This window comes from Panthera tigris, chromosome B4, assembly GCF_018350195.1.
Source record: "Panthera tigris isolate Pti1 chromosome B4, P.tigris_Pti1_mat1.1, whole genome shotgun sequence".
NCBI classification, from domain to species: Eukaryota; Metazoa; Chordata; class Mammalia; order Carnivora; family Felidae; genus Panthera; species Panthera tigris.
Window position 1 is genome coordinate 75417948 of NC_056666.1, and position 68347 is coordinate 75486294.

The window sequence follows — 68347 nt, forward strand, 5'->3', positions numbered from 1 at the left end:
GCAACACCACAGCCATTGCTGAGGCCTGGGCTCGCCTGGACCACAAGTTTGACCTGATGTATGCCAAGCGTGCCTTTGTTCACTGGTATGTGGGTGAGGGCATGGAGGAAGGAGAGTTTTCTGAGGCCCGTGAGGACATGGCTGCCCTTGAGAAGGATTATGAGGAGGTTGGAGCAGATAGTGCTGAGGGAGAGGATGAGGGTGAAGAGTATTAACCTGTCCTCTACAATTTTATACTCTGTTGTGTTGGGACTGTCTTATTTCTGTTCTGGAAGCTGTCCACTGTGGCCCTAACTTGTCAATAAAAGTGATGTTTCTATTTTAAATTTCCAGCTGGCTTCTGTATCGCAGTAAGTACTAGCCTCACTTATTTAAGGCCAGTTGGGGATGGGGGAGGCTGGCAGATGGTCTACCCAGTCATTTGGTCAACATTTCAAGTGGCTTCTGTGTGCCACACACTGTGCTTAGTGGCTTGTCTGTTTCACTTAAGACCTGGATTGATGAGTGGTGATAAAATCCTATTGTAAATGAGGCAGCAGGCTTAGATTGGGCCATTGTTTCTCAAATTTCCATGTGGATGCGAATCACATGTAAATATTAAAATGTAGATCCAGGGTTGCCTGGGTGGCTCAGTTGGTTAAGTGTCCAACTTTGGCTCAGTCCATGATCTCACAGTTCGTTGGTTTGAGCCCTGCATTGGACTCCATGCTGAGAGCTCAGAGCCTGGAGCCTGCTTCAGATTGTCTCCCTCTCTCTGCCCTTCCCCTGCCCAAGCTCTGTGTGTGTCTCTCTTTCAAGAAGAAACATTAAAAAAAATTTTTTTTAGGTAATGTAGATCCAAATCTGTAGCTTCAAAGTGAAGCTTTAGATATTGCATTTAAAAAAATATTTATTTTGAGAAAGCATGAGTGGGGAGGGGCAGAGAAGGGTTCAGAGGATCCGAAGGGGGCTCTGTGCTGACAGCAGAGAGCCAACCCAGGGCTGGAACCCACAAACTGAGATCATGACCTGAGCTGAAGTCAAGACACTTAACCAACCGAGCCACCCAGGCGCCCCAAGATAATTGCATTTTTTTTTTTTTTAACTTTTTGAAAGTTTATTTTGAGAGAGTGTGTGTATGGGGCGGGGGGAATCCCAAGGAGGCTCCATACCCGCACTGTCAGCGTGGAGCCAGGTGTGGGGCTCAAACCCACAAACTGTGAGATTGTGACCTGAGCTGAAACCAAAAGTTGAATGCTTAACCAACTGAGCCACTCAGGTGCCCCAAGATCCTGCATTTTTTAACAAGCTTCTAGCTTCTGCTCTTGGTCTGCTGTGACTATGTGTGAAGTAGCAAGGGGTTAGGTAACATAATAGTAAGTGGGGGAGCCAAGTGATTCAAGAAACCAGCCAGACTTGCAGAACTGTTGCTGTCAGTATTTAATAACCTATTAGGGTCACGTGGGAAGGGCTTGGAATCATGCTGATTTATTCTATACTTAACCAAAACCTGCAGTGACAAATAAGACTGTATTTTAAGAAGTTACTGTTTAGAGAAAGTGGAGCTGGCTGAGACAAAATTACAGTAGTCACAAGTTGTTACAGTATTGATACTTGACCCAGTTTGTGTCGTGGGGAATATCTGCAGTAGCAAAATAAAGGAAAATTGAAGAGTGTGGGAAAGATTGCAGAGGAAAGATTCCCTAATTTGAACCCTTTTCCAAGTACATGTGAGGAGCAGTGTGATTCTTGAAGGGGGCAGGAGAGACCTATGAGGTGAGGGTGGGGGTGGGGGAGGAAGAGGCAGGAACAGTGCGTGGCTGGAGAGCGTGGTGATGGGTATTCAGGTACCAGTCGCGGGGCTTAGAAGGTTGAACTGAGCAATGGAAAAGGGCTGAGCCTCATGAGGAAGGCTTGGGTGCTGGCCTGAGTGGGAATGCCAGACAAGTGGGAGGAAATGGAGGCTGGTACACAGCTCTGGGTGTGTTCACCTTTGCTCCGTGATGTCAGCCCATATTCCAGTGGGGCTCAGTTGCCTTCTTGATTCTCCCCACTGGGATGTTTACTCCTGACACATCGCTCACTTCTGCCCCCTTACTGTTTGAGGAGAGCATCTAGTAAATAGGCAGGTTCTGTCTGGGAGCACTGTGCTGCTGCTTCCCCAAGATGTTTCAACTTTGTGGGCCTGGTCTCACAGCTTTTATCATGAGAGCAGTCACTGTCTTTTGCCCTTCAGGGCAAGGGCCAGCCTAGTCCCATCCTTGAGCACAAAGGCAGCTATTGCTACTTATCTGATGGGCCAGATTCCTCCTGCAGCCAGAGCATGGGGGGTCTGGGATAAAAATGAACCTTGGGAAGGCCAGGCAGCCCAGCCACCAGAGGGGCACCGGGATATTTTTCCCAATTTAGGAGATCTGCCAATTGCCACAGTTGGATGGAGCACTGGACGAAACTGGACACTCACATGTGAGAAGGAGTGGATTTACATCATCCAGCTTCAGCCGAGCGTGACACCTCATGGAACCTGAGAGGTCCATTCTCTAAGCCAGTGTTTCCCAAGCAGAGTGCCCTGAGAATGGGGTTTAGGGGTTACCAGGTCTTCAAACCAGCCTGTGAAACCTGAAGGTCCTGGGGCCAATCACCCCTGGCCAGGAACGACCCCTCTAATGACCTCCATAAGCCTTTACAGATAAATTATTTTCTGCATGTGACAAGATGTGAAAAAGGTTGGAAACCTTTAAGCAGCCCCAGTGGTGTGGGGATGAAAGAAGGTGAGAGAAGATTTTAGTCGAGAAAAAATACTCCAGTAGGACAGAACCTGGGGAATTGGAAGAGCAAAGTGCCAGTAGTTGGGGAGGGATCTGTCCTTGCAATGATGATTCTTTTTCCCCTCCTCTGTTGGTGAGAGAGTGAGTAGAAGTTAGCCTGCAGCAAGAACAAATACACCCCAAGGTCTAGGTCACTGCTTTGTGGCTGACAATCATCTGATCTGCCCTTGAGCACAAATGGAAAGTCTGGACTCAGATCGGCTGCCGTGGTTGATGCTGCTGAGGCTTGCTGGGGATAAATGGAGAAAGCCTAAGAGTGCAGCCTTCGAGATTGGCCAGGGCCCTGGCCTCTGTGTGGACAGAGGCCTTAGGCTGCCCTCATCTGACCTGACCAGAGGAGCAGACTTCTGCCCCCTGGAGGCTGCTGGCCACCGTGGGTCCAGTGGGCCCAGGCATAGCTGCTTTGTTTGAGCCTGGGTGAGGAGGAGAGAACGGCTGTGAGGGACGTGCCCTGGCTGTCTAACTCGTCCGTCCTGTGTTTGGGAAGCAGCTGGCAAATGCCTCTGCCCCAGGGGGAGCCTGTCAAACAGCCCAGGGCCGGTCCAGAGGTGGCCAGGTGGGTTCGAGCTTGGAGAGAGCCTGTCTTCAGGCCTCTGACTTCTAGAAGATGCGTGGCAACCCCAAGTGGGGCTGCAGGAGGAAGGGGAGGCTCTGTCAGGGTAGGAGCTCCCAACACCCTGCAAGGTGCTATTGTTACACCCGTTTCTACAGCCAAGGAAGCGGAAACTCAGAGAGCTTAAGTATCTAGCCTAAGGCCACAGAGCAAGTGGCCAAACTGAAATTTGACCCCAGAACTCTGACTCCAAAGCCCTCACTCACTCCAGTCTGCTCAGTGGCCTCCCAGAGAAACCTGCCTGGTGGTGACTCCAGATCTGGAGGACAAGGGCCACATCCTGGGTGGTGTGGGCCTGACGGAGCACTGGCTGGAGCCACAGCTGCAGAAGGGAGATCTTGTTATGCTGTTGATTGTCAGAGCGCTTTCTAGAAGCCCCGTTCCTGGGCCCAGGGGCAGCGTGAAGGTCCAGAGGGGCAAAGCCAGCTGGCTCCCACTATCCAGGCTGTAGCTTCCCCAGTGAAGGGGCTTTTTTCATCCAGGCCTCTCTCTGAGCTCAGTGAACCCATTCTTTTTTTTTTTTTTTAATTTTTTTTTTTATGTTTTTATTTATTTTTGAGACAGAGAGAGACAGAGCATGAGCAGGGGAGGGGCAGAGCGAGAGGGAGACACAATCCGAAGCAGGCTCCAGGCTCTGAGCTGTCAGCACAGAGCTCAACGTGGGGCTCGAACTCACAGACTGTGAGATCATGACCTGAACTGAAGTCGGACGCTCAACCGACTGAGCCACCCAGGCGCCCCAGAGAAAGCTTTTAAGCACTCATCTCACCACCAGAATTCTTTCTCATTCTCTTTTTAAAATGAGAACGGAATATAAAGCTTTCCTAATTACACAAGAGTTTTGTCTACATTCGCAAATTAGCTTAATTCGCTAAGGGTGGGTAGGTGGGTGCAAATTCAGTCTCATCGCTGTCACCCTTCACCTCCCTCCCTGCGCTCTGTTCCTATCAACTATCTCATTTCGCTCACAGGAGATGTCTGGCCTGACAGTAAACTAATACTAAAATATCCTTGGCAAAGGTAATCGCATCTGGTTGTACTATTATAACAATCATTTTCTTTTTTAAGCTGAACTCCTTGTTTTCGGAGAGCCTAATTGGTGCAAGTCTCTGTGCTGTGTACTATAGGGAATATATTTAGCTTTTTTGCCTCCCCTCGCCCCCACCCCCTGACTGTAGACACAGATCACCTGAGCACAACCCTAATTCAAGGCAGTATATGCTACGTGTCTGAAGGCATTGTCACATGTAGCAGCCACGATGGCACATCTACCCCAGAGCCCTCCCAGCTGGTCGTTTTACCTGCTAACTCCACCTGGTTCGGTTCAGGGGTTGGGCACCCATGTGCAGCAGGGGAAGCTGGGCCTCTCCACCACCAGGGTGAATCTGAGTCTAAGCTGATCGAGGTAATTCCAGTTCTCTTGCCAGGGACTGGTGAGGAAGCAGCATGTGACACAGTTACGGAAATGAGGGGTGAGGTAATGTCTGCTGGTTGGGGGTTGGGGGGGGGGACGATGTTCTTAGAAAGATTCCCTTGCTCTTGAAAAGGAATGCAGGGAAAGGATTTTCTGTCTTGCAATGTTTGGATGTAATTGTGTGAGCTCATGATGCCTGATGGTGCCGCAGTTGTCTTATGACCATGAGGGGACAAACGTGAGGACAAAAAGCTAACACTCTGAGTGTGACAGAGCCGAAAGATGAAAAGAACCTGGGTTCTTGATGGGACATTGAGCCCCTGAACTAACAGCCTTGAAACTTCTCTGCCTCTTGTTTTCTCATTATGTGAGATTAAAAACCCCCTGATTGTTGGGGACATTTTGAGTTAGGTGTTCTATTGCTTCCTGCCAAAAGCGTTCTAACTAATATTAGAGCCTTACGTAGGGGCGCCTGGCTGGCTCGGTTGGTAGAGCATTAGAGCATGTAACTCTTTTTTTTATTATTTTACTTTTTTGAGGTGGGGGGAGCAAGTGAGCAAGGGGCAGAGAGAGGGGGGGAGAGAGAATCCCACGAGGGGTGGAGAGAGAGAGAGAGAGAGAGAGAGAGAGAGAAGTGGAACTCACCCAAAGCAGGGCTCGAGCTCACCTGAAGAGGGGCTCGTGCTCCCCGAGGTGGGACTCGAACTCATGAACCGTGAGATCATGACCTGAGCCAAAGTCGGACGCTTAACTGACTGAGCCACCCGGGCGCCCTCTAACTTCTTGATAGTGAGGTATTAGACTGTGATTTTTTTCTAAGTTGGACCCTCTTCATTCTAATAATTGTTGATTGTCCATGATGGTTTAGCTGTAATGGGGGCCTGGGGCCGACGGCCAAGAAAGAATTCTTGAGACATCTTCAGCGCAAAAGGGTGATTCTATTCAAGCATGAGGGCAGGATCTGTGGGCAGGAAGAGCTGTCTGAGCATGTAACTATTGAAATAATAAAAATATTAAGATCCTTTTAATTATGTATATCTCTGCCAGTGCAAACATAACCCTGGGAGAGCAAAGAGATTCTATGCCCCCTTCCTTTCCTCAGCATTTGGCCTTCCTCTGCCTGCAGCTCCTGGTCAACCAAACTGATCTGCTTCTTTCTTTTGGTCTTTTCCGGGAGTCTTGGCTGAACTTAAACCATAAATCGAAGGCACACAGAGAACATCAGCAGGTTCGGAAAATACACCTTCTCTCCTTTTACGTGCAACCGTGAATGGAGCCGCAGCCTGATTTGCTGGTGGTGTTGAGGAGCAAGGAGGCTCACTCTGGAAGAATCACTTCCCCCAGGAAGCCCAGCCAGAGGATTCTGATCCCAGGGCGGTTCCAAAACTTCCCCAGCCTAAGGAGCTTGGAGCATGACGCCTGGGACAAGAACCAAACCAGAGTCTGAGGGCTCCAAGGTATAAATAGGGATCACTCCACTGGTTGTTCCCCTGCATGGAGGCCCTTGCGTCCTCGAGAGGAAAAAGCCTGTGAGATTGTTTCACCTTTTCTGACCTCCTTGGTTTCCCCTACTCTTTCTCCCTTCTCTACCTCACCCTTCCTCTTCTCTCTCCACTTCCATTTCTCCCTTCCCTTTCTCTCCCACTTTCCCCATCTCCATTTGCTCGGTCACCTCCCTTCCCTCAAGCCAGGTGTCGGCACCACAGTGTTCTGCAGACAGAATTCACCTAGGGAGGGACAAAACTTCTTTTTCTTCCTCTCTTCCTCCTCTTTCTTCTTCCTCTTCTTTCTTCTTCCTCTTCCTCCCCCTCCTCCTTCTTCTTTTTTTTTTTTTTATGTGCAAATAATATTTTATTTCTTCCTCTGGTTGCTAGTAACATTGTTGCACATTTTTTTGTGAAAATTCATCTTGCCCCACTATGAGAACTTGTAACAGACACAGGCAATGGCCCTCGCTGGCTGGGAGCCCCACAGGCTCCCGAGCCAGGAGCTCGGACCGGCTGGGCCCAGCTGTCAGATGAAGAGTCTGTGTGGCCTGCAGGCAGAGGGCAGGCAGGGCAGTTTGTCGGGTATCAGACTCTTTGAACTTGACTGTTCAGCTGTCACTAGGCCTCTCCACGCAGAAGGTAGGGGGAGATGGATGGCAGAGTGTCACGATCTGATCGCAAAAAAGAGCCTCCTGGTGACTGGCCTGATGGGCAGGAGCCCCTTCCTGTCTCATTTCAGGCACGTGCATGTGCTCCAGCTTGTGCCTGGTTAGAGAGGGGGTAACCAGGGCTCCTCTAGCGGGGGCCGGGAGCCGGGGTCCTACCTCCTCGTTCCCATGGAATTGTGAGGACCACTCAGCATCTTCTTGAGGAAAGTGGGGGAGGAGTGCCTAGGCGTCCCAGAGTTTTCCACCGGCTCTAACCTTCTGCCGCTCCAGATGGAAGGGCTCACAGAGTCTGTCAGGTGGGCCAGCATAAAGTCTACACCTCCTTTCGGGTAATCGAAGTCACCAGAGAGTTGGGGAAATCACTGCCCTCCTTGGACCACCTGACTGCGGTCTTCTCTGAAAATGCATCCTTCGACCACAGATGAGATCGCGTGTATGTTCCAGCCCTGGCTCCATCCTGACACACGGGCCCCGGCTTTCCCTACACTTCCCCTCTCTGTACAGGCACTGCTGCTCCTTCTCCTTCAGAGAATCTTGGCACATCACCCAATCAAGGAACAGCATCAAGCTTCTGGGGAGCAGGGCTCTGAAAGCCACAAGGATGTTTAATACATGCTTCCTTTATTCCCCGAGTCCCCTACCCAACAGCATGTATGCTTGGAAAAAATGTCAGATATCATTTAATCCAACCCTTTTCTTTAACCAATGTGGAAGGCAAGTCCCAGTGACTGGCCTAGGCCTGGGACCAGGTGTCTTGGTTTGTGGTTAGGTCATCTTTCCATGCAACACGAGCCATCTGTTTTGGTTTTTTTTTTAATGTTTATTTATTTTTGAGAGAGAGAGAGCACATGCGCGCGAGTGGAAGAGGGGCAGAGAGAGAGGAAGACACAGAATCCGAAGCAGGCTCCAGGCTCTGAGCTGTCAGCACAGTGCCCGATCCGGAGCTTGAACTCATGAACTGCGAGAATGTGACCTGAGCTGAAGTCAGAGGCTTAACCGACGGAGCCACCCAGGCGCCTCCCACAAGAGCCATCTAAGTGTAAACCCCTCTGCCTAGCTTTCCTGCCCTCCATAAACCAGCCCTACCTACTCAGGATGCCCACAACTGTACCACAAACCTCTTCTGCCCTAGTCAGGCTGTCCTTACTGGGTCTCTGTTGTTCTCCATCATGTTCCCCGGAGTTTACCCATCCAAATCCCAGCCATCCCTCAAGGCCTTAGGATCTACTCAGCACAGAATGTTCTTAATGATCATGCTGTTGGACCAGAGCAGGAGACTTGTTCAAGACTACAGAGCTCATTATCAGCTGGCCCAGGAAGAACCCCTGCCTTGACCTCCTTCATCCTTTCATGTGGGGTGGCCCTGTCTCCTCCTCAGGGACCTACTGACCGGTGAATGGCCTATCAATTGTAAACTGACTCTGAAAGGCATTGAACCCATGGGGGAACTGCTAGGAAATGAGGTAAGTTCAGAATATCCCATGCACCCATGTTTGATTGACAAGGCCAACTCCACGTGGAGACTATAGGCTGAGGGGAGGGGAGTTTCTGCTCCAGGGGCTCTCCAACTGTGGAGAGCACATCCTCTGCCAGGGAGTAGAGACAAACTCTCATCAGGCACAGTCTTGTTACAAGAGACCCCAGAATCAGGTGGAGGCCAAGGTAAGAGGCCCAGTTTCTGTTCTCATAAGCGGTGTGACCAACCCTGCAACAGCTCCTTCCCGGTCTCACTCACCCAGTAACTAGAGCCTCTGCCTTGCACCACAAGGACGTCAAAGACAATGGGACTGACCTACTAGAAAGAAGGTCTGGGATGTCATGACACTTCCCTCCTAAATGCTCCTGTGGGCACCTCCTGAGAATAAGAACATTCCCTTACACAACCATATTCCCATCTTCACAGCTAAAAACAGAATAATCGTTCCATAGCATATAATACACAAATTATTCCAGTAGTGCTTTTTTTATCCCCCTCTGAATCTGCAATCCAATCTAGGTTTGTACATTGCATTTAGTTGTTATAGCTCTCGGTCTCTTTTTTTGTCTAGAACAATCTCCCACTGTACTGAGTTGAATGGTAGCTCACCAAAAAGATGTTGACGTGTCAGAATCCGTGATGGTGACCTTATTTGGAAGAAGGGTCTTTGCAAGATGTAGTTAAGGATCTCGAGATTATCCTGGATTAGCCGGGTCATCCAGTTTAATGGCAAGACAGAAAAGAGAAGACAGACACCGAGAAGAAGGCCATGTGAAGACAGAGGCAGAGATTAGAGACGCTGCCACGAGCCAGGAAACACCAGGAGCTGCCAGGAGCTGGAAGAGGCAAGGAAGGATTCTCCCCTACCGCCTTTGGAGGAACAGCCCTCCCAACATCTTGATTTTGGACTTCCAGCCTCCAGAACTGTGAGAATGAATTTTTGTTGTTTGAAGCCACCAAGTTGTGGTAATCTTTTATGACCTTCCTATTTTCATAGGAAATTCATATGCTCCCCCCCTTTAAAAAAATGACACTGACTTTTTTAAAAGTCTAGGAATTGTTGTATTATCGAATGTCCCAATTCTGAAATTGTCTTCAGATTGACCTTTTAAAGTCATAAATCAGATCAAGTCATTCCCTTGCTTAAAACCCTCCAACGGCTTTTCATTGCATTAAAATAAAATAAGCTATAAACTCTTTACTCTGATTTACAAAGCCCTACGTGCCCTGACTCCCTCCCATGCCTCCAGCCTCACCTTTCCCTCTCCTCCTCACTCATCTCGCTCAGCCTCACTGACCTTTCTCTAATTCCTCAGACATGCCAAGCTCATCCCAATCTTACCCCTTATGCTCTGGTTCTTTCCTCTGCCCAGGTGACAACCAAATACAACTCTTGATCTTTGATCCCAGATTGGGGGAAATAGCTATGAAGGACAACCTTGAGATAACTGGGGGAATTTGAACAGGACTGTATATTAGATAATATTGTTGTATTAATGTTAAATTTCCTGAGTGGGGAAATAGTACTGTAGGCAAATGTCTTTCTTCTTAGGAGATGCCTGCTGAAGTATTTAGGGGTGAAATATCATGATGTCTGAAACTTACTTTCAAAGGAATTGTGGCAAAATACAACTGTAAGTCCAGGAGAAGGGTATATTGGGGTCTCTAGCAATGTTCTTTCAACTCTTCTCTGGGTTTGAAACTCTTAAAAATAAAATGGGGAAAAAGAGACAATTTAAAGGAAAAAAATCTTAATCCAGGAATACTCAAATTTTCATGCACATTAAAAATCATCTAGGAAGTTTGTTAAAATGCAGATGCTAGAGATTCAGAAGATCTGGTTGAGGCACTGGACACTGACATCTGCTTTTTAACAGTCTCTCAGGTGACTCTGTCAGGCCCCCAGGCCATGCTATGAGAGGGAAAATTCACTTAGCATTCCATGGCCATAAGCTGCTCTCCTGTTCTCCAGCTGAGGGGTGGCTGTTTGGAAAGGTCAGGAAGGCAGATGGAGACGTGGTTTTATGATGGGGCAGGACTGGAGATTGTGAACATAGTAGAAGATGGGGCTGGGTTGGGGGGCAGTGTTTGCAGGCAGAGAACAGAGTTTGCCCTGCTTCTGTGGCTTTTTGCTTGGGGTGGGGGCTGCTGGGGCAGTGCAGAGGAGGCTCCTAGAGACCAGGTGAAGAATAGAATCAGGGCTCTGAACTCCTAATACCAATGTTGCTGTTCTATTTTACACAACCTTATGAATTTTTCTTAGCTGTAGAAAGAAGGTGAAATAATTGTGAATTCCCCAAATTCCAATGTTGTTCTGAACCAACCTGGAGTCTTAGATGGATTGCTGCAGACATGTCATTCTAACTTCTGACCAGAAGGTGGCAGCAACACATCTCTCTTTATTTTCCAGACCGCCTACCATGGGAAAGATTTTTTTTTTCAGGTGCCTCAGAGTTCCCTTCACAATTTAACCAACACTTATTTGACCTAGATCATATGCTAAACTCCACAGACACAAAGGTGACTAAGATTCGATCCCTTTCCCAAAGATCATATTATCAGGGATGGGGGGAGTCAGACCTATAAACAGATTAGTGCTAGTTTACTAGCTGTGTGACCTTGGGCAAATTGCTTAACCACTCTGTGCCTGGCTTTTCAACTGTAAAGTGGGAATCATAATAGTACCTATGTTGTAGGGTGATTGCGAGGATTAGAAATGATAACGTGTGTAAAATGTATACCACATAGGAAATGTTACCTATTACTATACGATACAGTGAGAAAAGTGATGGGATGGAAAAGATACCCAGAGTACTCCCTAACTGGGAGGAGCAGAGTCCCCAGAGGGAGATAATGGGGAAGGGATTCCACTCTGGTGCAGCCACTCTGTCAGTGGGGACCCTGTGGCCAGACCAGCCTGGGAGACAACCCAGCTTGAGAGGTGTGGAGCTGGACTCCTTCTGGCTAGGTTCATCTTGGCTCCTACAGGCCCAGAGCCCAGAACATCAGCAGGGCCTAACCAGCAGAGGGAGCCACGATTAGCCTGCTGTGCAACCTCAGACTGGCAACTTTGTCCCTCTGAGCTTCAAGTGCTACTAAGTGGTGGGGAAAGGGGACCACAGAAACCAAGGGATGGTACTGAGTTCCACATCTGGACACCACTGGAGAGTCAGCTGTAAAGTCAGCCAATTCAGGGGCAGCAGGGACTTGGAGCTAGGGGTGTAAAGAGGAAGCACTAAGAAGGCAAAGAGATCTTGAGGATGACATTGGACTTTCCCCAGGATGTGGAATGGAGGTCGAGCCGGTCCTACACCTCTGGAGGGCAGGGGGACCCCAGCTGACACTTAGTTACAAGTAAGTAGGGTTATGACACTGCTCCCCCGTGTCTCAGCTTCCTCTCTGTCACATAGGAGGGGAAGAAGGCCATCAACAGTGTTGAGAACCTACTATGAGGCTCATGACGTGCTAATTACTTCATGTACAATATCTCACCTAGAGGCCACAATGCCCAGGAAGGAAGGTGTCATTTTTCCTGTTTTACAGATGAAGAAACTAAAGCTCAGAGAGGACAAGTAAGTTGCCCAGCGTCATGCAGCTAGTAAGTGCCCAGGCTGGTGGCCTGATCTCTTTTCCCATAACCTTTTCCGTCATTTGGCTTTAGCCTCAGTTGTCCACCCCCTTAAAAATGCCCTGGGAGTCTTGTCATCCATAAATACCCCAGCTCCAGAATCACAAATTCATGCATCTTGCTCTCTGAAATCCACTCCCCACCCTCTCGGTGCCTCTTTCAATTCCATTGTACTGTGACTGTTTTCTGGCCCTGCCTGGGAGGCCAGCTCCGGACCTCTTTACTCTCCCAATCTCCCACCCTCTTGCCCACACGCCCTTCCTCAACCATCTTTGAGTCCATGGCCTGTCATTCAGTAGCACTGTTGCCAGCAACCTAAACTTCATTGCTCACCTTCCTTGCAAACCTCTGAATGCATCTGATTGTCATTTCTCTCCAAGCCTTCACTGGAGCAGCGGAAGGGGGAGGGGTAATAATACCACTGACTACTACGTACACAGCACATATTCTGTGCCAAGTGCTAAGTGCTTCACATATTTAACTCAGTTTATCCTCCAACTCTATGCGGTAGGTACGATTCTTATTGTCCCCATTTATGGATAAAGAAAATGGAGTGGATAGAGGTGAAATCACTCACCCAAACTCAAAAGCACACAGCTAATTAATTTGAGGAGGCCATGATCAAACCCAGGTCTGTCCAGAGTCCCTGACATTGAGAAGAGATCAGCAAGGAGGTACTTGGCTCCTTCCACTCTGGGTCCAGAACTGCTCTCAGCCACTAGTAGGGACAATCCAAAAGAAATCCAGAACCTCACTGCATTCGGCAGCTGACAAGATCATTTGAGAGATCCGTGATAATAATAAAACTAACTTACATTTCATCCATTATTCTATTATCCTAAGTGTTTAATCCTCCCAACAGCAGTATGCAGAAGTTACAATTGTCCGCGTTTTACTAGGGGACCTGGAAGGACACTGTAACAGGCCTAAATTCATACAACACAGAATGTTGGAGTCAGATGGGAAGCTGGGCAGCTGGATGCCAGAGCCCTGGCTCTCTCTTTTTTCAAAATTTTGTAAAGTGTATTTATTTTAGAGAGACAGAGACAGTGAGAGTGGGGGAGGGGCAGAGAGAAAGGAGAAGAGAGAGAGAATCCCAAGCAGGTTCCGTGCTGCCAGCACAGAGCCCGACTTGAAGCTCGAGCCCATGAAACCACGAGATCATGACCAAGAGTCGATCACTTAACTGATGAATCACCCAGGTGCCCCCAGAACCCTGGCTCTTAATGGTGACCCTTTCCTACCTTTCTTCTGGCCTCAAGATCTCCCAGGGCTGGCTCCTTTCTTTCTTTCTTTCTTTCTTTCTTTCTTTCTTTCTTTCTTTCTTTCTTTCTTTCTTTCTTTCTTTCTTTCTCTCTCTCTCTCTCTCTCTCTTTCTTTCTTTCTTTCTTTCTTTCTTTCTTTCTTTCTGTATGGTGGGGGGTTGCAGGGGTGGGCAGAGGGAGAGGGGGAGAGAGAATTGCAGAGCCCAATGCGGAGCTCATTGTAAGGCTCCATCTCATGACCATGAGATCATGACCTGAGCCAAAATCAAAAGTCAGATGCTTAATCAACTAAGCTACACAGGCGCCCCCTGGCGTAAGGGGGGAGGAGTAAGGGGTAAATAAGGGGGAGGGATCTCCTCTGACTTGCCTGCAGGCCTAGTTCCCCCACCCAGGCCCTGGCCTTCCTTACTCCCTCCACAGCTCCCAGAGCCCTGCTGAGGAGGTCCTGGTCCCTTTTCCTCTGAGGCATCTGAGTGGTGAGCTGGGAGCTTAAGCAGCAAAGGGGTGGGAACTCCCCTTGGAACTCCTTGGGCCCAGCCCAAGGGGCCTCTGCTCTACTCTCAGAGGCCCAGACCTACCAGCAGCTCCCTATAAAGGACCAGCTTAGACTCCCAGTTTGCTCCCTAGGTACAGCAGGCAGAGGCAGGGCAGGGCCTAGGCTGGAGTTGGTGGGACTCCAGGCCAATGGCAGCTGGGGCTCAGAGCCTAGGGTTGCAACAGAAAACACCAAAGCTTCTCCATCACCCCCTCCCCCACCCCACACATAGCTGCCAAGCCCCCACCCCCAGCCCAGGCTGGACCCCACCCCACCCCACTCCTAGAAGTCAGAGGGGACAGGCCCAGGTTTATCCATCCTGTCCCCTCTCTCCCATCCTCCCTCTTCCCATTCCCCTGGCAACCAAACCAGACCCATCAAGGAGAAGGACCTGGCAGCTGTGCAGGGAGAGACTAATGGCCCGGAAGGAAGGAGGGGCCTGGAGAGGAGGCGAGGAAGGCGGTAGGGTTGTGAGCAGGCGGGCGTTGGCCCATCTCAGAGGACACACAAAGGAGGGGCGGCTCCTCTGCCCTGCAATGCCGAGGAGCTGGCTGGCCAAGGAGCCGCCCTCCTCATCCCCCCCTGCCAGAGAGTCAGCCTGGAGTCCCAAACCTGCTTCCCCAGATGCCCAGCTCTTATCCTCAGGGCCAGTCGAGGTGGACCTGTCCGTGCTGGAAAGCCCTGGAGTCCCCGGCAGCAGCAGCCCCATGGCTCTTGGCAAACCCAGCAGGCCTCAGCACCCTGGCTCCTGCAGACCATCTGAGCTGCCTCTATCCACTCCGGGGCGGCCTGTGCCTGAGTTCTGGAAGCCGCAGACATGCAAAGGCCAGACATCAGCCTTCACGATAACGGGGGTGGGGGAGGGCAGGAAGGGATGTGTGGTTGTGTGTGTGTAATGTGTGTGCACATAGGTAATGTGGCTAGCGTGCATATGCATCTGTGTGTGTGCACAGGCTTGTATATCTGCTTTGGGACGTTCTCTCTCCTCTTTCAGTCCCTGGACCACTAGGGATGAGTACTTTCTCTTTCCGCATCTCTTCCCCATCCAGCCCCACCCATCCCTGGGTACCTGCAACTCCTCCATACGGGTAACCGGTTCCTGCCAGTCCATTCATCTCTCAGCCTTGGCAGCAGCTGCGGCCCCTCAGCCCCCTCCCCTTCCTACCTCAGGAATTGCTTTGGTTCCCGTAAGGCCCATGACTGAGCAGCAGTTGGTTGGGGGAAGGGAGAATCCAGTAAAGCCAGACAGCATACAACTAGCTCCCTCAGCTCAGCCTCTGGCAGGACACAGACTGAGTGGGACCCAGAGTTGGGCCCAGCCACCCTCAACCCCCTCTGTTGTGCCCACCCTGTTGGGGCCTGGTGTAGGTCCAAGTTTGGGAGCTGTGTCTTTAAGGCTGAGCCATCAGCAGGCAACCCCCTGGCCAAGTGTCCAGAGGAGGGGGAGGGGAAGTGGCCAGTCCATTAGCGGCAGAGCTGGCGCCAGGCAGCAGCCCTCCACAGGGCCCTGGGGACTACGGAGGGATGAGCCCTTCCCACCCCCCTCAGCTCCCCCTGCCCTCCCATCCCCTATTTCTCCCTGGGCGTGGTAGCAGAGGGGTAGCTGACAGCAGGTAAAAGCAGAGCCTAGCCTTCAGGGGACAAGTGGAGGCACAGGCCCTGGGGCCCAAGCCAGACCAACTCACCATCTACCTGGGCCATCTCCTCCCCACTCATATGCCAGAAGCCTGCCCTTTAACTTCCAGTCCTCCTATCTCCCCATTTTTTTTTTAACTGAGGTTTAACTGACATAACGTTAATTTCAGGTGGACAATGTAATGATTCTACATTTGCAGATCTCCGATTTTCAATAGCTCTCTCAGGCAGGAACCCCAGCTCCAGTCAGGCCCTCCCACCCAAGGCTCCAGCTCCAGATGCTTGCTGGAGGGTGCTGACCCCAGCCCAGGCCTGCCAGTGGTCGCCAGGCCTGCTTCCTTCCCCGCTTGCAACAGGGGGAATCAACTAGGCAGGGCGCCAGCAAACCTAGGAGCGAGGGTGCGGCGCTCCTGCAGCTCCGCAGGGGTGGGGCATCCCCCTCCCCACATAGCCCCGCCGTCAGGCCAGTGGGAGGAGCTGCCCGTGCCCCCCCTGTGCCCGCAGGGCTATAAAGCCGCCTCGCAGCGGTCTGCGGCTCCTTCCCCGCTCCCGGACCAGCTTTGCCAGCGGTGACTGCCCATCCTCGACCACCATGAGCCACCCGTCGGGCCTCCGAGCCAGCGTCAGTTCCACCTCATACCGCCGCACCTTCGGGCCACCGCCCTCACTGTCCCCTGGGTCCTACTCCTACGCGTCCAGCTCCCGCTTCTCGAGCAGTCGCTTGCTGGGCTCGGCGTCCCCTGGCTCCTCCGTGCGCCTGGGCAGCTTCCGCGGCCCCCGGGCGGGCGCGGGCGCCCTCCTGCGCCTGCCCTCGGAGCGCCTCGACTTCTCCATGGCCGAGGCCCTCAACCAAGAGTTCCTGGCCACGCGCAGCAACGAGAAGCAGGAGCTGCAGGAGCTCAACGACCGTTTCGCCAACTTCATTGAGAAGGTGCGTTTCCTGGAGCAGCAGAACGCGGCCTTGCGCGGGGAGCTGAGCCAGGCCCGGGGCCAGGAGCCGGCGCGCGCCGACCAGCTGTGCCAGCAGGAGCTGCGCGAGCTGCGGAGGGAGCTAGAGCTGCTGGGCCGCGAGCGCGACCGGGTGCAGGTGGAGCGCGACGGGCTGGCGGAGGACCTGGCGGCGCTGAAGCAGAGGTCAGGGGGCAGGACCGGGGCTGGGCGGCGGCCGTCGAGGCGGCTGCTCGTCGCTCTGCTCCCTTCCCCACCAGCCGCCGAAGGGCGTGGCTCCCCTCATCCACCCCAGCGTGTGCAGGCAGCATGCTCGCCTGTGGGCTCTAAGACCCCTGCCTTCCCTCTACCACTTTGCTGACTCTCTGGGGAGGGGAGGGGGGAGTTACTATGTCTGACCATCTCAGCCCGTTAGATAGTGGGCAAGTCCATCGGTCAGCATGAAGACCCCTCTTCAGAGTCCTGGACAGTAAGCAGCCTCTAGCCCAGACCCTGGGGTGCGCGGTGACCCTACAATTCAGCTTCTGCCCCCTCTTCTTGCCAGGTTAGAGGAGGAGACGCGCAAGCGGGAGGATGCGGAGCACAACCTCGTGCTCTTCCGCAAGGTGAGCCCGGGCCCCATGTCAACTCCGACTCCCCACCTCTGCCCTCGCCTTTGTACTAGGGTGGCATCTGTGGGCGCGAGGAGGCGACCAGAAACCTCTAGAGACAGGCAGGGAGGTCCTGGCCCTTTCTCAGCCTGAGCAGCCCCTCCCGGCTCTTGAACCCTCATTTCCACCCCCACTAAGGATGTGGACGACGCCACCCTGTCCCGCCTGGAACTAGAGCGCAAGATTGAGTCTCTAATGGATGAGATTGAGTTCCTCAAGAAGCTGCACGAGGAGGTAGGTGGATCCGAGTGTCAGGGGAGGCTTCGAAGGTAGCAGGCGGTCTCGTTGGAGCTGGAAGGCAGGCGCTGGTTCAGAAGACTGGCGAATGGGGAGGAGGAATTGCCTGGGGAAGAGTAGTGAGATTCGCTGGGCAGACGCAGCCCCTCAACCCCCTCTCTACAGGTGGTTTGACTCCCACCCCTGCGCCACTTGGTGGCGAGCAGCGGAGCTGCACCCCGTAAAACTTGGCCGCTGGCTTGGAGCCGGCCAGGGCGCAGACCGCACCGTCATATGCGCGCTGCACTCCCTGGCGCCCCCTTCTGTTCATTCGAGTGTTTCTTCTCTTTCTGTGCGTGAACTGCGCGGCCCGCGTGGGATCCGCGCGGCAACCTCGACAACTTGTTGTCCTGGGCGGCAGGAGCTTCGAGACCTGCAGGTAAGCGTGGAGAGCCAGCAGGTGCAGCAGGTCGAGGTGGAGGCCACCGTGAAGCCTGAGCTGACGGCGGCGCTGAGGGACATCCGCGCGCAGTACGAAAGCATCGCGGCGAAGAACCTGCAAGAGGCAGAGGAGTGGTACAAGTCCAAAGTGCGAAAGCCCGGGAGGGTTAGGGAGAGTCGGGGAGGCTGGGCGCTAAGGGGAGGGCGCGTCCCGTCAGCTCACAGCGGCACTGCCTCGCGCGCCGTAGTACGCGGACCTGTCCGACGCCGCCAACCGGAATCACGAGGCCCTGCGTCAAGCCAAGCAGGAGATGAATGAGTCCCGACGCCAGATACAGAGCCTGACATGCGAGGTGGACGGGCTCCGCGGTACGGTGAGTACCAGGCTTCGCGCCCAGGCCCGGGGGGCGGGGGTGGGGTGGGTGGAGGATGAAGGCTGTTACCCCAATGGTGACCCTCTGGTCCCCCCAGAACGAGGCGCTGCTCAGACAGCTGCGGGAGCTGGAGGAGCAGTTTGCTCTGGAGGCGGGCGGGTATCAGGCGGGCGCCGCGAGGCTCGAGGAGGAGCTGCGACAGCTGAAGGAGGAGATGGCACGGCACCTGCGCGAGTACCAGGAGCTCCTTAATGTCAAGATGGCCCTGGATATCGAGATCGCCACCTACCGGAAGCTGCTGGAGGGCGAAGAGAGCAGGTGGGGGGCAAAGCTGCTGGAGGGTGGGAGTGTAGGGGACGGTCGGGATTGGGTGTGTTCAGGGAAGGGGAGGGGCTTGGGCCCAGTAACTGACCGCTTGGCTTCGCTCCCAGGATTTCCGTGCCAGTCCATTCTTTTGCATCCTTAAGTATAAAGACGACTGGTGAGTCTCCTCCCATGCCTGGCTTCCAATCTACCTGTCCCCTTGTCCACTTCTGCCCTGACCAGACTCTTGCTATGGCCCTGCTCAGGGATCGATTCTGTCCATAAACTACTGAGTCCTGGTCTACACGCTACCCCACTCCTCATGTCCTGCCACTCCCCTCCCCCCACAGATGGGAGTGAGGGCTTAAGAGGAGAGAAACCCCAAGCCTCTTCTCTTCCACTCCTCATCCTACTTTTTACAGTGCCTGAGGTGGAGCCTCCCCAGGACATCCACAGCAGGAAGATGGTTCTGATCAAGACCATTGAGACTCAGGATGGGGAGGTGAGATGGGCCACTTAAGCCCAGGATCCCATCATGGCACATATTATTTCTGAGCGCCAGCCTGGCTGCATCTTAGAGTATTGTAGGTTAGTGGTCCTTGGGGTGGCAGAGAGACAAGGAGATAGAGAAGGTGGATGGACAGTCTGGAGCCTCAGCTGGTTTTGCTGGAGAAGGAGACACCATACCCCAAAGGAGATTGAAAGAGTGTGGTGCTTAATGGTTTGTGCCCTTCACATGCCTTGCCCCCAGCAGGTGGTGACTGAGTCCCAGAAGGAGCAGCGCAGTGAGCTGGACAAGTCTTCGACTCACAGCTACTGAACCTATTGGTCCAGAGTTTCCTGACCCTGCCCTAGGCCTACTCTAAGTCCCAGACCCTCACACCAGTACTGAATTAGTCCTCTCTCACTCTGCATGTGTCTAGGGGATGGCACAAGTCACCCCTTCCCTGGCCTGTGGCCAAGTGCTACCCAGCCAGCCCTCTCCCTGCCCTGACATACATATATATGACCTATATGTGCCCCTTATTGCATCCTAGTCAGAGGCCAGCAATCCCCCGATAGAGTCTACTCCTACCATTATCCCATGACCAGTGGACTGGGCCAGGGTCTGAGTTTCGCTTTTGAATCAAATAAAACTGCTGTCAAGAGAAACCTCGCCAGTGCATTTGTGTCTGTGGAAGTGAGGGTGCCTGTGGGGAGGGGGCGTAACAGTATTTTCCCCTTGTCTTTCTGAATCCGGTATGTTGGCATCTATGGTCCTATCTGTACTTCTAGTTCTACGTCCACTCCTTCTCGGCTTCTGTCTGCCATCTACAGCCCTGAATGTCCAAGTGCTTTCTGGGTGTGCCCTAGACCCCTCAAACTCAACATGTCCAAAACAGAGCTCCTCATTTCCCTCTCCACCATCTGCAATCATGTTCTTCCTTCTGGGTTCCCCACTCTAGAAGAAGGCACCACCAAGAACCTCTGCTGCCATATTAGAACTCACCTCATCTTCTGCCCCTTTCCTTTCCTCACCTACTCCCCAATTTTGTTCATTCCACTTCTAAAATCTTTCAAGTCTATTTCATTCTCCCCATCCCCACTGCCACCACCCTAGTCCAGGCCACTGTTATCGTTTGCCTGAGTTACATCATCTCCCTCAGTGGTCTCTTGCCACTGGCCTGGCCCTGCCACCCACCTAAACCTACTCAACACATTAGCCACGCCCTCCACTTGAAAACGTCTGTTTCTACATTGCCCTCCGACTCTATTCCACCCTGCCCTCACTTTCAAGTCAAAATCCACTTCTGAGTTTAAAATGATCCTTTTCACTCAATTATAGTGCTACATGCCAAGGAATAAGCCAGAGTCCTTGCTGTCAAGGAGCTGGTCGTCTGGGGGTGGGGAAGAGAAACCAACAAGCAGATAGTTCCAACCTTGTGAAGAGTACTATGACTGGGAAAGAAGATGACATTGTGGGAACATGAAGAAGAGCATCTCACCCAGCCTTGGGGTTCCCAGCCACGGTTTCCCAAAAGTGACACCATCACGCCGAGCACTGAAGAGCAAGCAGGAGTTGTTCAGCTAAAGCAGGGAGAGGAGAAGGCCTTTCTAGGTAGGTAAGTCAGCCAGGAGGTAAGAGAATACAGAACTATACTAGTTCTATAATTCTGGAATGAAGGGTTGGAAGGAGGAATAGTGCTGAGGTTGGAAAGATGAAATGAGAGTTGGGTCTCAGAGGACCTTACGTGCCATATTGAGGCATTCGGAATATGTCCCGAGGAAAAGGGACAGGAAGTGGGTTTCAGCAGGAGGTGAAGTATTCAGATCTGCATTTTTAAAAGACCCCTCTTGCTGTAGTGTGCAGAAACCACTAGAAGGAGGTGGAGAACCAGGTCAGAGCCTGTTGCAGTGAAACGCATCAGAGGTGACAGTGAGCAGAGAAGGGGGTGGGTTTGAGATGTATTCAGGGGGTGGATTCTGGAATACCCAAGGAGAGATTGACACTGTAGGTGAACGGGAAATAAAAAGCAAAGAGGACCCAAGGTTTTGGCTTAAATCAGGCAGATGGTGGGTCTTTCACAGAAACAGGGAAGATTAGAAGAGGGGGAGGTGGGGGCCCAGACGACAGTCAGTTTTAGGCTGAGTGTGAGATGCTATGGAACAGCCAAGAGGAAGAGTTGGCAGGCAGTTGGATCCACAGGTCTGGAGTTCAGCTGTGATGGGATGTTTTGAAATACTGAATCTATCAGGATGCATTCTGCTACAAGTAACATAATATCTCATTTTTTTTAAGAAAAAAGAAAGAAATAGCTAGCGTAACAAGGAGCCAGAGGTAGGCAGGCTCTGAGGTTGGTTGATTCAGCAGTTCAAAGATACCATCAAGGACCCAAGTTGTGTCCAAGGTTCTACTCAGCCTTCCTCCTTGAAGCTTTGTCCTGTCTCCTCATGGTCCCAAGATGGCTGCCAGTAGCTACCTGGTGATGCTTCTCCCTTCACATCCAGTGGAGGAAAGAGAAAAGCCTCTTGCCCAGTATGAGATACAGTCCTTTCCTTTAGATTGTGTGACTGAGGTCATTGGCGTGCCCAATCCTGGAGCAGTAACAGTTGCCAGGAAAAGCTACTGATGGGCTTGGGCTAACCATCTGATGTGGAGCAACCGCTGAGGTTCAACTGCAACTTACTACCTCGGAGGAGACGTATCACTGCAGAAAAGCAGACCAAAGCTTTGGATTTCAATGTTCAGGCTTTCAAGTGAGCACGATTTTAAGTTTGGCTACTTTCACATCTGTGGCCTATGTTTTGTACTGGATACAAAGAAGAGAGATTGAGTCGAAGAGAAGGGCATGAGACCTCCCTGGTGTCCCACATGAGAAAGCATGAAACTACCTAAGAACAGTATATAAAGTGACAACAGAGAAGGGCCTTGAGGAGACTCCTAGAGTAGCAGTGAAAGAGAATCTTGACAACGAACCAGCAGAGATGGAGGAGGACAACTAGGAGAATGCGGCCTCGGGAAGCCAAGGCAAGAGAAGGCTTCTAGGAGGAAGCGGCTGGCAGCACCAGAGGATTCTGGGAACCCAGGGTTAGACAACAGTTCGAAAATGTGGGCTCTATCAACAAGGAAGCTGTTAGAGACCTCAGGGAGGGCTGCTTCAGGGCAGGGGGGTGCCAGAGACAAAACGTGGCCGAGTGATGAGTGAATTCAAGATGAGAAAGTGGAGAGCCGACCACTCTCTCCAGATATTGGAAGAAAGACAAGAAAGAACCAGAGCAAAGAAAGACCTGCGTCTGAGAAGTGAAATTTTGAAGAAAGGAGAAACGAGACCCGTAATTTTCAAACCGTGCATCGTGAAACATTGTGATATAAATTGCTGGGTCAAGACCAACATTAAAAAAAAAATGTTTATTTATTTTTGAGAGAGAAAGAGAGAGAGAAAGCAGGCGTGAGCAAGGGAGGGGCAGAGAGAGATGGGAACAGAGGATCCAAAGTGGGCTCTGGGCTGACAGCAGAGAGCCTGATGTGGGACTCGAACTCATGAGCCATGAGATCATGACCTGAGCTGAACTTGGATGCTTAACCGACTGAGCTGCCCAGCCCAAGACCAACATTTTAAAAGGAAATGAATGGGTGTTAGGGTGGGGTGAAACTTTTCAATGTATTTATACACATGTGCATTGGCTTGTCACATAAAACGTATTTTTTTTAAATCTTGGATTGTGGTAAAGACGTGAACGCGTTTAAATGCTGGGGAGAACTGGAAAGAAACAGGTTGTCATGAGTAGGCCCAACCACCTATTGAAGTGACACAAACTCGGACTTGGCTGTGATTGAAGAGTTTTAGGGAAACTCCAAATCCAATTCTAACCAAGGAGATCAGATGTTAACCTCCGGAAGACAGGGCTGGGATTTCGCTGTAATTAAGAAAGCTTATACCACATTGATTTTATTGTACTCAGCTTGTTGGAAGCAGGGAGATAGATCCATGACATCTATTAGAAGGTCATCTCAGAAGCAAGGATGTGGCCGCATTTATTTAGTAGTTCCTAGAGGGAACCGGATGTGGCGGGCGCGTGTCCCGGGGCCCAGGGAGGTGCCCACGACTGCAGCAGGGATAATTCCTCAGGGGCCACTTGCCGTGGGTAGGAGGAGTTCGGTTATCTGGGTCGCAAGGAACAGAGACTAATCAAATATCTCAGTCAAGGGGGGGTGAATTGTGGGCTTACACGTGGGCACGAGGGGAATGAGAATTGCCGCTGCCTGGGGCTGAGTGACAGTGGCTTCACAGGAACCCAGAATCACCTGGGTGACCTGGCCTCCCAGGAAGAATAGACTCCGTAGCCCCGCAGGCCTCACCGAACCGAAGTGACAGGCCCCTCGGCAGCAGGAGCCCACTGCTCCCCGATGCAGGGTCCCTACTGCTTCCATTGCTCCTGTCACAATGAGCAAATGACCTCATCCTCCACCCTGGCTTTTGCTAACTCCTATTTCCTTCTTCTGGTCTCGGTTGTCTTATGGCTTCCATGGCCTAATAGCGATTGCATGCTGACTTCTGGGACTTTCTTTGGTTCTGCTTTCTCTTCCTTTCACAGAAGATGCCCACTTCACCAGCCCTAACAGATTGACATTTCCCATTCCCTCTCTGAGACGTACCAACAAATGTCCCAAACGCTGAGCTCTTGGGGCTGACAGGCTGCTCTCGTCCCCTGTGCACTTGCCTTCCTACCGATTAACAGATGTTGATAAATGCATAAAAGTTGTTTTGACGCTTATGCGTGTTTAGTAATCCCGCAGCAAATATTTTTTAAACTAATGAAAGAATGTGAAAAGCGCAATTTTTATTTTAACTGAGAGCATAGTGATTAAGAATCTGCATTTAGAGGTGCGTAGGCGGCTCATTTGGTTAAGTATCTGACTTCAGCTCAGGTCATGATCTTGGGGTTCATGGGACTGAGCCCCCAGTTAGGCTCTGTACTGACAGTGCAGAGCCTATGTGGGATTCTCTGTCTCTCCCTCTCTCTACCTCTCCCCCCTCTCAAAATAAATATTTAAAAAAATTAAAAAGGGGGCACCTAGGTGGCTCGGTCAGTTGAGCATCCACCTCTTGATTTTGGCTCAGGTCATGATCTCATGGTTCATGGGTTCAAGCCCGGGTCGGGCTCTGCACTGAAAGGGCAGAGCCTGCTCGGGATTCTTTCTCCCTCCCTCTCTCTCCCCTGCACGCACGCGCGCGCGCACACATGCACACACACACACACACACACACACACACACTTTCTCTCTCAAAATAAATAAAACATTTTTAAAAATTAAAAAAAATAAAATGGGATGACAGATCTGTGTTCCTGCTGGCAGCTTTAGAGAAGCCTTTTCAGCTTCTAAAGACTGCCCACGCTCAGCGGCCTGTGGCCTTCTTCCATCTTCAAAGCCATCAATCTCATCTCTGATTTCTGCTCTGCTTATCATGTTCTCTCCCTCTCCAAGCCTCCTGCTTCCCTCTTATAAGGATCCTTGTTATTACATTGGGTGCACCCAGATAATCTAGCATAATCTCTCCGTCTCAAAATCCTTAATTTACTCACATCATTAACATCCCGTTTGCCACATAAGGAAGTACTCACAGGTTCCGGGGATTGGGATGCAAACAAGGGAAGGCATTATTATGCTTACTACAGTCTGCCCTCTGGCCTCCAAAGATTCATGTTGGTCTCACACACAAAATATATTCACCCCGTTTCAGGGTTCCCCCAAATCTCAACCCACTGCAGCATCAGCTGAAGAGCAAATTCTCATCTAGATGTCATCAGCCCAAAAATCTCAAATTCATCACTGAAATCATCTAAATTAGGTATGGGTGAGGCTCTGGGTGAAACTGATCTTGGGGAGAATCTCCTCTCCATCCACAGACTTGTGACACTAGAAAACAAGTTACCTGTTGCTAAAACACAACAGCGGGATGGGCAGAGGATAACAGCTACAGACATTCCCATTCAGAAAGGTAGAAATGGAAAGAAAAAAGGAAGTTGTGAAGGAAATTGAAAATCCACCCGGGAAAACAACATAAGGTTTCAAGGCCTGGGAGTAATCCTCTGTGGCTCCTGGCCCTACTTTCCAGCCTCACTGACTGACCTTGAAGGCCCCCTTTCCTTCTTGTGTGTTTTCAGCTGATCGTTTCCTGGCCGTACAGTTCGGGGTGGGGTAGGGGTGGGGGGGGTCAGAGAGCTTTCTTCCATCGTACCCTCTCTGCCTCTTTCACTACAAGGTGGCAGTGTCTTTGTTTGCAAGACATTCTCAAGAGCCATGTGGGTCTCCTGTGTATGGCTCTGAGATTCACTCCGTTAGACATCTCCACAGATCTTTCTAGACACTCCCATTTCTCTGCTTGGTTTCTGCCAAGATGGCTGAGGAAATCCACAAGTCACATGGCTAATCTCTCCAAAGGGGCCTTTGTGCGATTGAATACTCTGACCTTTGATCCTTCCTAGGCACTAGCAAAAGATTGTCCAGGTACATCCTCGGATGTCTCCTCAGAGCACACTTCCTGACAGCGAATGGCCTAATTTTAGCATTGTTTGCAATCTGGGTAGGCTGAGAATTTCTAAAATACCAAGTTCTGGTGCCTTTTTGCCTCTTTTGTTCCTCTCAGGAAAAAAAAAAAAAATCAAGCCATACCTTCAACACTGGCAACACAGATAAATACCCCCGTTTATCCTCACAAACGCTGCTTTTCATAGAACTGTAAGACACAATTCTGCTAAGCTTTCTGCTACTGTATTAAAAAAATATCCCCTTTCCTCCATCTTCCAATAACATATTATCCATTTCCTTTTGAGCCCTCAATGCCAGCAGGACCTTAATTGTCCATATTTCTACCAACAGTCTGTTTGTGGTGACTTAGGTATTCTCTACCATGCTTCCTCGCCTCCCTCCAGGCCCTCGCTAGCAAGTTATAACATTCCTGTTTCTACTACCAACAGTCTATTATTCAAGGCAAGCGAGGCTTTTCCTATCATCCTCCAAAGTTATTCCAGACTCTATCCATTAATTAATTCCAAAGCCACTCCCACATTTTTAGGTGTTTGTTATAGCCATTTCCAGGTACCAAAACCCGCATCAGTCAGGGTTCAACCAGAGAAATAGAACCAGCAGGAGATAGATATTAAGTGATTTATTGCAAGGGTCTGGATCAACCCCCTTCAACCCTCCCTGGGGCAGAGCTGGCTGCCATTAGGAAGGGCTGGCTGCAGCTGTCAGGCCGAGACAGCGCTGCTGCCCACAGGTGGGACCCCTTGTTCATCAAGGAAGCCCCAGCTGTGCTCTGAAGGCCTTTCAGCTGATCCAATCAGGCTCCCCAGCTGATCCAGGATAATTTCCCTTAAAGTTCACTGATGGTGGATTTTAATCGCATCTACAAAATACCTTCACAGCAACACCTACCTTAGCGTTTGGGGACTGTAGTTTAGCCGGGTCAACACATAGAACTGACCTTCGAACGCGCAACTCCTTAGAGATGGCAGAAAACGTATGCCAACAAATTAACGAATACTTAGCCACATTTTAAAACAAACAAATGAACGAACAAACGAACGAACTAAAAGAATTCTTAGTGGGCCAGAACTCAAGATAATTCTTTTTTTTCCCTAGAGGTCCCATTTTATTGTTTTCAGTACAGTCCCAGATATATACCCAAAAGACAAGTACTCAAATAACTGCAAATGCAGGTTCATAGCAGCACCATTCATAATAGCCACAAGGTGGGAGAAAACTCAAATGTCCAGTGGATAAATGGATAAACAAAATGTGGTCCATCCACACAGGGGACTAGTATACGGCTATAAACAGGAATGGAGTGCTTATATAGGCTACAATGTGGATGCAACTTGGGAACATGATGGAAGAAACTGGACACGGTAGGCTACACCTATGTGATTCCATTTGTATGAGATATCCGGAATAGGGAGACAAAAAGCAAATTGGTGGTTGCCAGGGATTGTGGGGAGGGAAGAATGAAGAGTAACTGCTTAATGGGTATGAGGTTTCCTTTTGAGGTGATGAAAATGTTTTGGAACCACGCAGAGATGGTAATTACACAACACTGTGAATATACTAAATGCCACTGAATTGCTCACTTAAAAATGGTTGATTTTAGGGGTGCTTGATTTAGGGGTGCTGGATTTCTAAAATTGTTCCGTATTTCCTTATTTCCCTCCAAGTCTAGCTGGATTGTAGAGTGAAGTTTATGATTTGTACACTGGGAAAGAGTCTACGAAGGAATACTGACACCTTTCTTCTAAGGAAATAGTTATCAGGCCACATCCACAGAACCTGACCATAAATGAACCCATCTTTACCACCTCTTTTAAGACAAACGAGTCTCAAATATTTGAAATGAGAGAATAAACCTCACCAGCAGAAGGTTAAAGAAAGTACACTAGATTATGTTATATCTGATTATTTTTTTTAATTTTTTAATGTTTATTTATTTTTGAGAGAGACAGAGCATGAACAGCAAAGGAGCAGAGAGAGTGGGAGACACAGAATCTGAAGCAGGCTCCAGACTCTGAGCTGTCAGCACAGAGCTTGACATGGGGCTCGAACTCACAAACCATGAAAGCATGACCTGAGCCGAAATCAGACACTTAACTGAGCCACCAAGGCACCCCGTATCTGATTATTATTTTTTTTTAATGTTTAATGTTTGTTTATTTTTGAGAGAGAGAGAGAGTGAGTGCCTGAGCAGAAGTGGGGAGGGGCAGAGAGAGAGAGAGAGAGGGAGGGAGAGAGAATCCGAAATAGGCTCCAGGCTCTGAGCTGTCAGCACAGAGCCCAAAGCGGGGCTCAAACCCATGAGCCATGGGATCATGACCTGAGCCAAAGTTGGAGGCTTAACCAACTGAATCACCCAGGCGCCCCAGGTTATGTCTGATTATTAACAGGTATGTAAATTTTATTTTATTTTATTTTTTTTACATTCATTTATTTTTGAGAGACAGAGACAGACAGAGTGTGAGCAGGGCAGAGAGAGAGAGAGACACGGAATCTGAAGCAGGATCCAGGCTCTGAGCTGCCAGCACAGAGTCCGATGCGGAGCTCAAACCCAGAAACCGTGAGATCATGATCTGAGCCCAAGTGGGACGCTTAACCAACTGAGCCACCCAGGCACCCCTGGGTATATGAATTTTAAAACAAATGAACTTTTGGCTGATCTCTGTCTTTTTTGTTGCTAAATTTTCCATCTCAGTTCATTTTTGTTTGTTTATTTTTTGAGAGAGAGAGGGACAGAGAGAGAGAGAGAAAGAGAGAGAGAGAGAGAGAGAGAGAATGAGCGGGGGAAGGGCAGATAGAGAGGGGGACAGAGGATCTGAAGCAGGCTCTGTGCTGATATCAGTGAGCCCAACGTAGGGCTCAAACTCATGAAGGAACTATGAGATCATGACCTGAGCTGAAGTCAGATGCTCAACTGGCCGAGCCACCCAGGTGCCCCTCCATCTCGATTCATTAATTGGAGTCTGGCAAAGAGAGGAGAGTCCACATTAACTTGGGAAGTTCCTAAGATGTTTTCTAAGGACAGCAGAAAAACTTCGAAGTATTTTAAAGCAGGTAAATGATGTGATTTTTAAAGGCTAGTCTTGAATTCATGGTTTTCAATATGTTTAGATATAGAAATATAGATGTAAATGTGGTGGGTTCGTGCGTGTGTGTGGGTATAGATTATATTTGTGTGTGTAGACTGTTTTCCCCAGCTCTGTTCACTGAGAACAACTGGGGGCACCAATACCCTAATAGCCATGAATGCAGCTAGTGCTAGCTCTTGGTTTCTGTTTTCATTGTTTTAATAGGCTTTACTTTTTTTTTTTTTAGAGCATTTTTAGATTTATAGAAAAAATTGAAGAGAAAATACAGAGGTTTCCAAATACTTTCCCTCTGCCACACTAAGAGGGAGAGTATTTCCCCTACTTTTTTTCTAAGTTTATTTATTTATTTTGAGAGACAGAGAGAAAGAACAAGCTGGGAAGGGGGAGAGAGAGAGGGAGACAGAAGATCCAAAGCAGGCTGTATGCTGAGAGCAGACAGCCTGATGCAGGGCTCAAACTCATGAACCAAGAGATCATGATCTGAGCCAAAGTCAGATGCCTAACAAACTGAGCCACCCAGGGGCCCTAGTATTTCCCTTATTGTTAACGTTGTGTACTGGTGTGATACATTTATTACAACTGATGAACTAATGTTGACACATTATTCTTTAACTAATGTCCATAGTTTACATTAGGGATCACCGTTGGACGGTTCTATGGGTGTTTTGAAATGCACAATGTCATGTATTCACTATTACTTATCATACGGACAGCTTCAGTTCCCTAAAACTTCTCTGTGCTCCGCCTGTTTGTCCCTCCCACTCCCCCAGCTCCTGGCAACTTTCCTTCCTGCAAGCTCTTGCCTTTATCAGAATGTCATAGAGTTGGAATCATATAGTATATAGCCTTTTGAGATGGGCTTCTTTCACTTAGCAATATGTATTTCAGATTCCTTTTTTGTGGCTTAATAGCTCATTTCTTTTGATCACTAAATAATATTCTATTGTATGGCCATGCCAGTTTATTTATCCACTCAGCTATCGAAAGATATCTTGCTTGTTTCCAAGTTTGGGCAATTATGAATAAAGCTACTATAAGCACCCATGTGCAGGTTGTCACGTGGACATAAGCTTTCAACTCACTTGCGTCAGCTCTTGGCTTCTAAATAACATACTCCAATAAAAGGGACCAGAGATCCTTGGAGAAATGGCTGATTCCAGAGCTGATGTCGGGAAAACAGAGTTTGACCCTGAAACTTGTTGCTATGCTAGGAAGAAAAGAAATGCTTAAAAAAAAAAAAAAAAAAAAAAAGACAAATGCTAAAAGGATGCAGTCAAGGTGAAAGGATACAGAAGACCACTTGAAAGGACCTCAGCTGACCAAACCAGAGTCAACCTGAGTACAAGAATGAACCATAGTGGTAATTGGGTAATAATCCACTGAATATAATAGAAAAGTATGAGTCCATATTGATGTAATTCAGTAAAGTGAAAGTTTGATGAGGAATGGAATATTTACATAATCTCAACATACTTTCCCCCCCACACAAAATAAAAATTACAAGGGGAAAGAGTGATATTTACAGCAGAGAAACCTGGCATTAATTTAATGAAATAATCAGAGTAACAGGGCAAATGGAGGTGGGTACCACCTGATAGAAAAAGGCAGGAAGAAAACAGCATCATTTCCCCAACAGTCCTGCCGGGGATGCATACCCTGGGTCTAATCACGAGGAAACATCAGACAAACCCAAATTGAGGGACATTCTGCAAAGAACAGACCTGTAATGATCAAAAGTGTCAAGGTCATGAAATTCAAGAATGAAGGATTGTTCCAGACTGAAGGAGACTAAAGAAACATGACAACTAAATACAACACATGATTCTGGGCTGGATCCTTTTGTTATAAAAGATATCATTTAGAAAAGCCGTGGAACTCGAATGGGGTCTGAAGGTTAGATGGCAGGAAAGTATCAGCATTCTTTTCCTGATTTTGATGGTTGTGTTGTGGTTATGGAGGAGAATGTCCTTATTAGCAGGAAATGTACATCAAAGCATTGGGGGGAGATGTGGGGCAACATATTGGCAACTTACTCTCAAATGGTTGAAAAAAAAGTTTTGGGTGCTACCCATGCAAATTTTCTCTGAGTTTGAGATTGTTTCACCAGAAAAAAAAAAAAAAAGGTGAAAAAAAGGTTACTCTTTGGAGAAACTTTAGATGGTTTCCCAGGTCAAGGTTTCCCCTGGCATTGCTACTGTGTTAATATAATTTTGGGAGTTCTGTAATGATGTAACAATAATGTAAGAAAAGAAATCAAACAAAACAAGAATAACAAAAAACTCAGCAAGGTGTAAAGACTGAAAGAGAACGGATGTAATTTTTTTTTTTTTTTAATGTTCGTTTATTTTTGAGACAGAGTGTGTGTGAGCTGGGGAGGGGCAGGGAGAGACAGAGACACAGAATCGGAAGCAGGCTCCAGGTTACAAACTGTCAGCACAGAGCCCCACACTGGGCTTGAACTCATGAACGGTGAGATCATGACCTGAGCCGAAGTCAGACACTTAACCAACTGAGCCACCCAAACGCCCCTGTAACTGTTTTCTTATTTTTTTATTTTTTAATGTTTGTTTATTTTTGAGAGAGAGAGACAGAGCGCGATCAGAGAGAGGGAGACACAGAATCCGAAGCAGGCTCCAGGCTCTGAGTTGTCAGCACAGAGCCCAATGCAGGGCTCGAACTCACAGACCATGAGATCATGACATCCCACCCCCCCTATCCCGTAACTGTTGTTTATTTGCAGAAGACATAATTATCTCTATAGAAAACCCAAGAGAATCAGTAGAAAAACCAGGAAAACCAAGGAAAGAGCTAATTAAAACTGCCAGATAGAAAATCAAGTATAGGGGCACCTGGGTGGCTCGGTTGGTTAAGTGTCTGACTTGGGCTCAGGTCATGATGTTGGGGTTCACGGGTTCGAGCCCTGCCTGGGGCTCTGTGCTGACAGCTCAGAGCCTGGGGCCTGCTTCAGATTCTGTGTCTCCCTCTCTCTCTCTGCTCCTCCCCCACTTGTGCTCCAAGTCTCTCAAAAATAAATGAACATTAAAAATAAAATTAAATTAAAAAGAAAAGCAATTATAGGGGCACCTGGCTGGCTCAGTCCGTAGAGCATGTGACTCTTGATTTTGGGGTCATCAGTGTGAGCCCCCCATTGGGCATACAGATGACTTACAAAAGAAAGAAAGAAAGAAAATCAATTTTATTTCTCTGGAGGCCTAAATGAAATATTTGCAATGTGTAAAGTGGGATTTACACTTTACACTTTACACATGGGATTACTATGCAGAATATACAGTAAAATCTTAGAAATCAGCAAGACTCAAGACAGGAAAGATGACAAAAAAAATGCACAAGAGACATGGACAGGCATTTCAGGGAGAGAGAGAAGCACTGTTGGCTAACAAGAATATGAAGCAACACTCAAACTCACTGGTAATTAGAAAAGTGCAATTGTGAATAACCAGGGGCGTCTGGGTGGCTCAGTCAGTTAAGCGTCTGACTTCATCTCAGGTCGTGTTCTCACGGTTTGTGGGTTTGAGCCCCACATTGGGCTCTCTGTTGTCAACACAGAGTCCACTTTGGATCCTCTCTCTGCCCCTCCCCTGCTCGCACGTGCTTTCTCTGTCTCTCTCTGCTGGCAGCCCCTACAAGCTGGAAAAGGCAAGAAATAGACTCTCCCCTGAAGTCTCCAGAAGGAATGGAGCTGTGCCAACACCTTGATTTTAGACTTCTGACCTCCAGACCCATAAGAGAACAAATGGGTATTGTTTTAAGCCACTAAATTTGCAGCAATTTGTTACAGCAGCAACAGGAAACTAATATACAACTGTACATGTTTCTTTTTTTAACATTTATTCATCCTTGAGAGACAGAGAGAGGCAGAGCATGAGCAGGGGAGGGGGAGAGAGAGAGAGAGACAGAATCCGAAGCAGGCTCCAGGCTCTGAGCTGTTAGTTAGCACAGAGCCCGAAGCGGGGCTCGAACTCACGAACTGTGAGACCATGACCTGAGCCGAAGTCGGACACTCAACCGACTGAGCCACCCAGGCGCCCCCAACTGTACATGTTTTATAAGCACACATTCACAGTTAACTTCTGTTAAGGGCTCTCTTTGGCAGCACATATACTAAAATTGAAAAAAAAAAAATTCTACCGAGCACATTAGAGTTAAAACAACATTTAGTTTTTTTTAATTTTATTTTTAAGTAATCTCCACACTCAACACGGGGTTCGAACTCACAACCCCAAGATCAATTAGTGTTTATGGGGCAGAGGACTAAGAAAGCAGATAGGGAATAAGGGGTGGGGAGGGATAGAACAAAACCAGAGAGGTGGCTTGTACCTTCCCGTGCACAATGTCCAGCAAAGGCAAACAGAAGCAGGTCACTCTGGCCGCTGTGTAGAAAACAGGTTGGATGCTCTGACAGGCTTGGCAGATATTCTGGACATTGGCTCTTTTAAAGACTTCTCTGATATAAAAATCAGTCTCCCTTGTACTTTGAGTCTGTGAAGGCAATGCCCTGACGAGCAGGCATAATATTTTGGTCATTGGAAGGTATATCTTCTTGATAAATCACTCAGTTTCTCTTATGAATTTGATTAGTGTGAGTCAGTCTCTAGATCTACTCTGGGTGGCCTGACAATCTGTCCCATTTCCAGGTTTGTGAAGCCGAGGGTGACACCTGCGCTGTGCTAACTACCTTAAAATCACGTAAAGCCACTATGCAGCCAGCCTCCATCCCGGTGCCTTCCCATCTTCCAAACTTCAGCCTTATTCCTCCCTGTTTCCCAAACACCCGAAAAAGGGCTTTACGCATGGTAGGTGCACGATGCTTGTTAGCAGCCATCCCTGCGGATCTTGTGGTTAGAATCTGGCACATTCACAGTGCCTGCCAGTGGAATAAGGTGGCCTTCTCTTTCCCTCAACTCAGACTACCTTTCTAGTTTTATTTTCTGTTCCTATATTCCATCTACCCCTAAGAGCTTGCCATTCTCTGAACACACCATATTCTTTCATGTTTTATTTTTTCCTTTGCAGGTACTGTTCCGAGTGCCTAGGATAGACTTCTTTTATTTTTTAGTTTTTTTAAAATGTTATTTGTAAGTAATCTCCACACTCAACATGGGGTTCGAACTCACACCCCCAAGATCAAGAGTTGCATGGTCTACCCACTGAGCCAGCCAGGTGTCCTGCCTTCTCTCTTTTTCAAGAGGAAATTCAAATATTACTTCTTAGAGGTCTTCCCTGTCACTCCATGCATTCATTTGATCAATTATTCATCCATCCGTTGACTCATTCAACAAATATTGAGCACTTTACAAGCCAGGCACAATGCAAGGCATTGAGCATATGATGGTAAGCCAAAAATAAAAGGTCACCACCCTCATGGTGGTCTAGCAGGGGACCAAGTTTAATAAACACAATAGAGTATGTTCATATTGATGAAAAATCAATTACCAACTAAGATGCATGCTCTGAGGAAACAAACGCTGTTCTCTGAGAGCACATAACCAGGGAATCTTTTTAGAATTAGGGTGGATTGTGAATAGAGGGGTTCAAGGAAGGCCTCTATATGGAAGTAACAGTGAATATCAATTTGGAGGCACAAATAGGCCAAGTGGAAGCAAAAAAGGCATTGCAGACAGGGAGACTAGAAGGAACATGACCAGTTTGAAGAACTGAAAGAGGCAATGAAGTTGGGAAGTTGGAAAGCAGAGAACAAGGGGGAGAGTGGTGCAAGATGGGGACTGTGAATGAGGAACGGTCAAAGCACAGTGACAACGTGACCAGAATTGCAATTTTGAAAGATGACTCCAGCTGCTGTATGGTGAATGCATGAAAGTGGAGAGCAAGAGAGAATGGACGGTATGAGACTCTTGCAATCCTTTAGGTGAGATTAGGGTGGATTAGGGTGGTGGCGATGAAGAAGAAAAATGAATTGCGAAGATATGAAAAATAGTAAGAGTGAGCAAGAGATTGTAAGAGTAAGGAAAGGAGTCCAAAAATAACTCCTGGTTCCTGGCTTGAGTAACAGAAACCACTGTAGTCAGAGAGAAGAGTCCTGCACACTTGAAACCATCGCCCGTTTCCCCGTCTTCCATTAGAGGTCACCACTCCATTCTCACCAGGGTATTCTTGGTTCTCTGTTTCACACCCCTGCCTGCCATTAACAGGCCGGTGACACCGCTCTCCCCAGTCCTCCAGGCCTGTTGTGTTGAATGGGTTCCAGTGACACTGTTTGAGTCTTATTTCTTATCTGTGAAATGGAGACCACACCTCGCCGGGTCGTGAGGCTCCTGAGAGGAAAAGATGCTTTATTTTTATTTTTATTGTTGTTAGGCTCCGTTCTATTCCATTCAGACTTCTCTGTCGGTTTGGAAGCGCTTTCCCATCCCAGATACAACGCGCAGATGTTTCCTATACGTGTCTGGAACTGCGTCCCCAAAGGTTAACGCTGCTCTCGGTCAGAGTGGCCTCTGGGGGGTCGGGCCAGCCTCCTACACCGTTAGCCTCTTTCCGGACGGACCGCCCCTCCCGCAAAGCCCCGAGAACCGTACTTGTCACAGCAGTCCCGAGATATCGCGAGAGTTCGCAGTGCCCGTTGCGGCCCCGACTTGGAGTGCCACGCCTTCCCCGGCCTCAGAACGCCCTCCTCCTTTCTCTTATCCCGCCTCCCATCCTGCGCTCCGCTCTTGGATTGGCTGACTGAGTCGGGTCAGCTTTTTTCCAGGCCAGAAAGCGGCTCGACAGCTAGTCCTTCTTCTGACCCCGCCTCCGAAGCCTGTGGATTGGACTGCTCAGCCAGGTGTCACGCGCCTCCGCGGGAGCGCAGAAGAGCCAATCAGGCGCTCGGCGTATTTTACAAACTGGGGAAGGAGCGCCGTGGAAGCCAGAGTCAGGAAAAAGCGGAGGCAGTGTGAGTGAGCCAGAGCGGTTCCGAGGTAGGTGCGGCATGGAGATCTTGGACGGAATGGGGACTGCGGGGCTCACAGGGAGGAGAGGCAGCTCCGGGTCCTGGGGTGAAAGAGTAGGCTCGGGATGTCTGGAGGTGGCACCCAGAACAGTGGCCTTGGAAGCATCGGTCTTCAGGACTCATGGGTTTGGGAGGAGGTGGGAGCTTCAGGAATGTCAGAACTGATGCGCCGAACTGGCTGACTGACCTTTGATCCCAGATCCTTTCCTCCCCATCTCAGTTGTAGCCGTCATGACTACCCTCCAAGCCACAAAGGATCCTTTCCTGAGGGGTGTATCTCCTACCCCTAGCAAGATTCCCGTACGTTCTCAGAGACGCCAGCCTCTCCCTACAGTCAAACCCCGCATCCTGGATCAGGAGAACCAAGATCCAAAGGTAAGAAGGGCCTGGTGGGTGAAGACAGTAGCTACGAGGAGGCAGCACATACCAGCAATGCACCCCAAAGCTGAACCCCAGCTTTTTGTCCCCCTCTCCCTTAGAGACTGGTGCAGAAGCTCAGTATTCAACACCCCGTCGACTCAGCCGGCCCCACGCCAAAAGTCACACATCAAACGGAGAAATCAGAAAGATCACTGGAGAGCACTCAGCTCCGGAACCCCTTGGAGGAACTGAGGCCTAGCCCTGGGGGACAAAATGTGGGACCTAGGCCCCCTCCCCAGACAGGTACCTGTTGTAGGATTGAAAACACAGTCTCCTTGTGTGGAGGTGGGGGAACGGCCTTTGTGAACTTTCCACTACCCTGATCTGCTTACTGTAAGAGTCTTGGAACCTGCTCCTGGAAAACTCTCTACTCTTAGAAGCCCTCTCCTTCTTTCAGCAAAAGGTCATCTCTTCTAAAGCCTTTTCCAGCTTCCTCAGTCACAACCAATTGCTCTGTGTTCTCATACTTTGTAGTACTTCTTTTATAACATGTCCATACTTTGGCTTGAGTCTGTTACCTCTCTGTAGTTTGATGGTAACTTCTGGAGGATGGAGGCTGGGCTTTCTCATTCGTCTCTGAGCTCCAGTGCCTAGAATAGTATCTTACATAAAGTAAAGTTCTATGAATTTTGCTAAACTGAGTTCAATAATATGAGTCTCTTCAGCTCCCTCTTGTACTTCTAGGTAACTACACTGGGGTCCGTGGCCCCTTAGCCTTCCTCCTTCTGGTTCCTTTTCACTTGTCCTTCTCTTGCAGAGGCTCCAGGGACCATAGAGTTTGTGGCTGACCCTGCAGCCCTGGCCACCATCCTGTCAGGTGAGGGGGTGAAGAGCTGTCGCCTGGGGCGCCAGCCCAGTCTGGCTCAGAGAGTACTGGTTCGAGGGAGCCAGGGAGGCACCATCCGTAGAGGCCAGGTAATAAGACAGGATATGAGAAAATCAGGCTGGTGTGGACTGAGGACGGACTCCTGAGCCTGTGTTGACAGCCTCTTTTGTGGTGTCAGGGTGCCCGGGCCTCTGCATATTTAGCCCCTAGAACTCCCACCCACCGACTGGACCCTGCCAGGGCTTCCTGCTTCTCGAGGCTGGAGGGACCAGGACCCCGCGGCCGGACCTTGTGTCCCCAGAGGCTAGAGGCTCTGGTGAGTGCCCTTGAGGGGCTGATACTCAGTGCTTCTGGGAGCTCTTTCCTGGGACAAAGCTGAGCTTTAGGAGAGAAGATACCTCATGATGAACCAGAGAGGGTTGTGGAGGCTGATGGGGCTGGTGGAAGCTTGAAGTTTTGAGGTCCACCTCTGACTCTGTTTTTTTCTCTTTCTCCCATGGGTCAGATTCCACCTTCAGGACCTTCCGTTCACCCCTCTGCGCACCCCAGTTTCCAGGAGCTAAGAAGAGGGACAGGTGGCAGCAGCCGGTGAGGAAGAAAGGATCATTTAGAAAAGAATGATCCGGGGCGCCTGGGTGGCTCAGTCGGTTAAGCGTCCGACTTCGGCTCAGGTCATGATCTTGCGGTCTGTGGGTTCGAGCCCCGTGTCGGGCTCTGTGCTGACAGCTCAGAGCCTGGAGCCTGTTTCAGATTCTATGTCTCCCTTTTCCTCTGACCCTCCCCTGTTCATGCTCTCTCTCTCTCTCTCTCTCTGTCTCAAAAATAAATAAATGTTAAAAAAAATTAAAAAAAAAAAAAAAAAGAAAAGAAAAGAATGATCCAATGTCTGATACAGGGGTCCCTCAGAGCTAGCATCTTCCAGTAGCTTTAGGACTTCCCACCAACCCAGAAGGGAAAAGGGAAACTTGTGGCTGCTTAGGGTGAACCCTTGGAATAGGGTTCAGCCTCCATAGCCAGGCTTTAGTATGACACCAGTTTTTTTTGGGTGGTGGGGGAAGAAGGAACAGAAATGAGAAATGCTATCTCTTTTGCTTAGTGGCTACAGCATAGATGATGGCAATAAATGGAATTTGGGGTTGATTCAGCATTTACTAATTGTGTAAGCTTGCCCTAACCACCAAGCTTCAGTTTTTTTTTAATCGGTCAAATATGGATAATGTTTGTATCATTAGAGGTGGTTGTGCGAAGAATTAAATGAGATGGTGTTTGTAAAGCACTTAGCAAAGTGCCCAGCTCATACTTGGTACTCAGTGACTGCTAGCTGCTGTCCTTATTGTCATCAGGACTTCAGTGAGCCAGACATCAGGATTACTCCTGGAGACCTCAGTTCAGCCTGGTGAGTTTGTGTGGCCATGGGGAGAAAACAGGGGCAGACGGGCTATGTGCAATCGAGAGCAAGACGGGAGAAAGTTCAGCAGGTCAGGGTGGGGGGTGGTGGAGAGAGGGGAAGGCCACATCAGAAGGAACCAGAAAGGAAGGGACCTTGATATGCTAGAGGTTGCCCAGTTGCCCTTGGGTAAAAGGAGGTGGTCCCCACTTCAGCCCTCTCTCTGCCACGTCCTATGAGATTTACCTTCCACTCACTGTTCTATCCTCAGCCCTAAGAGCCATCATCACACCCCTAGCCCACTCAGGGTATTCAGATTAATAAGTGATTACTGAGATAGTGCTGGGCTCCAAGGGGGTGCTGGATGTGTCCCCACCTCTGATGGTACAGTGGGGGCTGTCCAAACCTGCATACCCTCTTTGGAGGTTGCAAAACCCTATGCCAGACATCGGTGTCTATTCCAGACACTACAGCAAATTTCCTGTCTCCTCATAGCTCCCTCTCTCCCTGAAGGAGAACATGAAGTTGTTACTCACTCTGATGAAGGAGGAGGGGGCCCCCTAGGTCTGGCCCAGCGGGTACCATTAAGAGAGATAACCCACACCAGGGTGAGATGGGTCCCTTCTGGGATGGGGAGAGGCGGGGGAGATGTTTGGGGGAATTCTCTGGCAGCAGCCAGCCCTGAGGATTGTGGGTGGGCCTTGGGATGCTAGCTGAGTCTGTGTTTGCCCCGTGGGCCCAAGGCCTCTCCAGAGGGGGACTAGCCTCTGTTAACCAGGGGTCAGGAGCCTGGGGCTGAGAGGTCACAGTCTGGTATATATTTGTAACACCATCAGATCAGTGCTGAGAATGAGACAGACCTGACATTCATTCACTCCACAGTACTCTAGGTTCCGGATACACAGTAGTCAATAAATTTATATTCTAGAAGGGGGAGACAAAAAATAGACCCATATGTAAAATATGTAACATGTCAGGCGGTGGTGATAAGGTTAAAAAAAAAAAAAAGCGGGCACTGAAGGGGTTGTGGATGTAGGGGAGGAGGGTATGGCAATTTCAAATAGATTGGTCTGGGCAATCACATTGAGAAGATGAAATTTTAGTGAAGACCGAAAGGAGCTGGGGGAGTGAACCATGCAGATATCTGGGAGAAGGATGTTCCAGGCCAGAAGAACCGCAGATGCAAAGGCCCTGAGAGGGAAGGTGCCTCGTGTGTTTAAGAGGACTCCAGCCAGGCTGAAGCAGAGTAAGGAGGATGACAGGAAATGAGGTTAGGGTGATGGCAAGATCCCATTGGGTAAAGATTTATAAACCAGTGTGAGGCCTTGGCTTTTGCTTGGATTGAGTGGAAAGCCATGGAGAGGGGTGATGAACAAGGGAGAGACAGGATTTGATTAGGTCTTAATAGAATAGTACTGGCTGCTGTAATGAGAAGACATAGGAATGCAAAGGGGGAGTGATCCCTCTTCCACCTCATTCCTCCCCACAGGACGGCCGTGCCTCCCACCTGATACCCTCCCCTGGCCGTGTGGTGCCACCTTCCATCACCCACCCATCACCCTTTGGACAGGCTCAGCGTGTACCCTCGCCTCGCACCTCAGCTCCAGTTTGTATCCACAACTCCTGGGGGCTGGGCGAGGGCAGAACAACCTGGCTGGGGTCCCTGCTCAATCTAGGTTTTGTTCCTGTTTAACCATCCTCCTCTCTCCCCAGACCTCGTATTCAGTTTTGCGGCGTCTTGCCGTTCGCCCCAAAACCCAGTTCACACCCATCCTGTCAGCCCCCAGAGTTCAGCAGGTAAGGGAGAGCGGAGAGAGTGGGGGCGGGTAGCTGGCATAGGCCAGGGCAGGGGAGGAAGGGAATGGATGGGTACAGAGAGAGCTGTGATGTCTCACTTCTGTCTCAGGCCCAGTGTTTGAGTGGCCTCTCCCCTCAGTCTTGCCCTGAAGACCCTGCCCTGCCCTGGGTAAGTATCTGAAGGCTTTCCATGCTGAGATCCCGCTCTATGTCCTGTTGGCCTGGGCCCAGCTGTTTCAGGCACGTGGGCTCTCTGGAAAAGCTACCAACTCTCCAAATCTCCCTGCTCCTCTGCTGCCCCTCCTAATATCTGTTTAGGGCCTCTCAACTAACCTGATTCCTTCTTTGTGGACCCCTTTGTGGAACCTGGTCTTCCTGCCCCAGCCTGGCTTCCTCACACAGCTCCTCTCCTCCTCTGTGGCAGGAGCAGATTGCAATCCGGTTATTTGACCAGGAGAGCTGCGTGAGTTTGCATGAGGGTCCTGGGAAACCCGCCGTGGCAGCTCCTCATGGACCCCACCCTGGCACAACCCCCAAGCTCCAGGAGCTGAAGATGCAGGTGGGTCTGTGGGCAATAGCTTTGATGCCTGATTGGCCGTGACGCAGCAGGGAAGGGGATACAGGAGAGGGAAGTATGGGAACAGGACAGTGTGGGTGGAGACTTGAACCCACACACTGACATCACCCTGGGTACTCTTCTCCCACTCACAGCGCATCAGTATCCTGCAGCAGCTGTTGCGACAGGAGGTAGAAGGGCTCACAGGGGGCAAGTGTGTCCCCCTGAATGGAGGCTCCTCTCTGGATATGGTTGAACTTCAGCCCCTGCTGGCTGAGATGTCTAGAACTCTCAATGCCCCAGAGAAGAATTCAGGGGACTTACACCCTCCCGGACTGTTACAGAACCCTGGGCTACCAAAGCCCTGCCTCCCAGAGGAGTGTGGGGAACCACAGCCCTGCCCAGGAACAAAGCTGGAGATAGCTCAGCCCTGCCCTGCAACAGAGCCAGGGCCCCCAGAGTCCAGCCATAGCAGGGAGCCTGGGATACCAGAATCCCCTGTCCAGGAACAGCCTGAGGTATCAGAGCCCTGCCCTCCAGTAGAGCCTGGACCCCTTCAGGCAGACTCCCACGGGCAGACTGGACTCCTAGAGCCCTCCCCTAGGATAGAGCCTGGGGCATCAGAGGCCTGCTTCCTGGAACCTAGAAGTCCAGAGTCCAGCCCACGGCCCTGCTGCAGTCCGTGGGCACCAGCCACCACCAACCTGATCTTCTCCTCCCAACGCCCACTCTGTGCCAGCCCCCCTATTCACTCACTCCGGTCACTGAGGCCCCCAACAGGCCAGGCAGGTAAGGAGTTGGCTGGAAGGGCTTATGAACAAAGGAGGTCCTCATCTCTTACTGGGAGCGGGCCCCCACCTTGCACCAGCTGGTCCCATTGCTTGCATTTCCCCACCTACCCTGCCCCAGCCTGGTGCTCTTTCGGGAAGAAGGGAAGAGTTGCGCCTCGAGCTGTGTGCTGCTCTTGGCCCTTGGTGGGGGAGTGGGGAAGCACTGGATATGGCGGGAGTTTAGAGCCTGCCTTCAAGTCTCTGTGGTCCTCGGCCCTCAGGCCCCAGCAACCTGGCCCCTCGAACCCTGGCTCTGAGGCAGCGCCTCAAAGCATGTTTGACTGCCATCCACTGCTTCCACGAGGCCCGCCTGGATGATGAATGTGCCTTCTACACCAGCCGAGCCCCACCCTCAGGCCCCACCCGGGTCTGCACCAACCCTGTGGCTACATTACTTGAATGGCAGGACGCCCTGGTGAGCCTCCCATTCACAGCCAAGCTGTACCTGCACAGCAAGCCTGTGGAAAGTAGGGTGTTGTGGGGAGAGGGAAGGCAGGGGGGCGGGGAAGCCTCTGCTTCTTTACAGTGGTCAGTGGGGAAGGGTTGGCTACAGTTCAAGGATGGCTGGGCTGTGACAAGGTCTCTCTCTCCAGTGTTTTATTCCAGTTGGTTCTGCTGCCCCACAGGACTCTCTATCATGATGCGTCCACATCCTGTTCTGCCATGCGCCTTCCTTTTAGCCCTTATTTATTATCCTTCAATAAAGTTTCTTTTTTTATTTTATTTTTTTAATGTTTTATTCTTGAGAGAAAGAGAGACAGCATGAGTGAGGGAGGGGCACAGCGAGAGAGGGACACAGAATCTGAAGCAGACTCCAGGCTCTGAGCTGTCAGCACAGAGCCCGACGCGGGGCTCGAACTCACGAGCCATGAGATCATGACCTGAGCCGAAGTCGGACGCTCAACCGACTGAGCCACCCAGGTGCCCCTCTTTTTTTATTTTAAATGTTCATTTACTTATTTTGAGAGAGAGCAGGGAAGGGGCAGAGAGAGAGAGAGAAAATCCCAAGCAGACCCAGGGCTTTCAGCTCAGAGCCTGACTCGGGGGCCTTCCACAAACCCGAGAGATCATGACCTGAGCCAAAACCACGGGTCAGATGCTCAACCAACTGAGCCACCCAGGCACCTCAATAAAGTTTCTAAAGTGTCCAAATGTCTGTTTCCCTCCCGGCTGACCTAGGCCAGCTACGACTGTTGCTCTCCAATTGCCCACACGGTGGCAGTGTCCTCCAGCTTAGAGGCAGGCCCTGGGCTCCCCCAGGCTCCCAAACCTAAGAGCTATCCTAAAGGCAGACCGCTCCTGCCCATCCCCACCCCTCAGCAAGCTCTATGAGTGTGTGTGTGTGTGTGGTGGTAGGGACCGGAGCGGGGGGCAAATGTGGGCCTTTGGGGACCTGTTCTTTTTGCTTCTTGAGATCAATGCCACTCCTAGGAGCCATCAGCAACTCCCCAGCCCCTAGCGCTCCTCTTCTTATAAGTCCACCTGCATCAGGCAGAAAGCAGAAGGACCAGACCCATATCTCTGGAATCCTCCCTTGTTAGTGTCATTCTGGCTGGTGTCTCCCTACAGTACAAGGTCGCCAAGCTCTCCTGAAGCTGATACTCCTCCCTTCCCATATCTGAGCAGAAGAAGCCCTCCTCTTTTCCACCAGAGACACACCTTGCCAGGAATAAGTAAGCCTTAACCTCTGGCAGAGGGTGGTAGGGCGAGAGTCCTTGAAAAGAGTGAGGGAAAGGGTCAGCCATTTTCCCCCACGCTGTGCACCAAGTTAAGAGGCACACACATTCTCCAACTTTGCTTTATTGGAAGAGGCAACAGCAGCTGTAGCCCCAGGGCCTAGGTGGAATGGGGGTGAAATGGGGACTGTACAGAATGAGTTTTAAATGCTAGGAAAGAATTCACTCCTTCCTCCAGTTCACAGGAAGGCTGCCAAGGCCGGTGCCTGGAGCCTGAAAATGGGGATGAGGGAAGGAGAGAAAGTTGTGACAGAGGACGAGCCTGACCCCTCCAAACGTTTCATGTCCTCCCACCTAGATAGGCTCCTGTTTCTGCTCTCCATCCCCGCACACACACCACCACCACCAAATGCCGGGGCTTCCTTTCTGCTTGCAGCTCCGGGTGGTGAAGCTGTTTCCAAGCTCCTAGCAGAAGAGAGGGCCCGACCTCCGCCCCTCTCGGATCAGCTTTGACAGGCGCGCACTCCGAAGCCGGCGGTCCCTTCCCGAGCCGCTCTGCTCCTCCTTAGCCCGGCTTCCTCCTCTCCCCGGCCACTTAGACCTCGGAGCGTCCCCGGAGCGCCAAGAGTCCGCCCAGCACGGCCGCCTCCGGGAGCGGGAGGGTCTGCCCCACCGCCAGGCTCTCGAAGGATAGGATGGCGCCTTGGGTGGGACCGGCTGAAGGTGGGTGAGGAGGGGAGCGGAGGCGAAGGGCGAGCGGGGGCGCGGGGGATGGGGCCCTGCTCAATCCGGGTAGATGATGAAGCCAGAGAAGGTGCTGTACTTGTTGGTGTTACCGCCGTGCACCTTCCCGCCGTCCAGCTTGATGAAGACTTCATCGCCCACATCCAGGTGCAGGATGACGCTGTTGCTGGCGTAGTCGTAGTTCTGGTCCGCGTCCTGAGCAATGGCGCTGGCCCGGACCTAGCGGGGGAGAACAGAACAACCCACTCACGCCCCGTGCGGAGCTGAGGGTGGAGAGAAGCGTCGGGCGGAATAGGCGCAGCTGGGCCTGTGAAGGCGGCGCGAGGGTAGCAGGCTGCAGGGGCTGGGGAGGACAAGGAGAAGGCAGGAGATCGCTGAGCTTCCCAGGCACTGCCATTTACCAGCTGTGCGACTCGGCCAAGTTTCACGCCTGCTCTGGTCGTCAACGTGAATTATAAGATGGGAGGTAATAATAGAGCCTACCTCATAAGGTTATTAGGATTAAGTGAGTTACTACGTGTGAAGTGTGTTAGAATAGTACTTAGCACCTAGATAGTGCTATATAGGGTTTGCTATTATTTAAACAATAAAATTAGGCTGTAGGATAATTTCTAACATTCTGAACCTGCTCTGACCTCCTAAACTTGGATTCCCTCCCCTCAGTGATAGGGCACAGGTGTGTCTGTATGTATGCAAGCAAGGGTGCGGGCCATGGGAAGGTGCAATGATGCATTCTCGCCTCTGGGTGCCCTTTCCCCTTCTAGCCCCCACCAGCGCCATGACATGGGGGTCGCCTTCTGCCCCAACAGGTAACCCCTCCTTCCCTCTGGCCTCGCTGCTGGTCGCCTCCTGTGCCCAGCCCCTTCCCCAGCCCCCCTCTTCCCGTCCCGCGGGGGCTGGTTATTAACTCATTAATTATTCATCATTATTCTAATCACTATTTACCGTCCCCAGGGCCGCAGCGCCCGCGCCGCAGAATACAGAGTGGGAGCCGCGGGCCCCCGCTCCCTCAGAAACCGGCACACTCTAGACAGACACTTGCCCCCTCCAACTGCTCACCGACACCCTGCATAGACCATACACACCTACTCAGTGCCACATGCACATAGACGCTGCTCTATTTTCACACCTTGGCACCCTGCACCCACAGAACCTCACATCACGCACACACGCTCTCACTCCCTTACACACATACAGCCCTCACTCCCATACAGACACACATACACACTCTCTTTTCTTGGGTTTCTGAGGTGACCCTGCTGGGAGGAGACCCCAGTGCAGTGCCTGCTAGTCCTGGAGCTGGAGGGTGCGGCAGCCGGCAGCCGTAGCAGGACCTGGGTTCGGACACCAAGACCAGCAGGCCTGATGCACCACGGTCAACACCACCCCATGGTGCGGGGCATTCAGAGGTCACCGCTCAGCCCCAGTCTTACCTCCTGCGATTTGTGGGGCCCAGGCACCTCCTCAACCCCCGCCCCTGAGGCTTCTCGTTCCCTCTATGGGTGTCCCGGCCCTCCAGCTGAGTCCTTGGAGCTATTCTCCCAAGCCAAGGTGGCAGTGACTCCGACTCTGACCACAGGGGCAGGGAGTAGCAGAACCTGGAGGCCAGAGGTTGCCAGGAAGATGTGGGGCCTACAGAACCAGGCCCGGGGCCAAAGCCTCTGCTTGATCTGCCCTTTGCCTCTTTCCCCCTCCAAAGCCCTTCTGTCATGCTGCCTGGCTGGCCCCTGAGCTGCCACATCATTTCCACCTCTGCCTACTGACTCAGTATTAGTATTAGGGTAAGGCCAGCTGTAGAATTGGTCCCAGGCCCCGGGGGGAATGCGTTCTTTTTTATGTTCTACTCAAAAATCCAAGCTAAATGCCCCCACATGAGAACAGCTGCTGACAGCCCATGGCCAGAGATCCGGATTCCATTCTAATTTGAAGGAGCCAGACTCCAGGTAACTCGACCATGGTGAGGCTGAGAAACCCAAAAGCCAGAAGACCTGTCTCAGGAGAGAGGGTGACCAAAGACAGGATAACTGGCAGGGAAAGACACCAAACAAGTTTGGTGTAGGGTTGCCTATATAGTTGGAGCATGAAATAGCAGCTGTAGAGACATTAAGCTTTGTGTCCCGAGCTCTGATTCTGACACCATTCCTAATGCTCGTTGAGACCCTGGGCAGGTCATTTCCTTTCTTTGGCCGCTAATTCCTCTTTGGCTAGATGAAAGGATTCAGAAGTTCTTGGCAGCCTGGCGTTTCTAGACTCAATGACGTTGTTGGGAGAGGGGTTCGAATGCAGCCCTCCAATGTAATAATGAGTGCAGGGAGATCTAGAAAGCTACCCTGTCGCCTCTGGGCCTGGGGTGGGGGCATCTCACCTGTCCATTCTTCATCAGGTCGGCCCACATGCTGGTGCCGTCACCGCCGCGCATGAGCACATGGTAAGCGAAGAAGTAGACACCTGGCATGGGGCAGGTGAACTTGCCGCTGGCCGCCTCGTAAGCGTTTCCCACGTTGGTCACCACGTCGTCGAAGCGCAGCACCTCATAACCTTCGTGTGGCCGCCGCAGACCCGCGTAGAAGGCAATTCGAGGCACGTAGCCGGCAGGGGGCGCCACCCCGCCAGGGCCTGGGCCGGGAGGACCTGGTGGACCTGGCCTGCCCGGCTCTCCTGGAGGCCCTCTGGGACCTGGGGGTCCCGGTGGCCCTCGCAGACCTGCCTTCCCGCGCCTGCCCACCTCTCCCTTGGCGCCGGGAGGGAAGGGGGGCACGGAGGAGGGCGCGCCGTCGGGTCCAGGGCCTCGAGGCCCGTGTGGGTCGCACACCATGCGGCAGCGACCCAGCATCTCATAGTGCGCCGGCCCGCGGGAGCTGTGCACCAGCAGCGGAATGGCCACCAGCAGCAGCAGCACCATGGCCACCCCGACGGCCGCGCCCGCCACCCGCTTGCGGCGGCTCAGCCGCGACGCGGCCAGGGCCAGCAGATCCTCCTCACTCTTTGGCGCAATGGCGGCGGAGGCCCGGGGCTCTCCGCGGGCCCCGGAGGCGGTGGCCGGGCTCGGGCTTGGGTCGGGACCCCCCCGACGGCTGCGCCCGGCCCCCCCGCCCCTGCGGGCTCCCGCCTCAGCGGTGCCGTTCCCCAAACCTTCCGTCAAGGCGGAGGTTCCCCCCCCCCCCCGCCCCGTAAGTTGGGCCAGGGGCCTCCCGACGGTTCAAAACCCGCGGTCCTCTATTACCCTCCTGTGCAGCCTAACGTCCCCGGGCGCCTGAAATCAGCGGCTTCTCGGACGGCTGGTTTCTTACAGATCTAGGATGCCTGCTTTCCGGACAGCTGCCTTCTCAAGGATGGCGGCGCCTAGGTCCCCGGCTACCCAGACGGATCGCTCCCGGTCGGAGCAGGGGACTACTCTCCGCTCTCTGGACGTCCCGGGCTCTGCGCTGCGGGTGGCGCCCACCGGACGCGACCTCCTTGGAGGTTTGCGCTCTGGTTCTTGGAGCGCACTGACGCGCCTCTCTACCCCCGCCACGGCCCCAGACCCTGCTAGAGCCTGGCCCCGCGTTTCTCCCCAGCTAGAGCTCTCCCTCTCTGCGTCCCTAACCTTCCTCCCCTCCCTCCCGGGGCGGCAGTGCGGGTGGTGTGAGCCGCTGCGCGGCGGGAGCCTCTATAAGCGGCCCGGGGCGGAGCGACCCCTGGCGCCCAGAGTGGGAAGCGCGGGGGCGGGGCAGGCAAAGGCCCCCACCCGCGTCCCCTCAGCTTCTCTGTGCCTGCCTGGTTCTGAGCGGATTCTGCAGGGGTTCGCTCTCCCCACCCTATCCTTACTTTCACCGCACCCAGAGTTCGGTATTCCTGGATTCCAGAGGAAGCCAGAAATAGATATGGGATAAAAAGGGGTCTAGATACACGCAGAAAAAAAGACAGAGGTGGATTCCAGAGCTAAAAAGCACCCTCCACCAAAAGAAAAGAAAAGCCCACAAACATACAAGAAGGGTGAATAAAAGAAATTCGCCACCCCACGCCCCTCAGTGCCCGTGACCCAATAACATTTGGTAAAGGGTTCAATGAGTACATGTTGGCCTGAACTGGAAAAGGCAAATTTCCAGCCACCTCCACCCTCGACCCCCAGTGTTGGTGCGTGGGGGTGGGGGGAGCGCAGAGCAGAGCAGAGGGTGAGGGAGAGAGAGAGAAAGAGAAAACAGATCAGTCTGGGGGAGCGAGCAGGAAACCGACAGGAAAGCAGAGAAGGAGCGACAGAGACATCAAAGAGACAGAAAGCCAGCTAGAGACGCAGAGACAGAGACAAAGCTTGGAAAAGAGACTAACTGACAGGCCCAGGAGGGGGAGAGGGGAGAGACAGAGACAGAGAGAGAGAGACAAGAGCTGAGACAGGTTGACAGATCGAGAGAGAAATGTAAATGGCGCGCTGCGGAGAGACACCCAGGTCCGTGTTCGGACTCCAATGTGACATATCAACTGTGGGGAAGATGCGGGGGCGGGGCGGTTTTTCCAACAGAGTGGTATGCTCTGGGTCTGTGCATTGTGACAGTATGCTGGCAAGTGCGGTCCGGCCATGGGACCCTGGTCTGGTGTGTTCCTGGGTGAGTGGGATTGTGGATTGTGTGTTGTCTTTGTGTGTGTGTGTGTGTGTGTGTGTGTGTGTGTGTGTGTGTGTGTGTGTATGAGGGCTGGTTGAAGGGAGGTTTCTGTGTTTGGCTTCCTCGTAGTCTCTACATGTGGGACCCCACGAATGCCATCTCTCCTTAGGACTGAAGAGTAGAGAACCTGCTGGGGAGAAAGAGTCAGAAAGCAGCTATCGGCTCACTTGTCCTGCCCTGCCCAGCCCAGCCCAGCCCAGCACCACCCCTGCCCTGGTCCCAAACCTTGTCCAGCCCCAGCATCTCTGCCTCTTTTCCCTTCCTAAAAGTCTGTGTTTCAATAGAGACCCAAAGAAGTCGGTCCCCACGTAGCAAATGTTTGAGGAAGGGATTTGAAGTTGGTGATGCAAATTAGCACAACTAAAATGCAGATTAAATGCTGGGCGCCCTCCTGTGAGAGGTGACTGTTTCTGTCATTCCGAGTGACCAAGAGGGGCCCCACGCTTTGATAGATCCCTCTCTGTGAGGGGTCAGGGTCCATGAAAAAAGCCAGTGGCTTCATCCTTCTTTAGGGTTTGGCACCTCTGGGGGAAATTTCTTGCTCACAAGGGACTCCAGGGCCAGAAGTTTGGAGAAGGGGCAAAAGTGAGGATGTTTGGAGACCCTGGAGGTGTGCAGCTGCAAAGGACCTCTTATTGACTAGGATAGGCCAGGACTGTGATATATAGGAATAAGTTGTGCAAATGGAAGGCACAGGGCACACCAGGGCATGATTATTGGGCAAAAGATGATTCCCTCATCTCATTTTCCGTACCCCTTCCCTGCACCTCCCATCCCATAATGGTGCAGGAATAAAGAGGTTGCTGAGGCTGGGCCAGTGTCGAGAGAGGCCCCTACATGCTTGAAAGGGTTGGGAGAGAAAGGATTGGCAGTCAGTGGGGGAGGGGCCTCCTCCTCCAACCATAAATACAAATTTTATTCAAGGTCTTTGTCGCCATTTGTCTTCCTCGGGGGGCTGAGGGCCATGTCGGCCCCGTGCATGTCTAATTCCGGAACTGCTCCCCCAGGCTGGATGATGGATGGATCAGAGAGGAGAGAGCAGGCCAGGGCTCACGCTGGCCTACCCTGCCCGATCTTCAGGCCCCTTCGTCCCCAGGTCCTGCCACCCTCTCCTTCCTCCTCCCTCCTCTCCTGCCCTCCCTCCACTGACCAGAAGCCCTCACTGCTCAGCCCCACTCCCCACCCCACTCTCCTACTCACCAAGGCCCTCTTTTTGAGCCCCTCACCTCAGCCCCTTTCAGGTCCCAGCCCTCTTCTCTCTGGAGCGTCCCTTCTCCTCCCGTCCCCAGCCCAGGCTGTGAGCTGCGGTGACCAGCAGGGCTGCAGGCGGCAGCGGGTCTGTGTGGTGGGGGGAGCAGGCTTGGCTCACAGGGAGCCGAGGGGCCAGCTCCATGAATTTATTCATGTTCTGTTGCTCTTTCCCCACGCTCTGGAATGAAGCTGCCAGCTCACCAGGTCCTTATTGCTTCCCCTGCAGCTGTCACATTCGGCCGAGGAGGGACCTGGGTAGGGTCAAGGGCGGCCGGTGCTCCGGGGGCCAGAAGCCAAGTGTCTGGGCTCAAGAGGAAATGCCAAGGCCCAGGCTGGGATCTGGGACAATTTATCCAGGGCTCCTCAGGCAGCCGAACTGGGAGGCCCCAAGAAGGTGGTGTGGTTGGGAGTGGGAAGTAGGCAGAGAAGGGTCTGCTACAGGACATAGCAAGGGCTGTGGAGGTGAGGATGAGTCTGATGGGGGAATGGGAGGAGAGAGGAGGCCTTTAAAGAGTCCCCTAGACTCCCCTATGTAAAAGCACAGCCCAGGAGCGCCTGCCTGGCTCAGTCGGTGGAGCATGTGACTCTTGATCTTGGGGCCATGCGTTCAAGCCCCACATTGGGCATAGAGCTTACTTCAAAATAAATAAAATAAAAGCACAGCCCAATCTGAATCTTACCTTAACCTCCATCCTTGACTCTGCACTAACCCTGATCCTAATTCCAAATTATACACTTGACTCCTCTTCAATCCTAAAATGAATCCTAACTCCATAACCTGAGCCTAAATGGAACACATCTCTTGTCTCTCTTGGCCTGGAACCCAGGGGTCTCCCAAGAATTTGCCCCAGAGCTTACAGCCAGGTGTGTGTCAGAGTTCTGAGGACCAGACTTTGGATTAGCATGTGATTAGCATATGATTTGCATGTGATATGTGCCTTCTACTCTGAGGAAGTTTTCGTGTTAAAATTTTATGAAGTCTAGTGGAAAGGTCCTGGCTCCTTGAAGGTTCTCTCTTTTTGTTCCTTCTCCCACACTCCTTGTCACTGACCCAGGCCCGCTCAAGGGAAGAAGAAGAGTGAGGAGATGAGCAATAGAGGGCTCATGGGAGGAAAGATCCTAACAGTGTGACCTGTCCCTGTCACTTGCAGTGTAACCTCCACAGGCCTCAGTTTCCTCGTTTGTAAGAGGAGAGGAACCAGCTGGCTGATGTCACATTAAGATCTAAGAAAGCACTTTTGTTTCCTTGCACTCTCTCCTTCCTCACTTTTCAGGGTAATTCATAGTGTGGCCCCCATCCCCTCACAAACATTCTGGCTTCCTGTTCCCACATCTAAGATTATGCAGAGCTGGAAGCAGCCTGTGTTGCCTGGTACCAGACGCCTGGTATGAAGAGAAAAGAACTTTGCACACCTGAGGGGACAGGGGATAACATGGAAAGGGAAATAATACTGTATTGTAGGGCTTTCATATGCAAGTTCTTACTACGTCCTCGAAGCACCCCTGAGTGGTGGATATATTTGTCTCCATTTTACAGTTGAGGAAACTGGTCCCAGAAAGGAGACCATGGCTTGTCCTGTATCACCCTGTAAGTGGCAGGCCTAGGACTCGAGTTTTGATCTCTGTGCCCCAGAGAAGAGAAATGGCACCGGAGGCAGCGGAGGGATGAAAGAAGCAGGACAGGAGTGGGGGGCGAGATTTGAATGAGTCTCAGGGGAGACCTATGTGTGTGGGGCCGGCGGTTGGCTCAGTGTCCCTGATCCCTCACCCCAGCGCTGTGGAGCCTGACACCCAACAGGTGCTCAATTGTTAGCTAACGGTTGGCAGAAGTTAGCAGCGGAGAGGAGTTGTTCAGAAGGAAGAGGAGTGGGCAGAGAAAAGGGATGGGGAAAGAAACCAAACAAATCGGAGGAAAATGTTATCAAGAGGCGAATGAGAGGAAAGCTGGCCAGGAGGGCTGAGGACCGCTCTCCTCCTCCCACCATGGGTGGGGAAACAGTCATGGCCCAAGATTCTGTGCACCCTTTGCCCCATTGCTCCACAGGCCTCGGCCACAAGGCGAGAGGGTCAGTGTGCCAGCTGGCCTAGGGCTTCCATTCCCCTCCCGCACCGCAGCTCTGTACAGCCTTGGGCTCAATGGGCTGCGCTGACTCCCACAGGGAGGGGTAGTGATTGTTTGCAAGGTGTTTGTCAGGCCAGATCGCGCTGCTGACTTACTTCCTCAGCCCTTGACCCCTGGCCAGGTGCGTCTCCTCGCCCTAGCCTCCCTCTCCACCTCCTTTTGCTCTCCCTGGCCCCCACCCTCCGCCGGCTCCAGCTTCCAGTTAATGAAATGTGGCGAGCGGCCGCACAGACAGCTGTCAGACCCCTCATTTCTCCGCCGGGATATTGGATCCGCGCTGGGAAACCGACAGGTGAGCAGAGGAGGGGTTTGCGGGGGGCCGAAGGAGGGGCGCCAGCTGGCGAGAGCCGGGAGCCCAAGAGGCAGCGTCAAGCTCGAAGCCTCGAGGGCAAGGCTAAGCGGGTCGGCCCTAGGATGCTCTTTCTGTTGGTGGCACCTAGCTCTTTCCTCTTCTCCAACAAGCAGGAGACGTAACGAGCCCCATATCCAGCGCGCCCAGAACCGGGTCGACCCGGGACGCCTGGTCCTGCGCCCTAGGCGGGCCTGGCTCCCGTGTGCGCCGCGCGCAGCGCCTCTGAGCCGGCAGCCGCGGCCCGGTGCTTCCTCCCACCTCCTTCCATCCTTTCCTTCTTGCTCCCCCTCCTTTCCGCGCTCCCTCCCCGGCGGCCGCGGCCTTTATTAGGGATTCCGCGGCTGTCGGTCCCGCCATCCATCCTGTCCGCCGGCAATTAGGCGGCCAGACAAAGAGCAGCTTCGGATGGATGAGGGTCCCGGCGGATCGGAAATGTGAAGGGTCAGCGCTGCCGCCCGCGGCGCACCCCGCTCCCCCCTCCGCATAATCACCGGCCGCCCGTCACTCAGCCGGCCGCCCGGGGAGCTCCGGGGCCCGGGCTGGGGAGAGGGCGGGGGTGGGACTGCAGCCTAGGCGCCTAGGGCTAGGAGAGAGCGGACCACAACAGGGACGCCTCCTGCGGGAAAACGGAGGACTGCGGGAGGCCGGAGGCACCTGCAGGAGAGAGAGAGGGCAGGATATGGCCCCCCGGCGTGACCTGAAGGCGGACTGGAGGACCGCTGCCTTGGGGGCTTCCAGTGCGGAAGCAGGGATCTAGCTGCAGAAGAGGGTGGTGGCCCAGGCGCCCCCTGCTGGGAGACTGGGGGACGAAGTCCTAACGGCCTCTGGTCTATACAGGTGGAACTGCGCCCAAGAGGAGCTTTCCTAGGGCAACTGAGGGTCTGTAACCTGGTGCGCCTCCTATTGGAATAGAGTGATACTGTGCTTCTATCCCCCGATCTCCCACGCAAAATCCAACCCATCCACATGAAATCCAGAAAAGCTCCAAGGCTGGGAGAACCCTCACGGAGCCAAGAGGAAGTTCAAGGAGTCCGGGTTTTACTGCGGATTCTTTGGCTCTAGCTCCCAGCTGACAAATCAACATCTCAATCTGACAATTAGTGGTCGAGGTGGGGGGAGAGGGGCTCTCGTCGCCTGGGCCGCTTAGCCCTCACGGCGGGCGGCAGAGAGGTGGGCGGTGGCTGGCAGTGATGAACGACTCCGGGGGGGCCCGGGGCCCGGAGCGCGCATTCATTACTCGACTGACAGGCGGACGGCGGGCCGGCGAGCAGTTAGTGGACGTGCGGGGAAAGAGGCCAGTGGCAGGAGGGAGAGTAAGGGAGGCGTTTAATAGCCCCACCGCTGGGTCAGCTCCCGGTTCTTTGCCTCTATCTTGGTACTTGACTTCTTGAGCTCTGGCTCACAGCTGTTGGAGCTGGCTCTGGTTGTAGAATTTGGCGGCCGGGGGGCCGGGACCTAAGCCCTCTCTTTGGGTTAGGCGATTTAAGGTCTAATATCAATAGGTGTGTGGACAGGCCTTAAGACTGGGCGCTTCAGCTTGACCTGGGAGGCATTGTGCATGTCTGTGCACACAGAGATGGTGTGTGTGACAGGGATGGATGAGTGTGGATCACACGTGTAAGTCAGTGACAGCGTGGGTCAGCGTTAGGAATGTGTCGACCTGATTTTGTCAGTGGTGGTGTGTGTTGTCTGAGGATCAGCTGCAGCCTCTTCCTTCATGTCTGTGCTCCCCCCCCCCCCACTACTTGCTGTCAGCTCTCTCTCTCTCCAGTTCTGTAGGAAATGGCAGTGTGCACAGTGACAGCTGAGGTATGCTGCTGGGGGTGGGGGGGATAGATGTTAACTGTGAGGATGCTGGTCTGGACAACTGCTCCCTTCCACCATTTCCACCCAAAATGTCACCTGTTCCCCAAGCTTTCTGAAAGTAGTGGATGCTTTTTGCAAAGCTTGGAGACCCATTTGCTGAGCCCTGGGGAAGGAAGTGGTCACTACTAGAGTTTTCTATAGTCCACACTCCTACATATACACAATCTTCATCACATACAGGATGTGCTCTCCAGCCCATCTGGGTCCCCAGGCGGTCAGAGAGGAGAAGGTGGGTCTCAGGCACAGGTCAGATCATCAGACCTCCAAGAGAGCCCAACTCTTTGGGGCCTGGGCTAGTGGCCCTTGGGACCCTTACCTTTTGGACCTTAGGTCCAGTTACTAGTTGACACCTTGGGAGACTAATGCTAATTATAGTCTGATTCCTTACCCCAATAACTCTCTTTCTTCACCTGGCTTTGTCCTCCCCCACTCTCAAACACACTAAAAGGTCAAGCCGAACTTTCTTCCCAGCGCTGAATCTCCTAGGTCTATAGGGCAGAGTTGGGGGTGACTCTGTATCTCTGGTTGCCTGCTTTGTTCGCTGGCTCTCAGCCACCTTCCCTTCGCCTTGCTCTTCCTCATAGCTAGGGTGTCTCTTGGAGCCTTTATATCTTTGTCTCTGTACCTCTCCTTGCGTCCATGTTTAGGGATCTCCTCCAAATTTGTCTTCCTACATTTTGGGTTATGTCTTTGTTCCTCTAGGGGTTCTCTCATTGGGAATACGCCAGTGCAAGTTGAGGTCCATGGGAATGGGAAAGAGAGCAGGGCTTCCTTCCTGCTCCCATCTAGAGACGACTGAAACCCAAGGATGGCCACACAGTGTCAGGGCCTGGCCACGACCAGGTCGCTTCTCATTCAGGGCACAAGCACCTGGTCGATGCCCCGCGGTCCCCCCGCCCCGCCGCCCTGCCGCCCTCCTCCAGCCCCTCCCCCGCCCCCTCCGCCCGCCTGGAAAAGGCAAATTTGACATTTTTAAATCCCAAGCCTTAGAGGGATCGATGCGGCCCGGGGGCCCCGCCCGGGGTCGATATTCCTGATTGGGAAGCGGCCGCTGCGCGGAGTCCGCGTGTAAATCACCCGGACTGGGGGAGGGGGCACGGGCGCCAACCGCGTCCCCGGCAAGCAGAGCCAGGCGGGGTCCCGGCCCTGGCCGACCCTAGGGCAATGGAATGAGGAGACCCACTGGCCTCAGAGACCGGGAGACAAGCCCGCCCAGGGGCTCTCCCCCCTCCCGGCCCAGCTCTGCCAACTCTGCGGGCCGGCTCCGTCTCGCTTCAGCGGCCGCCACCCTCCGTTGCCCCTGGAGCCGCCGGGGAGGCCGGTGTCGGAGCCAGCCATGCGGCGGCTCCTCTCAGGCCGCTCCCGCGGGGCCTGGGCTTCGGCGGCGGCTGTCACGAAGCCGACATGCCGGGCGGGCCGGCAGGGGCGGGTGGCGGGGGAGAGGAGTGGGGGGAGGAAGGCTGGGGCGGCTCTGGCTCACAGTGGGCGCGCAACAGATGTTTGCGCTATTGAGGGACAAGGTGGTGTGGGGCACCCGGCGGCGCGGAGCCTGGGGCTGGAGGGCGCGCGCGGGGCAAAGGGTGGCCTAGACTTACGGGGGGTGGAAGTCTGGCCACCCAGCGGGGGTGAGAGGAGCTCTGGGGACGGCTGAGCTGAGATAGACCCCCTCCCGCTATGACCAGGGTATAAAGAACAAAACAGAATGGATAAGCAGGGAAGTTTGGGCCCCACCTGCAACGGCCTCCGCGGCCCCTACCCTCCAATCCCCACAGTTCTCTTTTGGAGAAACTGAGGCAGCCGAGGCTGCGAAGGGCCAGGAAGGTTAAAAGCGGGATCAGCAACGAGGCTGGGACGCCAACCAGACTTCCCGCGTGGGTCCCCGGATTCACCCGCCCGCCCCGGTCCTTTCGTGGGTAAATACTCCGCCACGTCCCCCACCGCAGTTGAGACCCTCCCCTCCCGCTTCAGCTTGTCAGATCCCCCCACTCCCCACCCCCCGCCAGTTTATAGAACAACAATTTGGGGAAAACAATCCGGGCCGAGTGACGGCCCCGTAATTGTGACAAAGTGAGTGCGGGCGGCTGGAGAGAGCGCTAGGGCGGGAGCGCGGCGGGGCGAGGCGGAGGCAGGGGCGCCTCTTGCCCGCCCCGCCGCCCTCTCGTTCTCATTCCGGTCACCTCCCATCCTCTCCTTGACTCTTCTCCAATTCTTCTCCCGGCCCCTCGCGCCTCCCTTCGCTTGTTCCTCCATCGCTCTTCCCTTTCCTCTCGGTAACGGCTCCTTTCCCGCCCCCACCCCCGACCGCCCCTCCCTCGATGTGCTTTTTCTCCGCTCACTTCTCCCTCTCTTCTCCGCCCCCCACTCGTTTCTCCATCTTTTCCGCGCACTCCTGTCGCCCTTGGGCCCCTGGCTCCCACTGCACAATCCGCTCTCTCCCCGCCCAGCCCTCGCTTCCTGAGCTGGAACCCCGAGCACCCTCCCCGACCGCCACTCTCTGGGAGGTCAGCTCAGCCCAGCAGCCCTGGGTTCCTCCGGCCTCAGAGCAGGCTGCGTGCGGCCAGGCGGCCAGGCGGCCAGCCCCTTCCCTCTGCGTTCCGCCGCTGCTTCCCCCACCCCGCTTCCAGCGCCGGGAGCGAGTTTGTTTGTCCAGCGGCGGCCGCCGCCGCCCGAGCTGTTTGCCGAGCTTAGCGCGCCGCCTCTCAGTGCGGGCCCAATTAAGTCTCATTCATTATTCAGCGCCCCGTCCGCCCCCGCCCCCCCAGCTGGCAGCTCCCGCGTCGCTTTGGGGCCCCTCCCAGCCCTGGCCCCTCGGTGAGCCTTAAGGCGCCTTAGGAGAGCCATGTTCCCTCCCCGGGCTGGGATAAAGGCTGAGGGGCTGGCAGTGTGAGGGCCACCAGGCCCACCCCACCCCCAGGTCAAGACTGGGGACTTTGGAGAGCCAAGCCTTTCCTCTACAGAGGAGGAAACAGGCCCAAGAAACTACGTGACTTGGCCAAGGTCACGTAGCAGAGCCAGGATTGGAGCCCAGGGCATTGAAGCGAAGGCATCTGGCATCCCAGCTCTTTCCCAGCGTCGAGGTGGGAGGAAGGCAGACGACTCTGGTGCTGCGGCTTCGCTCTCGCTCTGCTCTCTGGGTGGGACGCGTATCCCTTTTTGCTAGTGTTTCTGCCTCTCGCCCATAGCCTTCAGGATACAGCAGGCTCGGGCTCCCACTAGATCTGGAGGCCCCTCAGGTTCAGGCTCAGGTCTAGACGTAGTTCCCCTGACTAGCAGGCCTGGGGGCGGGGCAAATGAGGCAAACTCGGGCTGGGGGTCCTCTCTGCAGTCAGTCCGTGGGTGAGTCGGCCTTAGAGTAATTGGAAGTGGAGCCATCCAAGGCCGTCTTGAAAAACAACGGAGTAGGAAGAGCGTGCACCCTGAGAGGGACAAGTCACCCCCTCATTTGTAGGGATGGAAAGGGGCGATCAAAGGCCTATTTTTGCGTTTATAGCGAACCACTCGGGGCTGCTTTGCCCCGGCAAGTGGACAAGGTGAGTCTGGAGACCCGCCCGGCCCCGCCCTTCCGTGAGCGGCAGCGCCACCTGGCGACGGTGGTGCAGCGGTGCAAGCGCGCTCGGTCTGGAGTGGGGCGCCGCGCCAGCCTGGGTAGGCTGGATTCGCCCGGAGAGCCTCACAGCGGGTTTACCCGACAGGGCGGGCGAGAGGAGCCGAGGCTGAAAGGTGATCCCAAGGGGACCGGGTGTGTGTGTGGGGGGGGGGGGGTGCTTAGGGAGGGGCCTGACCCGGACGGCCCCACTTCCGTGACACAGCACACACAGAAAGACAAAGTCCATTTGGATGGAAGTGAGAGCGGAGTGACAGGGGCCATTTTGACTCTGTAGCCAAAGGAAATGACTGGTCTGACGGGGTCTGGGAGCCGGGGTACCCAGGTACGGCAGTCCACCCTGGGACTAGCGAGTAACTGGCTGGTGGTCTTGAGGCCTACTAGGGGGGAGATGCTGGCAGGCACACGTTGGCATCTGGCTTGGTATTCTGGGGGTTCAACCGGCCTCTTTGGAGAGACTCCAAGTCTGCCCTGGAAGAAGGTGGTTGAACTATGGAGTGCCAGGGTTTAGGTCAAAACGTTAGTTTAACAGAACTGTTTAAGTGGAGGGACTTCAGGACCTCTTTCAAATTTGACTTGTGGGAAGATTTCGTGGCCTGGAGAGATGGGAAGGCTGGAGAGGAACCTTGGCCATGTGTCTGAGGGCGGCCATAGTGCGAGTCTGAGGAGGGCTAGGGATGCCAGGGGACTTTCAAAATGTGTGGGAACTTTAGAAGGGCATTCTGTTCACTCCTGTTCACTCCATTCTCCCATGAATCATTCCAGGAACCAGTGGTCTGAAATTTAAGCTTCTGCTTTTCTGTCCATGTGCTGAGTTCTAAACCAACTGAAAGCATTTAAAACATTTTTCTGCCTTAAATTTGGAGTTGGCTGTGCTTATAAAAAACAGAAATGAAGGGCGCCTGGGTGGTTCAGTGGGTTAAGCCACCGATTTCGGCTCAGGTCATGGTCTGGTGATTTGTGGGTTGGAGCCCTGCATCCGGCTTTGTGCTGACAGCTCAGAGCCTGGAGCCTGCTTTGGATTCTGTGTCTCCCTCCCTCTCTGTCCCTCCCCTGCTTGTGTGCTCTCTGTCTCTCTCTTTCTCTCTCAAAAATAAACTTAAAAAACAAACAAACAGAAATGAGGAGCCAGACCAAAGGGTATGGGAGAACCTGCATTTCAGGGACACTCAGGAAGATCTGCGCTTATTATTGGAAGGAGAAATGGTTACTCTTAGGGGCCTGGATATAGTCTTATGACTGCTTTTTTCATCTCCTAGGGTCTGGGACCATGACAGCCATGTTTCTCACAGATGACCCCAGATTTCTGCACTCTGGGCAGTATGTCAGGTGCCACTGGACTTGATCTGACACCCTTTACCTAAAGGATGGCCAAAGGGCTCTTGGTGACCTATGCCCTTTGGGCTGTAGGAGGCCCTGCTGGGCTCCACCACCTGTACCTGGGGAGGGACACTCATGCACTGCTCTGGATGCTTACCCTGGGGGGTGGCGGGCTGGGCTGGCTCTGGGAATTCTGGAAGCTCCCGAGCTTTGTAGCTCAGGCCAACAGACCCCAGAGGCAGAGGCAGAGCTCAGTAGGGAGGACACCCCCTCTCAGTTTCATTCGCTTTGTTGCCCAGGTGATAGTGGGCATCTATTTTGGCCTGGTGGCTCTCATTAGCCTTTCTTTCATGGCCAACTTCTATATTGTGGGCCTTCCACTGGCAGTTGGCTTAGGGGTCTTGCTTGTGGCTGCTGTTGGCAACCAGACCTCAGACTTTAAGAATACGCTAGGGGCAGCATTTCTTATTTCCCCTATCTTCTACGGCCGCCCCATAGCCATCCTTCCCATCAGCTTGGCTGCCAGCATCACAGCCCAGAAGCATCGCCGCTATAAGACTTCAGTTGGGTCAGAGACACTCAGTGTCCGGCTCTACCGTCTGGGCTTGGCTTACCTTGCTTTCACAGGCCCACTAGCCTACAGCACCTTCTGCAACACAGCAGCCACCCTTAGCTATGTGGCAGAGACCCTTGGCTCCTTTTTGAGTTGGTTCAGCTTCTTCCCCCTCCTTGGCCGCATCACAGAGTCTGTCTTCCTTCTGCCTTACCGGATCTGGAGGCTGCTGGTGGGGGATCCTGGTTTCAGCAACAACTCCTTCCGTGAGTGGGAGAAGCTCTATGAGTTTGTTAACAGTTTTCAGGATGAGAAGCGTCAGCTGGCTTACCAGGTAAGTCTTTGTTCCCTCTCATTCCTGTCTGGGACAGCTCTGAGAGTTAGGCTAAGCCTTACTGGAACTGATGCCCCGTATATGGGAGTATATGTTTTCATGTATGCTGGGTTGGGCCCTAGAAGGGTGTCCGGCTTTCTTTGGGCTTCTGTGTGCAATGGGTGAAGGTACAGGGTCACTAACAGTGAGTGGGAAAAGATAGGTATATATTGTTTACTTTTTATTGAGGTCTAACATATATAAAGTAACATATATGTGGTGCCTGGGTGGCTCAATTAAGCATCTGACTCTTGATAGTGACTCAGGTCGTGATCTCACAGTGGTGAGATCAAGCCCTGTGTTGGGCTGTATGCTGATGACGCATTTTATGTATACATCTATGTAACCACCACTCAAACCAAGGTATAGAATATATCCAGCACCAAGAAGTTTCCCTTGTGTCCCTTCTCGCTCTAGACTCCTTTCCTTGGAAGAATCTCTATTCTGACTTCTATTACCGTAGATTAGTTTTGTCCATTCTTGAACTTCATACAAATGGAATCATTCGGTATATACTTTTATGTCTTTTTTCCTTTTTATTTATTTTATTTATTATTATTATTTTTTAACATTTATTTATTAATGAACGGGGGAGGGTCAGAAAGAGAGGGAGACACAGAATCCGAAACAGGCTCCAGGCTCTGAGCTGTCAGCACAGAGCCCAACGCAGGGCTCGAACTCACGGACCGCGAGATCATGACCTGAACTGAAGTCGGATGCTCAACCGACTGAGCCACCCAGGCGCCCCTGACTTTTTTCCTTTTTAAATTAACTTATTTTTATTTTATTTTTTTAAAGTAGGCTGCACACCTAGCATGGACTTGAACTCACAACCCTGAGATCAAGAGTCACATGCCTGAGACAGCCAGGCACCCCATGTCTGATTTCTTTCATTCAACATTATGTTCATGAGGTTTATTCATACTGTTGCATGCACTATGAATAAGTACTATAACATTTATAAATTGTTTCCATTGTTGTGTAGTATGCCATTGTATAAATATACTACACGGTATCTATCTGTTCCTATTGTTAATGAACATTTAGGTTAGTTCCAATTTGGGGCCATTCTAAATAAAGCTGCTGTGAACATTCTTGTACATGTCTTTGGTGGACATATATGCTTATTTCTCTTTCAAGGAAGAGATCTTGTGAGGATGGCGAAGTCCCAGGTTAGAAAACGGGCAGCTGTGGTTCAAAGCAAGCTTGGTACTTGCCATCAGATCCAGAGTTAGCCCATGTTTCAAAAGGCTGGAATTCTAGGGGCACCTGCGTGGCTCAGTCGGTTAAGCGTCTGACTCTTGGTTTCGGCTCAGGTCATGGTCTTGCTGTTTCATGGGTTCAAGCCCTGCATTGGGCTCTGTGCTGATGACATGGAGTCACCTTGGGGTTCTCTCTCTCCCTCGCTCTCTGCCCCTCCTCCACTTGCACTGTCTCTGTCTCTCTCAAAATAAATAAATAAACTCAAAAAAAAAAAAAAAAAGAAAAAAGGCTGGAATTCTAATCTGAAGTTCTGGGCCTTTCTCTCAGGCAAGTAAACGCCGACTCCAGAGATAGCACAGCCTGATTTAGCAAGGAAGTGGGGAGAGACCCAGGTTCTCTGAAACGTATGGAATTCTAATTTTCACCTTCTGTTTCCCTAAGGTTTTGAGTGTCTCAGAGGGGGCAACAAATGAAGAAATACATCGAAGATACCGGGAGCTAGTGAAGATCTGGCACCCTGATCACAACCGACACCAGACAGAGGAGGCTCAGAGGCACTTCCTGGAGATCCAGGCTGCATATGAAGCCCTGAGTCAGCCCAGAAAGCCCAAGGGATCCTGGAGGTGAGAAGAAATTGCCCCTTGAGGGTGGACTCTTCCTGGCAGAGCTAAGCAGCTTGTCTCAACCCAGCTTTGCCCACACAGGTCATCCCAACAGCATTGAAGAACTGGTCTGTTTGCAGTGGAGATGAGAAAACCTTAAAGGAGTGAGAAAGCTATTGTAGTGGAATAACGTTTCTATTTTGAATTTCTCAATTGTCGGTTATTGTATTCCTGATAAGTTCTTCCTAAAACTAGATAGTGAAATTAAAGGCATGTTATAAAACCAATAAAATATCTTTTAGAGGATATACAACCTTGCCCACCCTGGTACATTGATGAGCGATGGAAGAAGATTATTTAACTCTTTCTTTTCTCTTTCTCTTTCTCTCTTTTTCTCTCTTTCTCTCTTTTTCTTTTTCTCTCTCTTTTTCTTTCTTTCTTTCTTTCTTTCTTTCTTTCTTTCTTTCTTTCTTTCTTTCTTTCTTTCTTTCATATGCAAAGTACTGAGTTAGGAGATTGAAGGAAAAATATGAAGGGTCTCATATTTCACAAGCTGTCCTGTGGCAATAGGGATTTGATCTATTCTGTAGATTACCAATGGGTAAGAGAGGGGTTAAATGAGAAAAATTGCAGAAAAATATCTTAATTCTATTTATAGGAGAGCTTTCTAGGAGATCCACTTTTCCTAAGAAAGAACAAGCTGCTATGGAGTGGGGGTAGTACCGCTATCGCAAACTTTTCTGCTTGGTGAAGTATTGTAGAGAGCCCTCAGACTTTGCTTGGGTGGTTGGACTGGCTGAATTCTCAGGTCTCCCCCTGACCCTGAACTACATACTCTGCTGCCTAGGAGCTTACAGTCTGGTGGGGGATATAACATACACAGATACCCAAGTTCACCTCCTTCAGCGTTTTGAACTAAGTGTCATAAGAATTATAAGTGGAATACACTGGAACATTGGAGAAGGGGCAGATGACATTGTTTGATGGGGACTCATGGGAAAATTTATGATTTTATATTTCATGTGCCTTTATGAGGGCTTTGGGGAAACCGAGGGAACCAGTGCTTGAGTATCTCAACAGGGTCTTATTTAATTTCCATGTAACCATCAAGTGTGGAAGAAATGTCTAGAATGGACAGGAAGACTGGAGAACCGGAACATGATGTTAAACTTATATACTTTTACTCCAGTTTTCTTGCTCTTCTTTTGTGTTTGTGTGCATCCCTCGAACTTTATTTTCGGGAAATTAACTCTGAGTGATACACACACACACACACACACACACACACACACACACACACACACATTTTAAAGTAGAATTATTATTATTTTGGCTAATATTCTTTGCAGATTAAAATAAAATCTGGTCTCATCTGATCAACTGAGAGGAATGAAATTTGTAGATGTGTTTTTCTTTGTATTCATATATAACAAAACTTGAACAGTTTTTGCTAATGAATTTTTTAAAGTTTATTTATTTTGAGAGAGAGAGAGAGAGAGCGAGCATGAGCAGGGGGAGAGGCAGAGAAAGAGGGAGAGAGAGAGAGAGAGAGAGAGAGAATTCCAAGCAGGCTCCATGCTATCAGCACGGGGTCCAGTGCAGGGCTCGATCTCATGAACCCTCCAGATCATGACCTGAGCTGAAATCAAAAGGCATATGCTCAACCAACTGAGCCACCCAGGTGCTCCTACCAGTGAATTTATATACCATGATTTCAAGGCCAAATTAACTTTTACACTTTTGTAAAGTTGCCAAAAATTGATATATGTTTCTTTTGAAAAATACTTAGAATCTGTGAAATCATCACATGGAATTTTAATGAGGTATTTTCATAGACCATTGATTAGTAACTTATTAACATGATGTCTAGTACTACTGCACAATGTAAATATATTAAAAATAGCCTATTAGGGAAAAGGAACAAAAGAGTGATTAGGGGCTTTACTTAATTTGGAAAACATTTTACTATTCTCAAATTTTGTTATGAACTTTTGTTACAAAAATATGGCTACACTTTAATTTATTAAAATAGGAACTATTGGGGCACCTGGGTGGCTTAGTCGGTTAAGCATCCAACATTGGCTTAGGTCACGATCCCACAGTTCGTGAGTTCAAGCCCCACATCAGGCTCTCTGCTGTCAGCACAGAGCCCGCTTCAGATCCTGTCTCCCTTTCCCTGCCCTGCCCCCACTCACACTTTCTCTGTCTCTCAAAAATAAATTAAGAAAAAAAAAGAACTATTCAGGAGCAGTTTCTATTGTTTCAACATGAGCAAGGCTACAATAAATATCTTTAAATGTGTGTACTGGTGCTTTTTGTTTTTTTGAGGCTGGATTCCAATAAGTGATAATATAAGGTCAAACAGAATGTATATTTAAAATTTTCATTGATACTGTATCAGGTTACTTCTGGAAAATATTCTGGTAATTTATACTTCCTCCAGCAGTGTAAGGAAGTGGCCCTTTCCTTGGAATTGGAATGGACTGTTATCACTCTTTTAAATTTTTGCCAAGATGATGGGTGAGGAATAGTATCTGACGACTTTAATTTGCCTTTCCCTGACTCATAGTAAAGGTCAGCATCTTTTCAAGTTTTGTTGGGTACTTGCATGTCCTCTTTAGTGAAAGCCTGGACATAAGTATTTTCTGCTTTTAAAAAAACATTATCTCCAAAAAAATAAATTATCTCCTACCTGTCTTTGTGAAATCTATTTTGTTGGTATCCTCGCTTATAAGGAACCTTAACTCTTTGTCGTATGTGTCATAGATATTTTCCCCCAGTCTATGGCTTGTCTTTCAACTTTAAGCATGAGTTTTAGAATCAGAAGGATTAGGATTAGGATTTTAACGTGGTTCCATGATTTTCTAGCTGTGTGATCCTAGGTTTCTTTAGTCTCTGAGAGCCTTAGTTTCCCCTAAAATTGAGATAATAGTATGTACTCTTAAAGGGTTGCTGGGATAAGGAAACTAGCATATGTAGAGTGAGCAAATATAACTTTAATATAACCCTTTCCCCCTTTTAGCCATGTAAGGAAACAAGGGTTGGGTGTCTAGGGGAGTTAATTTGTATGGAATGAAGGTTCTACCTGTAAGGCTGAATTTTCCTAGAGTGTATTAGTGTATTTTCTATTAAAAAAATTCCTTTTGGTTTCTTGCAAATCACCGTATGAATGCTTACAAATAAGGATTAGAAAGAAGTAAATAGGAATGATGGATTGTGTTGTGGTGGTAGGGTATAAATGGTCTCTCTTCCTCACCTCCTCTTTCCTAGACTCTCTCTCTCTCTCTCTTGTTTTATAATTAAGAAAAATTCCAGGGGTACCTGGTTGGCTCAGTCAGTTAAGTGTCTGACTCTTGATTTTTGGCTCAGGTCATGATCGCATGGTTCACAGGATCAAGCCCCATGCCAGGCTCTGCACGGACAGCAAGGAGCCTGCTTGGGATTCTCTCTCCCTCCCTCTCTCCCTGCCCTTCCTTGGTCACACTCTCAGTCTCTCTGTCTGTCTCTCCCTTTCTCAAAATAAATAAATCAACTTAAAAGGAAAAATTCCAGCCTTTTTTTGGCTGTTCATGGGGAACCAGGGAAGTGGTTTGGGTTTGGCTGTTCTTAGGCTGTAGTTTTAAAATGGGTCAGAGCTCATCTGGGCCAGTTGGGATAGCAGAAGTCCTCAGAATGAGACAACTCCGAGGGTGAGATGAATCTCGTGGGAAGGAGCTCACTGCTTGTAAGATGGCCCTTTTCACTTGCAGATTGTCCTTGCAGAACTCTCTTGTCACCCTTTGGCAGATTCATTTCAATTAGGGAGGCTATTCCCTGACATCTGGAGTCTCAGTCCTTCTTTGCAGGACAGAGAGGTATTTCTACTTTCTGAGATGCTATGGCATGGTGATCTGCTGTCCACCTTTTAGCCACATTGGTTACTTTAGTGTGGATTAGTTTAAAACTTTGCACAGGAGAACTTTTTGTAGGTATGGGCTGGGGCACGTGGTAAGAAGTGAGAAAGATGTTATAGAATGTTACCTCTTAGTAGGAAAGACTCATTAAGACTCATATTTGGATTTCATCTTCCTTCTTGCCCTGGCCTGTGAATGGGTTCTGAAATTGCGTCCTTACCAGGATTAGACTACCTACACTCCTCCCCTACTCATTCCAGGGACATCTGTTCGTATATCTCATAGTCAATGGTATAGCCCAGCCATTTTTTGAAAAGAAAAAAATGGCACAAAATTATGGGAATTGAGAACTTCTGGAAGGGAATTCTGCTTTGCTAACAACCCTGGGACATTATTATCACGAAGAGACTTTTCTGGGGATGTGATTCCCAAAGCACCTGATATAGCGAAAATCAGCTGTAAGTAGAAATTCACTATAAAATAATTCTATATTTATATAAACCAAGATATTAGCAAGTGTGAGGTCTTCCTTATTCTCCAACCGAGAAGATTTCATGAAATCCAATGATTTCATATTCTCCCACTCCCACAAATAAAAAATGTATAGGGCCTTTTAAAGAGTTGGAAGGGAAGTGAGAAGGCCTCTATGTCAAGTGCTCACTCAGTGCAGGACCTGAAGAATAGCTTTCCTCAAAGATTTCCATTTTGGCATTGGCTTCAGTTGGAAATCTGCTACCTGTTTCACCTTTTGGACACCCTTAATCGTTAAGTTCTTCTATCGGACTAAAATTTGCTTCCCTGTAATTTCTAGATATGCCATCTCTTGTTACAAAGAACAAAACCCAACAACAACAACAACAACAAAAACCCTTCCTTGATAAGCAGCTGCCCTCATCTCATATCCTTCAAAATCTTCCCTTTTTCAGATTAAACATTGCCTTGTTTAAGGAAGCACTGTAGTTTGGTAGGAAGAGACGGATGGAGAAGTGCGGACATAGGCTTCTACCTCCACTGCTTGGGGGACCAGCCTGCCGTTTTACCACTCTGGGCTGCAGTCTGTCCCTTGTAATATGAGGAAGTTGGACTTACATGCCCTTTGAGATTGCTTTCCACACTGAATGCTGGGTTCTTAACTTTTCAGCTGAGGCTTGTGCTAAATGATTCTGTCATCTTCTGTCTGCCCTCTTGTGGACACCGTCTTGGGAAGAAAAGAAAATATTAAATTGCTCGAAGAACAATATAATGGCTACCCACCCACCCCGCAAATAAAAAAATTCACCTACATTCACCTTGCTGTTTCCACCTATTCATTTTCCCTTTTAGTCCTCATCTGTAAGTGTACATAATTAATTTTTACATGATTGTCTCATATCAAGGACACAATTTTGTACTGCTTTTTCCCCCTCACTGAATCATAAGCATTTTATATATTATTATGAAGATGTATATATATGTGTATATATTTCTATGAAGACATACATGTATTTAATTGATATATAATTCACATGCCATAAAATTCATCCTTGTATACAGTTTAATGATTTTCAGTATATTCATAAGGTTGTGCAACTATCACCACTAGCTAATTTCAGACGTTTTTGCCTTCCCTAAAACAAACCCCATACCCATTAGCAATCACTCTCGGCTCTCCCCTCCCCCAGCCCTTGGCAACCACTAATCTACTTTCTGTCTCTATAGATTTTCCTATCCTGGACATGTTATATAAATGGAATCATACAATGTCTCCTTTTGTGTCTGGCTTTTTTCACTTAGCATAATGTTTTCAAGATTCATCCATGTTGTAGCATGCATTATCATTCTATGTTTTTTATTTTAACTTTTCAAATAACGTATCATTATATTTTAATGCTGTATAATATTCCCCTTTTGGGGAGACATTTAGGCTATTAATGTATATATTTTTTTGTTATAAAGAATGCTGCATCGATATCTTCATGTTTCTAATTCATCTAGTCTCTTGAATTATTTCAGAATAAATTCCCATGGGTGGGATTACTGGGTCAAAGGGTATGAACATTTTTATGGCTCTTGTCAATATTGCTCTTAAATTGTGCCCAGAACTAAATGCAATTCTCAGATGTGTTCAGACAGAACGGGGTACTGTGGGGCTATTAAGTTCTCAAGGTCTGGACAATATATCATCCTTGAAATCAAGCAGTCTAAGAATTTATTAGCTTTTTTGGTTGCTCATTGAGCTTATAGCCAATGAAGGCCCTTAGATCTTTTCCTGGGTACTGCGTCTTAAAGCTATGCTTGCATCTACTCTAGGACCCAGGAGGGTTTTGAGGACTCCCTGACTTGAATTTAGTATTTCTTTGTTTTCTCTTTTCTTTACCAGTAGGTGGTCCCAACAAGCCAGCAGGAGCTTTGGGTTTATTGCAGTCTTAGCTAAGAACTGCAGATGGCGCCTTAAGGCTGTCACAAGGGTCAAATATGTCCCTTCACTTTTTTTTTTTTTTTTTTTTTTTTGATCTGGTAGTGGTACCTTCTTAGTAGGTTTATTACTAGAGTTCAGTCCTCCTCTTTTGTTGGGAAAGAGAGCAACTGTGAAGTTGGATCTGGGTGTTATTCAGGGCAATCTCTAAATGAAACGTGTTTCCTAGATGTCATTTGATCTCCTGGGGGACTCTGAGGCAGTCTGTCTCATGCGAGAGCTTTGCTTGAACACACGTTTCATGCCACTGCTTTGGCTTTTGATGTTCACACCCTGAGAAGCTGATTTTTTGGTTTCTCTTCATGTTCCTTGCCATCTTTCTCTTGG

At 50.9% G+C, this 68347-nt stretch overlaps 5 protein-coding genes and 1 long non-coding RNA gene across 10 annotated transcripts in view; 5 read left to right on the forward strand and 1 right to left on the reverse strand.

The window, feature by feature from the left end:
- Positions 1-326, forward strand: part of LOC102953725 (tubulin alpha-1C chain) — a 7519-nt gene extending 7193 nt beyond the window's left edge. The window contains exon 4 of the mRNA XM_042992207.1: positions 1-326. This exon is cut by the window's left edge and continues 760 nt beyond it. Within this exon, the coding sequence (XP_042848141.1) occupies positions 1-215 (215 nt within the window). The 3' untranslated portion in view covers positions 216-326.
- Positions 327-15860: 15534 nt separating this feature from the next.
- PRPH (peripherin) lies at positions 15861-19605 on the forward strand. 2 transcript variants are annotated; one of them, XM_042992208.1, is made up of 9 exons: positions 15861-16663; positions 17022-17082; positions 17266-17361; positions 17765-17932; positions 18033-18158; positions 18256-18476; positions 18590-18639; positions 18884-18963; positions 19213-19605. In XM_042992208.1, the coding sequence occupies exons 1-9, from the start codon at positions 16122-16124 to the stop codon at positions 19279-19281; spliced, it is 1413 nt and encodes a 470-aa protein (XP_042848142.1). In that variant the 5' UTR covers positions 15861-16121; the 3' UTR covers positions 19282-19605. The 2 variants fall into 2 exon arrangements, with proteins under 2 accessions (XP_042848142.1, XP_042848144.1); XM_042992210.1 differs by having other exon boundaries at positions 19216-19605.
- Positions 19606-35439: 15834 nt separating this feature from the next.
- LOC102954306 (trophinin associated protein) lies at positions 35440-42083 on the forward strand. Its single transcript, XM_042992211.1, has 15 exons — positions 35440-35518; positions 35771-35925; positions 36030-36213; positions 36728-36885; positions 36975-37112; positions 37302-37384; positions 38140-38192; positions 38679-38791; positions 39673-39789; positions 39897-39980; positions 40090-40149; positions 40405-40539; positions 40692-41325; positions 41588-41781; positions 41960-42083. Exons 2-15 carry the CDS (start codon positions 35782-35784, stop codon positions 42005-42007), a joined length of 2145 nt encoding a protein of 714 aa, XP_042848145.1. The 5' UTR covers positions 35440-35518; positions 35771-35781; the 3' UTR covers positions 42008-42083.
- A 1067-nt stretch (positions 42084-43150) lies between these two features.
- Positions 43151-46688, reverse strand: C1QL4 (complement C1q like 4). The gene is made up of 2 exons (XM_007072978.2): positions 46152-46688; positions 43151-44005 (listed from the first exon to the last, which is right to left on the reverse strand). Exons 1-2 carry the CDS (start codon positions 46686-46688, stop codon positions 43826-43828), a joined length of 717 nt encoding a protein of 238 aa, XP_007073040.2. The 3' UTR covers positions 43151-43825.
- A 1607-nt stretch (positions 46689-48295) lies between these two features.
- On the forward strand, positions 48296-48823 carry LOC122240098. Its single transcript, XR_006219427.1, has 2 exons — positions 48296-48369; positions 48536-48823. It is a non-coding gene; the product is annotated as an uncharacterized LOC122240098 (long non-coding RNA).
- Positions 48824-56181: 7358 nt separating this feature from the next.
- On the forward strand, positions 56182-61877 carry DNAJC22 (DnaJ heat shock protein family (Hsp40) member C22). Of its 4 annotated transcripts, none has more exons than XM_042992213.1 (4): positions 56182-56287; positions 58881-59828; positions 61512-61693; positions 61775-61877. In XM_042992213.1, the coding sequence occupies exons 2-4, from the start codon at positions 58989-58991 to the stop codon at positions 61791-61793; spliced, it is 1041 nt and encodes a 346-aa protein (XP_042848147.1). In that variant the 5' UTR covers positions 56182-56287; positions 58881-58988; the 3' UTR covers positions 61794-61877. The 4 variants fall into 4 exon arrangements, with proteins under 4 accessions (XP_042848147.1, XP_042848146.1, XP_042848148.1 ...); XM_042992212.1 differs by lacking the exon at positions 56182-56287 and adding an exon at positions 57559-57737; XM_007072979.3 differs by lacking the exon at positions 56182-56287 and adding an exon at positions 57840-57946.
- Positions 61878-68347: the final 6470 nt, after the last annotated feature.

Bases quoted from the DNA above. Each gene is read 5' to 3' on its own strand.
- PRPH (XM_042992208.1), top strand. From the start codon at position 16,122: ATGAGCCACCCGTCGGGCCTCCGAGCCAGCGTCAGTTCCACCTCATAC. The intron at 17,362-17,764 runs GTAGGTGGATCC...CCTGGGCGGCAG, and splicing joins TCAAGAAGCTGCACGAGGAG to GAGCTTCGAGACCTGCAGGT. The intron at 18,964-19,212 runs GTGAGATGGGCC...CCTTGCCCCCAG, and splicing joins TTGAGACTCAGGATGGGGAG to CAGGTGGTGACTGAGTCCCA.
- LOC102954306 (XM_042992211.1), top strand. From the start codon at position 35,782: ATGACTACCCTCCAAGCCACAAAGGATCCTTTCCTGAGGGGTGTATCT. The intron at 40,540-40,691 runs GTGGGTCTGTGG...TCCCACTCACAG, and splicing joins TCCAGGAGCTGAAGATGCAG to CGCATCAGTATCCTGCAGCA. The intron at 41,782-41,959 runs GTGAGCCTCCCA...CTCTCTCTCCAG, and splicing joins TTGAATGGCAGGACGCCCTG to TGTTTTATTCCAGTTGGTTC.
- C1QL4 (XM_007072978.2), bottom strand. From the start codon at position 46,688: ATGGTGCTGCTGCTGCTGGTGGCCATTCCGCTGCTGGTGCACAGCTCC. The intron at 44,006-46,151 runs GTGAGATGCCCC...CTCCCCCGCTAG, and splicing joins ACCTGATGAAGAATGGACAG to GTCCGGGCCAGCGCCATTGC.
- DNAJC22 (XM_042992213.1), top strand. From the start codon at position 58,989: ATGGCCAAAGGGCTCTTGGTGACCTATGCCCTTTGGGCTGTAGGAGGC. The intron at 59,829-61,511 runs GTAAGTCTTTGT...TGTTTCCCTAAG, and splicing joins AGCGTCAGCTGGCTTACCAG to GTTTTGAGTGTCTCAGAGGG.